A 52093-nucleotide genomic window follows, 5' to 3' on the forward strand; every position below is an offset into this window, starting at 1 on the left:
TACCCATCACCCACCACCACCAAAAAAAGCCCACAAATGACCAACAAAACCAAGCAAAATCAGACCCATCCCAATCTAACAATATCACTGAAATCGAAACCAAACAAAACCCACAAATGAACAACAAAACCCAGTAAAATCGGACCCACATCAATCCAACAATATCACTGAAATCGACACCAAACAAAACCAAGCAAAATTGTACATACACCAATCCAACAACATCACCAAAATCGGAACCAAATCAAAACCACCCAAATCGGACCAAAATCAAACCCACGCCACTGCGCCTCCATCACAAGACCCACCAAATTGCCCCCCTAAAGAAATGCAACAACCTTGCCACGCCACGCCAATCAAGAAACCCAAAAACCTCCCTTTCAACTGCCACGCCGTTTGCCAATCTAGAAACCAAAAACCTCCATGCCATTGCCAGACCTATGCTGCCACTAGGCCCATGCAGGACCCATGACCCATGCCAAATAAACACTACCACCATGAGAGAAATGCTTGGAATGTCTAGAGAGAGAAAGAGGAGATGAGAGACTGATGAAGAGAGAGAAAGAGGCAGTATTTAAAGGCGGGGAATAAAAAATAAAAAATTAATTTAGAACGTTATTATAGTACCATCATAAATTTAAGATGATATTATAGCACAATTAAAAATTTAGAAATTTTTTTACGATTAAAAGATCGAGTAGTAGACTTTTTGGTGCTTTAATGCTAAATAATACCTATATATACCACTTGCATCACTGGATGGTCGGAACTAATTGTGTAATTTGAAAGCTGAAGAGACCTCGCAGATATTAAAAAAAAAAAAGGAAGAAAATCTATCCCAAGATCAGCTCAGCTCTTTGATAAGGTTCATTTAATACTCTCTGTCTCTGTATCTGTGTGCATGTTTGAGTGTGTCAAATCGTACAGTATAAATTTCATTTTGAAGTTCCTCAAACAGTATAAATGTTTGAGTGTGTCAATTTAAAAATCACTGGTTTAATTTCTAATTGATTTGTAGGATAAAATTTCTTTTTGTTAATTTATTTTTATTATTATTTATAAATTTTATTATATTTTTGATATTATTTATAAATTTTATTGTACTATTTTAATAAATATTTATTTTTATTTATAATATTTTTAATAAAAAAATTTTGATTCTAACAAAATATACTAATCTCAAATGGACCCTACCGACGGATCTGTTTGACTTCCTTAGTCAAAGTCTTTGATTGGGGTGTTTTTACTTTTTATCACTGAGAAGTAAATGCCAAAGCTAGGCTAGCTAGCCCACTGGCCAAGCGGTCAATCTAGCTGTTCACGGAGACAAAAGATTGCTGCCATACCATTCAATTAAATTAAATTCTACGCGTTTTTGTCGTTGGCAGTACTTTGGGAGCAACTTGAGTACTGCACACCGAAATGATAAGAGTCTAGCTTATTTATGCACCGCATGGGTCAATGAAAGTGGCAGGTCTTCCTATGAATTCAGTATTGTCCTTTATTGCCTTTTTTGGCATTTGCTTTAGACTAAGTATGAGTGATGTGATGGTGTAGGACTATCTACTGCTACTGCCCTTTAATTAAAGTTATCAACAACGGCCCTCAAGGTCACAAAAGGCCCATAAAAGTATAGGAAGAAATGTAATGCTTGACAGCATGCTCTTCACCAAGGGCCCGTTGAAAAGATAGAAGGAAGAAGAAGGAAAGTACCTCTTGTGGAAATCATGAATATTTAGATAGTTGATTATCTTTGTTTTCACCATCTAAATTAAGTGAGCAAACTTTATTAAATGGCAATCCACTTGCAAAAAAATTACCTTATCTTGGACACTCTGTTTATGGGGTTGTCTCTACTTTTGTTGTATGACACTCATGATCTTGGATGTAATCGACTATGTAATGGCAGTCTAAGTTTCCTTATCAATATATCCCTATTACCTCCCATAATATATATATATATATATCCCTATTACAAAAAAAAAAAAAAAAAACTTTATTAGGGATGGGGTATGATATATTTTGTTCACCATAGAGGTAACAATCATCTACCTAGCCCCGTGGGATAAGTATGAATCGGTTTTCTTCTATATTAAAAAAAGTATGAATCAATCTTTTTACCATTTAAAAATAAAAATTAAAAACATTAAAATTCAAAATTAAGTTAACATATAAAATTCAAACTTACATCTATGCAATGGTGTTTTTTTTTTATTTTATTTTATTTTTTTTATTTTATTTTTTTTTATTTTAAGGCGGCATATCTAATCAAAATTAGCATAATAATAATAAAAAAAATACAAAATAATTGTTTTTTTATTACATTCAACTCAATCATCTATTTAAATAGAATTTTATGTTCTTTTAAATTCGGAAAAAAATATAATACTGATTACTGTGTTTGTTAAAATTTATAGTAACTCCCTTTCAATATACCAAATAAAAGAATTCGTTAAAAAATTTATTTTTGATTTTATCTTTCTCTCTTGAACTCCATCTCGCCATTTTTGCAACCAGAGAGAGGGTTTGCTCTCTCGTTCTCTCTATAAAATATGTCCATTATTCCTTTTAGCACGTTGCCATGTTAAAAAAAAAAAAAAAAAAAAAAAAAAAACCAAATGAAATATTTGGTAGGAGTGTAGATAACATCACGCAAAACCCAAGTCATAAAATTTCAAAATTTTAACTTTGATTACCAAATGACAAACAGGGGAGAGTGCCAAACACACAATCATTTGATATAATAATAATAATAATAATAAAATCCTACATGTTAGGTTTTAACACTTTAGAAACTAATGTATTAGAACTTCAATTTGTATTATGTCTGCAAACCATGATCAAAACATAAAGTTTAGGTTTAGGCTTGCTCAAAGTATGTTTATGTGTAAAATTAGAATCGAGTGATTGTAGAATTTATTGGACAAAATCTGCAAGGCTCGATCTATTGAAAATTAGGCTCAATCGATCGAACTACCTGTAGATTTATTTTGCTGCAAAAATTCCAATTCAGCCCAAGCCCTTTTGACGTGTAGGGTTTTGTGTTTTACTCCAAGTATAAAAGGAAAAATCCTAGCTACGTTTTAGAAGTCTTATGAGTATTGTGTGTTGAATCTTTTATGAGATCTAGAGGTGTTTACCTTCATACACACACATAGAGTTGTTAAGATCAAGATTCGGTTCAAGAACTTGATGATCTCTTCAGTTGTGGCATAAAAAACTTTAAAGAAGATTTGAAACCTTTGAGTGGAGTCTCAAAGTCACAAGTCGGAGAACTTGTGGTTGTAGTGGATTAAAGAAAAAAGTAGTCCGTAGACTCAGAACTGTCACATGGTCGTGGTAGTAGGTTTTCTACTTGAAGTAGCAATAGGATGTTAATGATCTAAGTCCTATTATAAAAACTTCAATTCTTTTATAGTGGATTTGTTTTACCTTGAGGATAGGTAGGTTAAATCCTCTTCAGGTTTTTTACTGGTTAGGTTTTCTTGGGTTATTATATTTTTGTGTTTTTTATATTTCCGCATTATTTACATGATATGATTTTATTGTGTTAACCTAGAACTGAATAATTTATTTAAGTAATCACTTAGCTAAATAACTAGGTTAAACAACTTGTGTTAAGGGGTCTAAAAACATACACAACACATAGTAATTTGACTACTTTTAAAAAAATTTCAAACAATTTAATACCAATAATGCTTAGTGATTTGTTACATAAAAGGGGTTTTTTGTTTTAGAAGGGGCCACTAGCTAAAGGAATTGGCCAGCTAGATGATCATTTTATTTTATGAGTTTTTTGATATCAACTCTCAATTATTGGTCAATTAGTTGGCACCTTCTAATGTTTTTGATAAAAACATTTAGGGTTCAAATTCTCTCTTCTTAAACTATCAAAAATAAAAATTCTCAATATATATATATGAAAATTCCATTCAAGTTGGTTTTATATAATTCAAGATAAATATTTTATCTCATTAAGTAATTATCCTTTAAATTAATTCAATCACAATTAATATTTTAAAAAAATTAAAATCAATTTTTGTTGGTAAATAAATTGAAGATTACATATTAGAGTATAAAAATAGTGTTAAAAACACACACGCACGCGTACACACACAAATTTATTAATTTCAAATAAATTAAATAATGAACGTTATATCTTTTTATATACCTTTACATATATAATAGAAACAGAAATATAATAATGAAAAAAAATTAATTGAAAATTTTTCTTGGGTTTATGGATGAAAAAGTATACCATATATTAAAATTTCTGAGTGCAAACTTTCTTTTAAAAAGAGTTTAATTTTTTAAACAGAATAAGAGATTTTACTTATATGTGTGTGTGTATATATATATATATATTTGATAACATTTGCTTTAAATTGTAATAAAGTTGGTGAGTTCTTTACGTCAAAAAAATGAATGTAAAAAGAAAAGAAATAAGAAATAGGGACATCAATACTTTAAATGAATGTTTGTACATTCAATTAAAACATGGTAGGGGCTATTAGGTAAAATTTACACATAAATATAAAGTTGTAACAAATTAACAATAGAAGGAGATTTTTTGTGTTTAATAAAATATATATTATTTGGAGTGTAATTTATTTGAGCATTTCGAAAGAATAAAGGTGAATTTTGCTATTATAGACTTATTTTGATTATAGGGAACTTAATGAGAGGGTTTGCATTTTTTAAAATTTTAAAATAGAAAGGTCCGGACAAGTACCTATAAATGGTGTTATTTGTACCATTTAAATAAATATCACCCCTGTAGTCACTTTTTTCTTGGCTGAAAAGCTAGCTAGTATCCCTCTCAAAAAAGAAAAAGAAAAAAAAGCTAGCTAGTACTCAAAATGATGTTTGAAATTAAGTATTTGACAAACTACTCATTATGCATGAATTCGGAGTTTTATTTGTTTATCACTTGTTCGTAGATTCTCTTCTATCTTTCTTTTTATCTCTGTTCATCGATCTCTCTCTCTCACCACTCATTTGTCTTTTATATATATATATATATATATCTAGTTATATTGTAATTTACAATAAGTTTTGGAATCTTTCAATATCACGTGAAGTATACAATAATGAAAAGAAGGCACACACTGACTGAATTATGAAGATGACATACATGGCAAAAAAAAAACAAAGACAAAGAAGATGCAAGCTGGCATGCTAGCTAGCAAGCACGTTTTTAAGATATAAATATATTTTTATTTTTATTTTGTAATTAATAAATTACATATTATCCTGAAAGATTAATAAATTACATACTCATTAGTCATTATACTGATTGTGCTATTGCGTTTGTTTACTGAGGTTTTCATTGGTCGCAGTGAAATCGATGGTGTTGGTTATGGCTCAGGAAGATATCAACACTGAGTTGTTTACCGTCTATTTCCTTTCACTACTAACATTAGTGTTTTTGTGTGTGTGTATATATATAAAATTGTAAAAGGACTATATTTCAACTAACAAAGATTAAAATTTCATATTAACTTAATTATGTAAAAAAACATTTTGTACTTCGTTTTTTATTTATTTATTGTTCTTTACATATTTTGAGAATGAAGAAAAAAAAGTTGATGATAATTATTATATGTAAAGAAAGAGAAACAATTAAAAGTATGTGAAAAATTGATATTTAATAAAATGTAGTGTAAAATAGATAATTTGATATGAAATATTTGAATACGTGAGTATGAAAAAAAAAAAAAAAAAAAGCTCTAATGCTAAAAAAGATATAAATTTTTGGATGAGCTGATGCGAATAGTGGTGACGATATTGAGTTTTTGATAATTTATGATTTTTTTCCCTTAATTTGTTACTAGGAGTATTCTTTTTATTTTTCGTTAGTTTGTTACTCTAAATATTGTGCCTTTGTAAATTTCACACAAAGTCACTGTTGGATTATTATTGTGATTATTTGGTGAGTAATTCATGGCAGAGGTTGAGATTAATAGGGATAAAAGTTTCGGGTTAATGGGCTTGATTATTAGGATTTAGAGGAAAACTAAGAAGAATTTTTAATGTTGGGCGATAGATGCACTTGGAACTTGCATGTGTTGAATTTTTTTTTTTTTTTTCTATTGCTATTAAGAAAGATTTTTTTGGTTATTTATTATATATATATATATATTTATGATAATTGTAGTTTTTTTTTTTTTGGGTGTGAAATATGGTAAATGTATTTAAATATAAATGATAATTAATTATGTATTAGACATGTGTTTAGAACAATACTATATTTTAATTTTATTTTGTATTAGGGCTATTATTTAACAAAAATATTAATTACATAATATTTTAATAATAAATTATCATTTAATGAAAAAATGCCATATGTAAGAGCATAACCAGAAACATTTTTTTTTTTTTATTCAGAATAGTTCCTAATAAAAGTAAAAGTTTTAAGCAAACGCCGACATACAGAGCCATAAACTTAAAAAAAAAAAAAAAAAAAAAAGAAGAAGAAGAAGAAGAAAAAGAAAAAAGAAAAAAGAAGAAGTAAAAAGGCAAGAATGTAGGGCTACGTGTTAGAGGCGGCGGTCGGCAGGTGGGGTAATAAGAAACTTTAAGAAAACTCGCATATGCAAAGGTACTCAACAAATGATTTGTGTGTCTTTCTTTCTTTTCTTTCGTTTTTTGGTTAAAGGTACATTGAACATAGATTAGATTATGAGTAATAATCTTTACCATCAAAAATAGAAGATATTATAACGAAATAACTATTATTATCTATAAATTTTGTTGTTACATATGAAAAACTTGTAAAATATTATATATAAAGAAACTTTATATTTTTGGAAATATATTAATTTTTAAAACTTATTATATGTACTAAGGAATAGTTATTACATTCATTTTAAAGAAGAATAGTTATTCTTCAATTTAAAGAATAGTTATTTCAATATAATGACTGATCCATATAATAAAGGTGCAACCAAATGACTGAATTGCTATTACACATAAATTATTATTCCATTATAGGAGCTATTACAGCATATCAAACGTACCCTTACATCCAGAACTGTCTATTGATTGCATCAAAGTTAGAGCTAAGCTCATGAATAGGATATATTTTTTACCAATATGTGCATTTCTTTGATACCACTTTTCCAGGGAGATAAACACAGGGGGAAAGTTAGTTAAATAATTATATAACATATATAACCACTCTTTTAGCTCAAAAGTTTTAAAGTTCAATGAATATATAGTCAAATTATATTGTATAAATCACTCATTCTTCTTATCACTATTTAACGTGAATTTTATTCATACATGTACATTCATCGTGTCAAACGTTCGGTTTTGCTAGAGCGAGAGGATGAAATTATTTACTAGCTAGCTAGCTGTCTATTCCTTTCTTCCCATTTCTTTCTTGGTTCCCTTCTTCTGTCACTGTCAAATTCAAATTAATTTTGCAAGTTGACTTGACTTGTAGAAGACTAGAAATATCTCAATCCAATGGTTCTATGATCAACACTATTTAGCAAAAAAAAAAAAAAAGAAAAAAAAAAACTATTACACTTACATATTTTGGATTTGAGCATGAAGTAATAATTTGTTTGGTAGGAGGATTTAAACATAATTCTTTTTTTTTGGAAACTAAAAAACGTTCTATTTTTTAGTTGATGTTCTCTAAATATTGAGAAAATTTTTTTTTTTTTGGTTGAAACATAATTTTGAAAACAGAAATACTATTTTCAAGGTGAAACTACAATGTTGGTCCTTTAAGTTTACCCTGTGTGTGCAATTGGTCTCTTAAGTTTGAAGCGAGCGTAATTAGTTCATCAAGTTGTAAAACTGAGTTGTATTAGTCTTTTTACTAACTGTCGTTAGTGGTGTTATTTACATGGCTAATGGAACAATGACTTGGTATTTTTTATTAAAAAATTAAAAAATAAATTTATATGTAAGAAATTCACAAATCGGTACCAAATTAAAACCAATATTTGCAATTGATTCACAAACCCATCACTTCTTAAAAAAAAAAAAAAAAAATTCACAAACCCACCCATGAGAGAGTGAAGGGGAGAGAGTGAAGAAACCCAAGCACAAACCCGCTGCTGGTGGAGATCCAAGCCCTAGCCACCTAAGGCAACAACCCAAACCCTAACTGCCACCGGCAACATCCCAAACCCTAGCCTTCGCTGGCTCCTTATTTCTTCAAGTTTGATAGGCTTGGTGTTCATGTGCCAACAATTATGGTCTCTCCTTGGATTAAGAAAGGGATTGGTAAGCTCAAATTTTCATGCTTTAACGTTTGTTTAGTTTGTCAATACAGTATATTATAGAATGCTAGTTCTTATGGATGGTAAGGTTTGAATTCTATTTTGTTATTGCTGAGATTAAGTTGGATTAGGTGGTGCTTAATTTTCCAAATGCTTGTCTTTTGTACACATTTGAGTATTTGGGTTGAAGTCATATTTATTTAACAAGTTGGAAATTGATTCTTTATTACCCATTGATTCTTTATAAAGAATCAGTTTCTAACTTGTAAAATAAATTTGACTTCAACCCAAATACTCAAATGTGTACAGAAGACAAGCATTTGGAAAATTAAGCACCATCTAATCCAACTTAATCTCAGTAATAGCAAAATAGAATCCTAACTTTACCAACCATAAAAACTAGCATTCTATAATATAATATATTTCAAAAGCAATTCAATACCAAACACAATTCTATGTATCTCAAAGCATTTCTAACATCAACAGTTCAACACAAAAAGTCTTTAATTGAACTGACAAACTAAACAAAGGTTAAAGCATGAAAATTTAAGCTTACTAGTCCCTTTCTTGATCCAAGGAGAGACCATAACTGTTGGCACACCAACACCAAGCATATCAAACGTGAAGAAATAGGGAGCCAACAGCAGTTAGGGCTTGGGCTGTCATTGGCGGCAGCTAGGGCTTGGTCTTCATTGCTGGCGGCGGCTAGCGCTTTGTACAATCAGTAGAAAATATTTTTTTAATTTGTATTGGGTTGTAAATATTGTTTGTGTAAATTTATTTTGTAATTTTTTAATAAAAAAATGTCATATCATTAAAAAATGGCAAGTCATTGTTTCGTTAGCTATGTAAATAATACCATTAACGGCAATTAGTAAAAAGACTAATACAACTTAGTTTTAAAACTTAAGGGACCAACTGTGCTTGCTTCAAACTTAAGGGACCAATATATTTTTTTAATTTGTATTGGGTTGTAAATATTGTTTGTGTAAATTTATTTTGTAATTTTTTGATAAAAAAATGCCATATCATTAAAAAAATGGCAAGTCATTGTTCCGTTAGCTATGTAAATAATACCATTAACGGCAATTAGTAAAAAGACTAATACAACACAGTTTTAAAACTTAAGGGACCAATTGTGCTCGCTTCAAACTTAAGGGACCAATTACGCACACAGGGTAAACTTGAGGGACCAATGTTGCAGTTTCGCCTATTTTCAAGATACAGAAAATGTTTTTAATGGTATTATTGTAAATAAATTGAAAATAGTGGATCCCATAAATTTTCCTAAACTTTTTTATATCTTAAATTAAGGAGCTTATCTTTATCACAAAAAATTTTCACGCTTCAAATTTGAAGCTTGTTATTATCCAAGGAAAAAAGAAAGTACAAGAACTATATTCCTACACTTCAGTTTTGATTCTCATCATTATCCACCAAAAAAAAAAAAAAAAACTTTCAAAAGTAAAAATGGTCTCTCAAACATCATTTTTTTCTCCCATATTTTGAAAAGTGTTAATAAAAGTGGGAATCATACACATATAATGTAAACGTTATTATCTGAAAACCAGCTTCAAATTCAATTTTTTGAAAATTGTCTACGTAATATTTTGAAAATAAAACAAAAATCCTCCTACCAAACACATTGGGCCCGTTTGGTACATGTGTTTAAATACTGAAAATTATTTTGAAAAACATTTGTGAAAATACGTGTGGGTGAAAAAGTGCATAGAAATGTGTGAAATGTTATTTAAAAACTAAAAATGATTGTTGAAAAATACAAACCAAACACCCCCTAACGTTTTTGCTACTTTTTTTTTTTTTTAATTTTTTTAAAATTTTTAAATACTATAAAAAACGTTTTCTGATGACTTTTGTTGTTTGTGGTACCAATTCAAGTTGATGCAAAATTTTTTATCAAAAAACATTTTGATCTGAAACAAACAAAATACAATTAAATGAGCTTAATTCTATTATTTATCATAATAGGTAATAATAATTTTATATTTTCGCTTCTCAAGTCACATTTGATAGATTATTTTATTGACAAAAGTTGAACTAGGATTACATTGCAAGAAAAATTTATTCGTAAAGATATAACGAATTATAACAACATACCAACATTTACGTGATAAGTAAGATTTTTCATACGGAAGAAATTAAGTTATTTACTTATGAGTTGTGCGTATAAAAGTTGATTCCATGTATCAGGAACTCCAGCAAGACACCAATGGCTGCAGTCCATTCCATAGTGGTCTCCCAAGCCGTAGATGGATGGATGTGCATCTTTTTTTGTTGTGAAAGTCTTGTTACATTTAGTAAGTGCACCGGCTTCAACATGGTTCGCAACACTTTTTCCACCACCAGTTCTGCCGGATGGTGTCTTGGATATGCTGGTGCAAATATGGGTTTTGTTTCTCCTTTGCATTCAATTCCATTATGGTTCCCCCAATTACTTGCACTGATTAAACATGAATGTGTCCATAAAATAATGGTAATAACAACAAGAAGAAATAATATATAACAACAACAACAACAACAATCAAAATAATAAAGTATGAGCAGTGTTACATTCATAGCATTTTTACAATAAATCTTAAGTGGTATATTGTTATGGGTTTTTAATCTGAATCCACCACTTAAATGGCTTTTTTGCTCACTAGTAATAACAGGTAACAACTTACCACTTGGGATTTATTGTGAAAGTGTTGTGAAAATGTTGTGGACATAACATTTCTCTATTAAAATATAGAAATTAAATTGAACATACATAAATAACAATACTATTCTATCTAAGAAGCCTTATTTTATCACTAAACTAACTTCAAATAATTTATAGTCATAACACATTGCTTGTTACAATTGTAGGTGCATAATTGCATATGGTTCTATATCTAATCTCTTTAACAATTTGTATTTACTATCAAATCTTTAGCACTAAGAGTGAGATTCACACACAATACACTTAAATTAGATTTGAGTAGAATTTCTATTTTATATTAAAAAAAAAAATTTGTATATATTAATTTATTGTAATTAAAATCTTTAACAACTTTCTTACTTTTTTGGTAAAAACTTGAACTTCTTTGATGACTTACTTGGAATGATCCGGTGAGATTCCTTGGAAGAAGACCTTGGCTTTTTCCGGATCAACATTTGTGTCCACCCATCGAGCCCATGTTTTTAGCGCTTCCTCATAGGCAGCCTAGCGATCCATGTCTCTTTGTAGACGCTTCCCTTGAATGAAATCCCATCTATCATGAAAATAAAAATAAAAAATAAAAAAGCATTTATATATATATATCAAATCTTTTAGTGAGTTGCACCCTCAAAAAAAAAAAAAAAAAAAAAAAACTAACTCATGTAGAATATGTGAATCATTTAACAAGCTAATTAAACAAGAAAATCTACCTACCTAGTAATTAAGACTATTTGAATAATTTAATCATTTGGAAGATTTAAGGGTTTAAATAAAGCATATTCTAATTCTACTTTGACATCATGATAAATCATTCATACTATAAAAGATTATGTTGTTTAGGGGTGTCTACGGGTCGGGTTTGTGCCCAACCTGAGACCGAACCGATTGAATCGGGTGGAGGAAGTACCGACCCATTGCTGACCGGTGGGGAGTTGGATCGGAGTAGTTGGTTTTGCGCCGGAAACATGGTCGTGGTTCGGTTGAAACTGTCCACGGTGAAAAATCCGGCCAAAATAGTTGATATCAGGTGAAAATTCCCCAGATCTGGCAAAGTTCTCACCAGATTTGGCGAGATCTTGCTAGATCCGGTGACATTTCCACCAGATCTGGCTGAGATCTCACTAGATTTGGTGATATCTCCCCAAATCCCACACAAATCTCATAAAAATCTAAAGTATTTTGACCAAAAACTCGCCGAAAAATTCTTGTTTCGTTGAATTTTGGTAAGGATTTGGTCGGGTTAGTTGAGGCAGGTTTCAGAGGAGAGAACTCGCCGACCGACCTGCTGGAGTCAGTTTTTGGGTTTTGTAACTCGTCGTCGACCCACTGGAGCACTCAGGTTGGTCAAGGGTGGGTTGGTTTCGGTTGGGTCTAGTCGGTCGGGTCGGGTCCGGGTCTAGGTGGACACCCCTAATGTTGTTAGAGAATTTTGGATTTTATTTATATATTCAACTTTTTTTTAATAATTTTTATTATAAAAAGAAAAGAAAAGAAAAAAAAGATAAAGTTCATTAAATATGTTGAGATTATAGTTAAATAATTAAATTCATTATTATTATTTTTAATAAGAAAATTCATTATTTCTTAATAGTTTAAGATTTAAAAATAATTAATTTATCATAGTCAAGGTAGAATATCCTGAGTTTGATAATATTAAAAATTTTATGTGTTGAATCTTACTTAAAATCATCACAATTTTCCAAAAATAATTTACTAACTTATCAAAAGAAAATGGATAAATACTAGTGCACAACAGCTGTTGCATTGTGCGCGTATAGTGGAAAACAAACATTAAGCAAAGAAAATTCCCTATATATTAAATTTTAACTGCCCATTAGATCAGAACATACAGTAAAAAATGTTACCTTGGCAAGTTGCATGCAGAGGGTTGCCACCTATATTTGAGATAAAGCTTGTCTGGGCGACCGTTCCTTTGGCAAGCAAATGAGACCTCTATGAAGCTGCACTGACTTGAGTCGTAAAGAGGGTATGATTTATCATAAACCCAACTTCCATGGTACAGATCACAACTCTCCTTATTCTCAAATCTCTTTGTATATATCTTGAATGTTAGGCTCCCCAGCAGTTATCACCACCTGCAACAATGGTAGAACCAGGAGTGCAAGAGCAATATAATTAGCCATTGCACCAAAAATGTGTGTATGTTTGTTTGTGAGATATATATATATATATATATATATAAAGGGAGATGAGGTTTTGAACTCAAAAGTGAATTTAAAAAGAGAAAATGGGTATGAAAAAGAAAAGGGTGGAATTTAAAAACTTCCTTTTCAATGTCAATCGAGTTTTTTTTTTTTTTTTTTCATGTTTCGTTATTTCATTTATGAATGACAAAGGAGTTGAGTTTGACAAAACAAATATACGTGCAAAATGTGTGTGTGTGTGTGTGTGTGTGAGNCTTTTAGTGCGTTTGAATTAGCTTTTTATTTTTTTTAAAGGTACCGTTCAATAAAAAAAAAAAAAATCTCATTTGTTTAGGTATAAAATTAAATAATTGTAATTTTTTTCAATTTTCAGCAAAATAAACAAATAAGTTTTCAGTATAAAGATAATCCAAATACAAAACAATCACAAGGAATATTTGCATTTAGAGGTCTAAACTTAAAGGGTTAAACTTGTTAAAGACAAATTGTTTATCATAGTTTTACACACCCTCAAAAGAAACTAAAATTGTATAATAAAGGGTCAATTAATGGAAATCTCACGGTTGTTCCCTTCCGGTGTGACGCCACCAATGCAATTATGTTAGTATTTTAAAGGTAGGAATAGAATAGGCAATGCGATCAAATTGAAGGTAAAAGGTAATCTCACCGTGTGTAAATGTGGAGAGGCCTCCTATCCGTTGTAACTTGTACTCAGAGTGTGGCGTAGCGTGTGAAGCATGCATTCAATGACTGCCATTGATTCAAACTTAATGAATCTCCAATAAACACGATCTTCTTATTTCTAAATCTCTTTAAGAAATCTATACCGTCAAACCTGTAAAAAAATTAAATCAAATTAAGTTAATACTTAGTAGGTTGTTATTGTTAATGACCTTGCCTCATTCAAATCATACGATTTAAACAGTGGTTAGGATCTAACTCATGTAGAATATGTGAATCATTTAACAAGCTAATTAAACAAGAAAATCTACCTACCTAGTAATTAAGACTATTTGAATAATTTAATCATTTGGAAGATTTAAGGGTTTAAATAAAGCATATTCTAATTCTACTTTGACATCATGATAAATCATTCATACTATAAAAGATTATGTTGTTTAGGGGTGTCTACGGGTCGGGTTTGTGCCCAACCTGAGACCGAACCGATTGAATCGGGTGGAGGAAGTACCGACCCATTGCTGACCGGTGGGGAGTTGGATCGGAGTAGTTGGTTTTGTGTGTGTGTGTGTGTGTGTGTGTGAGAGAGAGAGAGAGAGAGAGAGAGAGAGATTCTGAACAGTGAAGAGAAAACGAAATCTCACATTGACAAGGGAGTTGAATTTGACAAAACAAATTTAAGTGCAAAATGTGTGTGTGAGAGAGAGAGAGAGATTCTGAACAGTGAAGAGAAAACGAAATCTTACATTTTACCGGCGGAGATATCTTGTTAGATAATATTGAACGGCCAAAATTTAACCGTCAATCTCTCAAAGGGTTTTAGAAGCTTTGGGCTGGTCAAATTTTTAAGAAATGGGCTTGACTCAAATTAAGTGATCAAATCTCTCATGGGTTGCGTAGTAGGACTAACTCGTAAAAATTATCTATCACACAACTTTTATCCAAAACTGATTTAGAGTTAGAGGCCCTGAATGTTTACTTTAAATTAAAATGAATTTTTGTACAAAATTCTCTTGTTGTTTGAGAAATGGATAAAAGCAGGAAGGTGATCTTTTTCAAAAGTAAGTCAGGAACAATTTTGAGCACCTTTTGAGTTTGTGTTCACTTTTGGATGATAGTTGGTACCAAATGGGCCGATTTTCTTAACATGGCTGAAATTCTCATGCAATAACAATATGATTATGAATCAATGTAAAATGTTGTAAAAAAAAAAAAAAAAAAAATTTTTCGTGGAAACAAGCAGAGGAGTGTGCAATAACAATGAATCAATGTAAAATGTAAAATGTTATCTAAAAAAGTTTTTATTTATTTATTTATTTATTTTGTGTGTGTGTGTGTGTGTGTGTGTGGAAACAAACAGAATACAAATGATCTTTTTTTTTGAGAAAGGAATACAAATGATCTTAATTCGATTATTTATCATAATATGAAATAAAATTTATTTTCCATAGTCTTGTATTGGGTCACACTAGATAAATTATTTTACAAACAAAAGTTAAATGCAGCATTATGACCAACGTTGTTTACAAGAAAAAATTATTCGTAAAGAAATTAATAGTGAATTATAACAACATACAAACATTTATTCAAGTACTCATACGGTACAAATTAAGTTATTTGCTTATGAGTTCTGCATATAAAAGTTGATTCCATGTATCAGGGAGTCCAGCGAGACACCAATGAGAGCAGTCCATTCCTCTGTGCCCTCCCAAGCCATAGACGGATGGATGTGCATCTTTTCTTTGTTGTGACAATCTTGTTACATTCAGTAAGTGCAGTGGCTTTGTCATTGTATGCAGCACTTTCTTCAACACCAATTCTCCTGGATGTTGGCGATTTGGATATCCTGGTGCAAGCATGGGTTTTGTTTCTCCTTTGCAGTCCTTTCCATTATTGTTTCCCGGCCAATAACTTCCACTGGTTCAACATGAACATGTCCAAGTGATAATGGAAACAACAAAAAATAAAGTATAGCAACAGTAATATCAATTAATCAAAATAATTGAGTATAAGAATGGATCTTAATGCATTTTATACTTAGAAGGACAACATCAGGTGGAGTCTTCTTTATTATATTTTAAAACTATTAAATATGAATCTTATAACTTTATGTATTATTATTTTTGTTTAAAAATCAGTATTTTTATTTTTTGAGATGCAATGTCACTAATTAAGTTTTTGTATTTATATTATACTAACCATCTCTTTTATTAATAATAGCTAATCTACTTAAAATTATATATTATAATATAAATTTTAAAGTGTGGAACAGTATAATCTAATTTATTAAAGACGTTATTGCAGTTCACTTAATGTTATAATCTATTAAGTTGTTAGGAAAATTGATTATTAATAATTATTAGACACACTCATAAATTTTTTTAAGGAAATACTAAAATTGTTGTACACACTCAAGAATTTTTCAGTAATGTTCATGATGAAAAGGACTATCGATGTTATTCTTGTAAGGAAATGCTAAACAACTGCCAATTTTATTATAAAAAGTCTTCAAATTGATGTGACAAAAAATTTGTTTAGTGTCACATTGATAATATAACAAATAAAATTCTTAAAAAAATTTTATTATAAAAAGTCTTCATAGATGATCAACTTAGATATTATTTTATCTAACATCTGTAAATTTGGTCATGATTTTACACTGACAATTCGGTCATGAAGGTCTTCGAATGATTTCATTTTAATTTATGCGTACACATTCACGAAGAACCGCAATATATATCAATTCTCCAACTAGTGTATGCATATGGTTTCAATTCCATCTTAATTCTTTAACAATTTCTATATATTTACCTTTTTGTGATTAATATCTTTAACAACTGTTCTATATTTTGGCAATTAGCTTCTGTAATGACTTACTTGGAATGGTCCGGAGAGACTCCTTGGAAGAAAACCTTAGTTTTTTCAGGATCAACATTTGTGTCCACCCATCGAGCCCATGTCATTAGCCCCTTCTCATAGGCAACCAAGCGATCCATGTCTTTCTGCATATGCTTTCCTTCTTGAATGAAATCCCACCTATCATTAAAACCAAAACTTATCATAGATTATTTGTTTTAAGTATAATTTTTTAAAACCTCAATTTCAATTATTTAGTACATTGTATTTTGGTTTTTGCCAAGAACTTGTAGTTTAACTGATTGGCAATGACATCTTTTGGTATTTCTAACAAAAAAATATATTTATATTTTTGTCAATGTACAACAAGTAAGCAAATAACTTTTTTAAATAGACAAGTAAGCAAATAAATTTTAAACAAAAAAGTTCCATATACACTTAAAAAGCACTTATAGTTTTTTTTTTTGGATAGATATGATAGAATTCCAATCTCTACACCCATTCCGTGATGACATTTTTGATATAGGTAGGATTCGAATCCTAAATTTCTTATTTGATGACGATATATTTTACTAGTTGAACTAATTAGAATCCAGAGTTTTTTTCTTTTTGGCCACAAGACATATTTGCATTTTAAAGGTTTAATAAAAAAAAATTAGGGTAAATTATATTTTAAACTTAGTTTTAGGTATATTTTATTTAAACTGTAATATTTCAAAACAATTTCATTTAAACTTCAAAGTTTTTAGAAATTTTGCAGTTAAACATTCAAACCTTTTCATATAAACTTATATAATTTAAATGAAACACACACAAAACTTTCAGATTAAAGTGTAATTTACCTAAATATTTAAATTAGCAAAAATAATGAAAGAGTCAATGAGAAATCTCACGGTTGTTTCCTTCCGGTGTGTTGCCACCAATGCCATGTGTTGAAAATTAATACATCAATTCCGTCCCATTCTTTCTCGGCATCAACCTTGTCGAGTGTCAAAACCCTACCATATCTCTTGTGTACAATGTCTACCAAAAATGCATTCCACATAAACTTCACTGAAACATTGTACTCCTACAAAATAATGACATACAATTGTTCAAGAGAAAGTTAAACTCTGTCACTATAACGACTCCACCCTGAGGTGGGTTTTGGTTCGCCGTGACATTACATTATGCCTTAATATTATGTTATTGTAATATTACATTCATGTAATCTCAATACAAGAATACAATATTACATTGTTTAAGAATGTGATGAGATTAAGATGATATGATATATTTTGTAATTTTAAATTATGATAAAGTTAGAAAAAATAAAATAAACCAAAAACTTTAATATCACATCATCGTAATGTGCATCACATCAATAGCACATTACAGCGAACTAAACACCCCCTAACTGTGTAAATATTGTCTGCTTTGGAGCTCATATCCCTTACAGTTTTGTTTTCCCCCAAAACACAAAATAATGGGGGGAAATGCCTTTTCATATTAAAGGGAGATCACTCCTTATAAGCATATCCCACGTGTTTCTCTAAGTGATGTGGGAGTTCATGGATTGCAAAACTTCCTTTTAAGTCTCTATAGTAACATAAGTAACTAATTTGTAATAATGCACGATTCATCCGGATTAACTTGTCATATATCATTTCATTTGAAAGAAGACATCTAATAATTGGATTCAAGCTGATTATTAGAGCATTCATATTAGTTTATGCAATTTTTTCAATATTTTTTTATACAACTACTTTTACAAAAAACTCAAGATAATTTATTCTATTTTCAATTTTATTTAAATACTCACACTCATTCTATCTCAATTAATAGGTAATCTCACCGTGGTTGTAAATGTGGAGAGGCCTCCTATCCGTTGTAACTTGTACTCAGAGTGTGGCGTAGCTGTGTGAAGCATGCATGTCAATGATTGCCATTGGTTCAAGCTTAATGAATCTCCAACAAACATGATTTGTTTATTTCTAAATCTCTTTAAGAAATCTAGACCGTCAAACCTGTATAAATGAATAAGAAAAACTAAATCAAATTACGTTAATGTTAATAATACTTAGTAGGTTGTTAATAATGACATTTAGGTTAAATGTTTCATATAATTTTTTTTAAGGAATTAAAATCTATGGCATCCATTACACACACACACACACATATATATATATATATATATCTGGCTTATAATACACCAATGAGTTTCTTTTTTGGAGTATGAGAGATTTGAACCTAAATCCCTTATTTGACAACTAAAAGCTTTATTTATTGAGCTAATTGGAAACCGCTCAAATCATATGATTGAGATGGTGGATAATTTAAACCTGGAAAACGGATTGGGTTAATTGGGTTACAGATCAATTTAGGTTCAAGTAAAAAATGGGTTATCCTAAATGAGTTGCAAGTGGGTCGAGTCAATCAAGTTATGAATTAATCGGGTAATGGATTGACCCAAAAATTGTCACATTTAGGATAAAAAAAGGAAAATACATAACAATATACTCAAAAATAAAATTTAAATAATACATAAATTCTTAAATTTTAAAAAAAAATTTATCTAAACAAACACACAAAAAACAAAAAAAAAGAAGCTAAATTTCATGGACCATAATTGTTTTTAAGTACATTATATCATCACCATAAATACTAATTCTTGTGGACCAATGCTACAAGTTGATTTAGAAACTGTAGCTATAGGAATACTTAAGAGATAGCATGTCATTAAAGAGAGTTCAAAAAAGGAATAGTAATTTTCTTTCCACCAACAAAGAACATTCAATCTTCCACATATTACCTTCAACTAAAAAAATAAGTAAAATATTATTATTCTTATTCTTATTATTTTTTAAATCACTTCTTTAAAAAATGGGTTGGGTATTGGTTGACTTGGCCTAACCCGACATTTCAAACAGGTTGGATATAGGTTAACCTGTTTTCTTACTGGTCAGTTTTTCATCGAGTTAAGTTAATAGGTTTGGGTCCAATTTTGCTAGGTCTGGTAGTTTTATGGATTAACACCTATTGGATAACCTTAATAGGTTATTAGGTTGGTTTAGTGTTTTTAACTTTTAAAGCTTCACAAGATCCATGAGGTTTTGGGATCAAAACTCCTAATCAAGGTTTTGAAACCCGGACCGAACCGTACGATCCGACCAGGAAAACCTCGAACCGGTCATCTTTACGGTTTGTTAAACATGAAGAACCATGCCTTGCAAAAAAAGTAGTGAACTATACGGACCGCGGTCGAACCGCCCAGTTCTATGAATTCAAGTGGTTCACACGGGTCCTTTGTTTCAAGCCTTAAACAGCACCGTTTTGGACTTTCTTCCTTGTTTTTTTTTTTTTTTCCTATACGGCGTCGTTTGGACTTTGGAATTAGATCATTCTCTCAAACAAGAAACCCTCGGTAAATATCGGTCGAAATTCAAGATTCAATTGGCATGGAGTTTGGATTGTAAAACTAAAATCTCAACCAAAAAAAAAAAAAAAACATAGAAGAAGAAAGAAATGAAATAAGCAAACGTACCTTACAAAAAAAATAAAGCAAAACAAAAAAGCCACGGTGAGAAACTTGAGTGAGAAGTGGAGAAAAGTCAGATGAGATGAAGCACTGGTAAGTTGAAATGTTGAAGAAGACACACACAAATGAAAAAAGTAGAAGAAAGAGGAAGACAACATAAAATGACAAAGATGAGAGGAAATTTAAAATTGAGTCTGAGAAGAGTGGAAATCGAGGAGTGTGACTAGACGTGTGTGGATGAGAAAATAGAAGAGAAAAAAAAGAAAAAAGAAAAGTTGAAGTTCAATGAAGAAAATTTCCAATTATAAATCTTATACTGCCCATTAATTTAGAATATGGAGTTTAAACTTATAACTTTTAACACTTGGTACCTTGGCAAGTTACATGCAGAGGGTTGCCACCTATATTTGAGATAGAGCCTGTCTGGCCGACCATTCCTTTGACAAGCAAATTCCTTCCCTATGAAGTTGCACTGACTTGAGCCGTAAAGCGGGTATGAATTATCATAAACCCACTTTCCATGGTACATATCGCATTCCTTCTTCTCAAAACTCCTTGTATAGTCTTGAATGTTGTGCTCCCCAATGGCCACCTGCAACAATGGTAGGACAAGGAGTGCAACAGCAATATTGGCCATTGCACCAAATGTGTGTTTGTGAGAGAGAGAGAGAGAGAGAGATAAAGGGGAGATGGGTTTTTAAAACTCAGAAGTGAATTTAAAAATAAGAAAATGGGTATGAAAATTAAAGAAGGGGTGGAATTGAAAAACTTCCTTCTCTATCTATTTATAGTTTTTTCATGTTTCGTTAACGTCACTTCATTTATGAACAAAAATGTAGTTGAGTTTGACATAACACCCAAACGTGCAAAATGAGGGGGAGAGACAGAGATTTTATTTTATTTTTTTTAAAGAGAGAAAGAGATAGATATTCTGAAGAGTCATATTGAAAAGAAAAAACAGTTCTCACATTTTACAGGAGGAGCCAAAATTAAACCATCAAGTCCATTTAATTCATACTTATTGGTGCAAACAATGCTACAGCAATACTTACCAGTAACTACTTACTACTACCAGAGTCATATTCAAGCTAACCCACAAACCAATTTTAAAAACCAGAAATATAACAACTAACCATTGAATTTTTTTAGGTTCCTAGTCCATGCTTAATTTTTGGAGTAGCTTAAAAAAAAAAAAGGAGGCCAAAAATTCAAATTAGTTTATTGACGTTTAGGGTTTTACCTCAATTTTCAAATTAGTCCTTAAAACTTTAATTTTGTTATACTTTGTAAGAAAAAGAGATAATCTAATAATTTTGTCCAAGTCTATTAGTAAACGGAGCTGTTTACATATTTTTTTAATTAAAAACATTCATGAGTTATGCCATATATATGGTATATCTTGTTGTTTGATGAGTATTAATTTTTTACAAGAAAAAAAAATGAATGGCTTCGTTTGCTAAAAAATTTGGTTGGAGGGACTAGATTAACTCATTTGATAAGATGAGGGATAAAATTGTCGATGATTAAATCTTAAGGACGAATTTGACAATTAAAATAAAAGTGGATCTAGTAAAATTGAACTTGGAAACTTGCCCAAATCCAAATAAAAAATTAATGTATCAGTGATAAGAGCAATCCATTTTAGTCCAATAGGTTTATAAGTATTATAACCCGTAGCCAAAATATTAAACCTTTCGACTTAGTCTGACCCACTCATCAAGCTTTTATTGTAAATTTTTTTACTTAATTTTTTGCTGACTCATTTTCAATATATGTTATAATATATTGAGGATTTTTAGGTATAAGCTTCTTTTAATTCTTAACATTAAAGACCTAATAAGACAATTAGTTGATAATTTCATGCTTTTAGTATTTCTTTGATGCAAGTATAAGGAGGTGTTTGATTATGTAGCATGTTCACATGGCTATGCTGAGGTGGTCAAACATGGCCATGATGAGGTGGCCGACCATGATGAATAATGATGTATCATTTTATAGACTAGACATCTTGTTTCATTCTTCAATTATGATGCATACCATTTTCATGCATGCATCTTGTTGATGGTAAACAAATTAAATTACGTGCATAAATTGTCTAATCTCTCTCTCAATTGTTGTGTTAATTTTGATTTTAACTTTACTTTAATTTATGGTTTCAAAATTTTAATTTAAATACATTTGAACTTGTAATTTTAATTTATGAATTTTTTAAATTATTTTTCAACTTTATTTTATCAAAACTATTAATTTTAAAAAAATGGAAAATGTTAACTATAAGAACTGGAAATGGAACTTCAGCACATTAAGTATAGTGAATGAGAGCCCAATGAGCCCAAAACAATATATTTGTTAGAGAATGGGCTTAACAAGAAAACATCTCAGCAAACTAAGTATGGGTTAGGACTGATAGAATAGACATTAATAAGGATGAAAACACAAAATGGTGGAAATAATGCTCCTCGGTCAAATCCGAGGATGAGATGTTCTTATATTTAACTCAAGCTTCTCTAAATACACTTTGCTCCTTTTGTTTTTCCTTCCTAGATTACATGACATATTTTTCATGGTGGCCCTTTCTTTATATAGTACTTCACCCTTTCATCCCAGCCTTCCACTTGTTGATTTGGTAGAAAATTCCTTGGATGCTTGTCTCATCAGGACCTCTTGGAAGTTTTGTGGGTAGCTGTGAGCTAAGATGACACTGTTCAGGTGTCATTTCTCTATAAATGCGGCTAGTTCATTCGGTGTAGTGCATTTAATGTAGTGATGATAGCCTTCTTCCCAGATATTTATTCTTTTATTGTTGACTGAGCTTTGCTACTTTTCCTAAAGCTTATATCCTTCCATAGTGGTTACCTCCTTAAAGCCCTCCCAAGGTGGCTTGGCTCCTTGGGAAACACGGTTGACCCGTTATTCTTTGCCCTTGTCCTCGGCCCATTCACCCAGGCTAAACAATCCCTTTAACCACGGACTTCCTATCCCCATATTGACAGATGCCTTAAAGGCATTAGTTTATGCTATATTTTTAAAACCTTTTATGTGTAAAGAAATTTTTTTTTTGACTACTTTTTATATTTTCCATGAAAGATATGTTAAAACTTTTTTTAAATGATTTATTAATAATTGTCTTAAGAGCACCTATTAACATGACCCTTAAAAAATAACCAAAAGTTATTAATTTATGGGTTGTGTTAACGGACATGATAAGGTGCCCGTTAACACCTAGTTTTATGTCAATATTTTTGCTAGCCTTATAGGGCTGTGGGTCAACTTTATACTATGTCTTTCTTTTTCTCTTAGTTATCCAATTTTTTATTGAGACTCGCATTGTTTTAACCTTAACAAGCGATGCTTGTTAACATTTGCCTTAATTTATTTATCATCCAAGCCTCTTATTTTAATTTAACTAGGTTGTAATTGTTGTCTCCGCATAGAAACATTCAATAGTGGAGTAGTAATGATGAGATCATCTCATATTTTAGCACCGATTTGGATTTTGATTATGCTCCCTCTTTTTAAACCAATGTCTTTTTATTCTAAATTGAATCTCAATTCTCAAATCCAGTTTTTACTAACTTCAACTATGTCCAACTCGGTAAGGTTTTTCCTCCACGTACAAAGAAAAAAAAAAAAAAAAATAGGACCATAAACTTATCATGTGGCTAATTATAAATGGTGAATAAAAAGTGATGGATACATATGAGTCCACATCTCTAGCAAAAAGTTCAAAATTTATATTTTCTAACAAACTTTCTCAGGGATGTCATGTGGCGATATCCACAATATACGCAGTGGTATAACCATGTTAATGTGGTTTGACATGATTTGACCATGATGATATGGCATATGAGGTGGCCAAAGCTATGATCCCACATGGCCAACTAATGTGGCGAGTTCTTCAAACAAGGCGTCTTTAACATGTAAATAAATATTTTAAATACATGCTTAATTAATTGTTGTAGAAAGTTTGTGAGGAATTTGTTTAAATGAATTTAGACATTTGATATATATGCTGTAAATTTTAAATGACAGTTATAGTTTATTTTGTGAGTCTGTGACCTTCCATTGTCATTGGAGCACAAAAACTCTGTAATTTTGTTACCTTTTAAATAATAGCACAACTTGATGTCATGAATCCATGGTTGGACGTCCTGGCCATCTCACCTCAGTTGTGTGAGGTTTTGCATGATCGTGGTTCTGGTTACCAGCAATTTGATCAAGGTAGGAAAGTACCGCAGTGAGCATTTGTTGCATCTCCCTTTGTTGCTGTTTTGAAGTTAAGGAAACTAGGTTATTTACATCAGCTTCCAATCTCTTTGTGCAATGTACCTTCATAACCGGCTCTAATAACAATTGTTATGTACCCCTTTTTTTTTTTTTTTTTTTTTGAGGGCACCAAGACCTCCTAATTTGATAAATGAACTTATTTAGAGTGAGTCCAGACCTTGTAGTTATATTAACTAACAATTTGCAACTCATAAATTTATGATTGTTCTTTATTCATTATCAACATCTGAGTTTATACAAGTAGCTTTTCAAATACATAAAGATAAATACTAATTTCCTATAATCTATCAATAAAATTAATCATAATCCAAACTAATCTAACGAATCCTAATTCAAACTAATTATTTATATGAATAAATAAAACATATATCTGCCATTATTTATCCAATACTTATTAGAATAATTTAGGTACATAAAATAGTTCCACATAGAAAAAAGTGAAGGGAGTTGAAGAATTAATATAACATAATACTAACTGGGTCTAAACCCCCTAAAGTCCAAATTTTGAGGTAAGTGGTGTCCTTATTTGTTATATTAATGCCAAGATTACGAAGGTCCCTTTTGCAAATAAAGAGGGACAGGTTGTGTGTGTATTTGGAGTCCACATAATTGTGCATCCCAAAAGGAAAGCCTATAAATTATAAAGCCTACTGAGATTATTTTGAAAAAAAATTATTCCTACAAAATAGTACATATTTCCAATGGAGAAAAAGTAAAATATGTGAGAAACTAATATAACATAATTGGGTTCTAGCTTATAGGTTTAAAATTTTGCGTTCAGTGGTATCTTATAAGATATTTTTACCCCTCAACTTCACATATGGTTACAACTAACTTACTATGAAAACCATGAGATAGTGCCATAATGGACCATGCACTTAATGAGATTTGTGTGGAGTTGCGGATACTTGCAATACTTACAGGCTTTAAAGGAGCCGTTTCTTTCTTTTATTTATGAATACGGATGTATACTTCTATGATATGATATATCATGATGTTTCATTGTCATATTTTATATACAGTTTAATCGTGATGCAGAATTAATTTGAATTCAAGGGGCAGCTAGCTTGGTATCTTAATTACAAGTCAGTATCAAGTGAAAGCAACTATAATAGGTGAATGCTCAAATAGTGTATAAACCATTATGAACGTTTAGACCCTCAAATTACAAATTACCAATTCAAGTTTTATATCAAACAATGTATGTACAGAAAATGATTTTAAGCTTATACCAGAATTGATAAACAATCTAAACCAAATAAAATCACATCCACAGCAGAAATTAAATGGCAAAGATTAAGGGAAGAGAGATGCAAATACAAGGACAACACAACAATGTGTTATCGAATAGGAAACCGAAACCCTCGGCGTAAAACTTCTCTGCCGCCCTCCAAGTTGTTAATAATCCACTAAAGAATGAAGTTGGGATACATGAACAGCAGAAGACACTGCAAACCTAATCTACCCAGTGTATCTAAGCCCTCAAAGCTTCTTGCTCTAACGAGGTTGAGCCGAACCTTTGTTTACTTTAGCTTACCGGATTCTGCTATAGCTCATAGCATCAACTAATAACCATTGATCCCTTTCTAACTGCTTCCCAAAGCACCAAACAGCATTCTCACAAATGTGGGTATGGTGAGAAAAGAATTTGGGTAAGAACCTCTCAAGAATGTAACAATAAAGAGGATGAGAGTAGAGGAATTTGAAGAGTCTCTATGTAAAGATTGTGGATGAATCAATCTTGTTTTTCTCTAGGGTTTCTCTCTCAAAATTCTCTCTGGAAGCTCTCTATATTTTGTGGGTATAAGGGGTATTTATACTAGAGTGAGAGTGAAATGCAAAGAGTCAGGTTTTTCAAAATAGGGTTGGCTGGCAGCTTGGCCTCGTGACTTGACTGAGTCGCGAGTTCAAGTCGCGAGATAACAGAACGTCCAGGCTGGACTTTTTGTCCTGTAGTGCTTCAGCTGGTGTGACTGGTCATCTTCTCGCACGCTTCACTCGTGTGTTGCAGTTGGCAGCTTGCTAGTTGTGAGTCACCCGCGAGTTCCAACCGCGAGTTTCTGCATCCTTGTACAATCTTGAGCATTTCTTCAAACTCTCTCACTCATTACCCTTACATGATTCCCACCTAAATACAAGGTTACTAATTACTAAATTACAAGTAAATTTGACATGGAATAAAGCCAACACAATGGTTAATTAAATTCAACCTTACAGTAGGCAATAATGCGGATACAAATTTTGATGAATGAGCAATTTGAAGGAAAAGTAGAGAAATTCACTCATGTCCTTCTCAAGCTTAAGAGCAGAAAACCAAAAAAGCCATTGGATGGTCTAAGAGTTAATTAGGCCCATATTATTGATAATGATTGATGATCTCTAGTAAGTATGTAAGACAACTTGAGAGTTAATTAAAGTGTACCCTTTAAGATGACCTTTGGCTTGTCCTTATGAGTACCTTATCTTCCACTTCTCATATTCTCTTATTTACTTAACAATTAGCAGAAAGAGAGATTTGCAAGGGTGTATCGATAATGTTGAATTTCGCTTTCATGGGTGTGTATACAAGTTTAGTTGAAAGAGATTTAAGCCAATTGAATCCAAAACCATATCTCCAAGTTGAGGTCTATTGAAGAACATGAATGTAATAGCTCACAAAGAAGAAACGTGCAAATATGTAATTTTGTGATATAGACAGATAAGAAAAGAAGTCCATATATATCTCCAATAGTCCAATGTACTCTAGGAGCTCTCCAAACTACCAAATTGTCTCTTCTTAAAAAAAAAAAAAACAAAACTACCAAATCGTTCGAATTCTATGGCCCTTCTTCATCATCTTCTCGCACATTTTGAATAAATATCTTGTTGTAATGAATATAAATTACAAAATAGTTTTGAGTTTGATCCATTGTAAAATTATTTGGCCACAAGTTCAATGGTCTAAAGTCTAAACAATTTTAGGTTGATAAAAAACAAATGTATAAGACAAGTTGTGAAGTTGCACGTTTTGTGTATCAAATTCATGGAATGGAGAGTGATAGCGATATAGCGTGGTTAGACAACTCTATTGCCACATAAATTTGTTGTATATATCCTAAACATATTTTTATATATAAGTTCTAATTACAACAAGTTTACGAATATATATCAATATCCTTATTATCTCAAATATGAGGTCTTTGATGAAGAAAACAAACTCATACAAATATCTGTGTGTGAATATGAATGAAAGGGACGAGAGACAAAACATACACGTTTGGAATGTGTCAGTGTGTGTTTAGAAAAGACCTCATATGTGGTTTAGAAAAAAATTCATATGTTCAGCTAGAAGTTCTCCCGGACCCATATAAAATTGTGTTTGGTTATGTAGAGCCTCGTTTTGTTATCGATCCGATTTGTGACTTGACCCAACTGGAGCTTGGGCCATTTTTCACCTGTTTTTGGTATATATATATATATTTGTCAATTCAGAATTAGGGTTTGATTTTTTTTTTTTTTGATATAGTGAAAATTGTTGCAACTTTGTTGGCATAAGCATATTATTAAACCATGTAAATTTTTGTGTTGTGTGATTCTTTTTAGTTATGCATATTTTTTTTTCCTTCCCTATTTTTGTTTCTTACAGATTTAGGAATTAGGTTAAATTTGTAACAAATCGTTCACTAGGAAATGGACTATCTCATTTTTAATTAACTAGCTAGCATGTGAATTATATAAATTGCAATCGTAGTCATTGATAGAGAAGCCATTCATGCTGTCATGCAGTACTCTCTAGTTGCAACCCTATTCCTATCAATAAATAAATCAAATAATCAACACTCCATCCACATATATAATTATTTTTATTTATTTGAGATCATAACACATTAACACATTAAAATTTAAATTTCTTTTACCTTTCCTTTTTAGCAACTTAAAAAATTTCCTTTCATTGCTAAGGTGCCAAGGTTAAATCAGCTTGCAGCAACCACAAGAAACTATAAAAAAAAATAAACAATTTTCCCTATTACGTAATTAATTGCAATATTTTCTCTTTTGAGCATATAAACTTTATTGATAAGAAATTGACTTAACCACAATGTGAGTTTGGTATAGATGAATGGGGGCCTTGATTCGAGCCTCAGGAGAGGGGTGAGGTATTTATTTCTAATCAGTTTACACACACAAAAAAGAAGAAGAAGAAGGAATCGACTTAATTAGTTCTAACTAAGAGCTGCATATAAGAGTTCATTCCAAGTATCAGGAATTCCAGGAAGACACCAATGGGTGCAATCCATGCCACGGCGGCCTGCGTAGCCATAGTCTGCCGGGTGCCCGTCTTTTCTTAGCTGTGAAAGATTTGTTATCTTGAGCAAATGAACTGGCTTTGACATTTTACGTAAAACCCTTTCTAGTACAACTTCTGCTGGGTGTGGACCTCCTGGATAGTTTTCCCTAAGCACTGGTAGGGTTTGTCCCCTGCAGGTCTTTGCATTTCGATCCCCCCATTCACTTGGACTAATATGAGAACAAAAACAATGTTATTGTAAGTGAGCTCGGTGGAAAGACATTGATTTCTGCCTAAATTTTTGTATATATGTAGCTAATTATGTGAAACTATGCAATTAAAATAAAATATGAAGCTTTTTGGTCAGTTAGGAAAAAAGAAAGAAAAATTTAGCATTTTGGTCTTGTTTAACAATCTAGTTCATCCACTATTATACTTTTCCAATGTACTAAGTTAGTTCATGCATAGGACTAGCTAACTACTCAAAAGTTATAATGTTGATTAGAATAGAAAGACAAAACGTTAAGAAAAAAAGTACCATAAAATTTATAGGTAGAGGAGGTTATGTTGTAAAACCAACTTACCTCATATGATCTGGGGAAACACCCTGAAAGAATACCGTGGTTTTTCTTGGATCGATGTTAGCTTCTACCCATCTGGACCATGTAATAAGTGCTTTCTCATAGGCGACCATGCGATTTATGTCTTTGAATGTTTTTCCTCCATATCGAACAAAATCCCATCTGCAATGCAAACGAATTTAAAAACACACTCATAGTTTGCTTGTTTTTAGTTAGTAATTTAAGCTGAAGGTTTAAGCAAGATGAAGTATATGCTGGTAGAAATATTACGGTTGTTTTCTCCCAGTGTGAAGCCACCAATGCCATGTATCGAAGATCAATACGTCAAATCCCTTCCATGTATTTCCACTTGATATTGAGTTAGGATATAGAACTCGCCCCAGTTTATTCTTTACAATGTCAACTAGAAAGGCATTGCGGGAGTACATCAACGAAAGATCATATGCCTACAATTTGTGGGATGCAAATAAACACTTCAATGTATATTAAATTATTAATGTTGTGGATATTGAGGACCAAAGTAATTGAGAAACAATTTAAATATCTATTGATCCTCCTTCGAATCTTATTAAGCAAACACTTCAAAATCGAGGAACATGATTATTGTTAATGGCAAAATAAATTAAGCTTTTGGGGTTTAAAAGGTTTAAATTACAGGTGTGAAAAATATTTGGACATTCAAGATCCAGATTCCAATTTGTAAAATTTTTCTACTAACGAATCGTGATTCTAATATTTAGATTCTACTTTTTTTTTTTCTTTTTTTCTTTTTTCAAAAGCGAATTTGGATGTTGGACATCTGAATTCCATTTTTTTCCCTTTCCTCTCTCATATAATCTCTCTCTCTCTCTCCCTCTCCAACCAGTCTATCTCTCTTTCATTCTCTAGTTTGGTTTCTCTCTCTCTCTCTCTCTCTTCAAGTATTGGCGTTGAAAGTATTTTAATTGTAATATTGAAGATTGGAGAGAGATAGAATGACCAAATTAGAAAGAGAGAGAGAAAAAAATGAATAGAGATAAAGCCGGTTGGAGAGAGAGAGGGTGTGTGTGAGGAATTCTGTTGTTCAAGGACTGAATTTACCTCTGAAAAAAAAATTTAAAAAAAATTGGAATTCTGATTTCTGATCCAGATTCCCCTCATCCATAATTTGTTCCATCCAAAACTCAAAAGATTATTTTATTTTGTCTTGTGCAATAATTTGTCAATTGCCTCCCCTCACATGTTTGCAATCATTTCAGAAAGTGCAATTAATTTTATGCAATTAATTTTAAAGAATTGAATTCGTGGCTAAGAAAGTTTTGTTCAATATGTGGCCTAGATATGATTTGTACACCTGTCACACAGTTCATGAAATCAAGTTGACCTTTGTCACATGGAAGAAGAAAAATATTCTTCTTGTGCACCTATTAAGATACAGTGCAAACATATATATAATATGTTAAGAGTAGTGTACAAGAGTAGTGTAATTTTCACACACACATTAATCCATACAGTTTTGCACACATGCCTATATAAAACAATTTTCAAATTTGAAATCATGACTTCAAATCATGAGTTTTGTTGTATTATGTTGTGTGCGTAAAACTATGTGGATTAGCTTTTTTTCTCATATGATAATAGCTTTAGTGCATGTTTCATTTTTTATTATCTCATTCTTTTCATAGGATAATGGATATAATTTTTTTTTTTCAGGCCAAAGAAAATAGTTCTTTTTTATCACCTCCACTGTAATTTTTTCTTTCATGGTTTTTAATATTTCTTTTATTACTAAGATCACTCGTTCATGATTACAAAGTGATAAGGAAAACAGTCATACCGGAAATCTAAAGGTGGAGACCCCTCCTGTCCTCGCTAAGGTGTAATTAGCCCCAGGTACAGCCTTATGAAGCATGCATGTGAGTGACTGCCATTGGTTCAAGCTCAGTGAGTCTCCCACAAACATAATGCGCTTACGTCTATACCTTCTTAGAAAACTTGCTCCATTGAAACTGCATTATTAATGGGGTTAAATCATAGAGTTGGTGAAAAATTAAATCTCACAATCTTGGGTAACATATAGCAACACGTAATATTGTTTACTAGTTGGAACAAGTCATCATTTAGAATTTTTTAGTGTGCTTTAAATGATAAAACATGAATATAAAATTGTATGAAAAAGTACAAATAATAAATAAAAAGTGGATAATGTTATTGAAATGGTACTTTGCGACTAAGACCTGTTTCTGGTGCACATTTTCTATAATGCATTAGCCGATTATGGGCGAGGGTAAAACTTATCTCATGATAAATCATTATGTGTCACAAAAATTAAATTAATCAAATAATAGTAAATTTTATCATTTTTCATAATATTTTAACATCTCTAAGCATCCTCTGATGATATAATTTTACTAGTATTTCCTAAGAAAAATCAACATACCAATTAAGCAGACTTTTTTAAAACACAAAATGAGCCTAGCTAGCTAAATGGTATGAGAGTTCCATGCTTTCCCCTAGATCCCTTAATTAGAACACGCAAAAAGAAACTATATTTGGCTCATTAATCATTTGGGTTTTTCCCCTTCTTCTTGGCAATGGTATTGGACCTCATCTTAATTTTGTTTTCTTTCATAGGCGTTGACCACAATTTTGTAATAGGTATAAGACTTTATTGCATGAAACGGGATTTTTCAACGGTAAATTTTCACATAATCTTTGTATTAGGTATAACTGGCTACGGATTTTTCACAAGGCAAATAAATAGTGATTTTTCATGAGCTTCTGACATGTTTAACATGTTACACGTACTGTTTATATATATATATATATATATATTAATTAGATGTATTTATCATACACAACTTGTTTTATATAATTTTACACATATTTCTTAGAAACGTTGAAATCGTGACTTGAAATTATAATATTGATTACTTTTTGAATAAAACTATATAAAATAATTAATGTGCAACAAGTTTAACGTTATAGTTAAAAAAAAAAAAATCATCTCAAATTCTGAAATAGTAACTTTTTTTTTTCCTTGCATGTTTAACGTGTGTAGTCCAGCCTAATAAAGAAAAAACAGGTAGGTTAACCATAACGAAGAGCATGCTGAGAAAACTACCCACTCTCAGACGACGGACCACCGTGATTCAAAGCAACCTAGCTAGTTGGCTAATATGTTATACACACAAACACGCACTTGGTGTTGTGTTTAGGTGTTGGGTTTTAAACACAACACCTCATCTTTCAATCCAATAGAAAAGTTTGAGATTAGAGAAGCAAAACAATTTTATTAAGGTAGAGATATATATAGAGAGAGTACAGATCGAAGAGAGTGAGAAATTAGTAGGTACCTTGGTAAGTCACATGCGAAAGGCTTCCATCTGTATTTGAGATATTGGTTGTCTGGTCTTCCATTCTTTTGGCAATCGAATTCCTTCCCTATAAATGGACAGTCCCCTGATTTGTAGTGAGGGTAAGAGTGGTCATAGACCCATTTCCCTCGGAACAAATCACAGCCTTTCTTTCCATGTTTGCTTAAACTATATATATTCTTTGCATGAACTTGGTGTAGAAGTAAGAGTACAAGACTTGCAACAGTAATAGAGAAAACACCCATATTGTGAGTGTGTAGTTTCTAGAGAGAGAGAGAGAGAGAGAGAGAGAGAGAGAGTTACTATGATTTCAAAGTTGGAACATGTATATATATACCTTAAATTTGTTGACTTCTTCTATTTGTCAAGTTCTCTTTAAAGCTTGTTTATAACTACTAAAAAAGTTCTTTAAGTGGTTTTATGAAGGGGGTTAGATATTTCCAGTACTTATTTTTATTTATATTTCTAACACTAATTATTAAATTTAAGAAATGCAGTTCATGAAAACCATTAAGATTATCAATTGAAACACCTTTAGTATTTGTTTCTAAATTTCAGCGAAATGGCTCTCTTACTTCTATTAATCTTTATTGATTTCTGCCTCGCATGGACTTATAACAAAATGTTTACGTTAAGAGTTTACTGCCTCTAACTATAGGCTTTAGATTCTCATGAAAATGACACTACTACTTGATTTTGAGATACAAAAATTAATTGAAAAAAATAAAACTCTCTTTTTGTCTTTTTTATGGCTTCAGCTGAAGTTACGTGGAGTATTAAACTAATCTAATTATGTTGTGGTTTTTTCTTTCAGAAGTTATAAACCATTAAATTATATAACTTTATTAGCCGCCCAAATTCCGTAGGTTGAAGTAGCGATCTATCATTCTAATCTAATTATGTTGTGGTTTTTTCTTTCAGAAGTCGTTACAAACCATTAAATTAACTTTATTAGCTGCCCAATTTCCATAGGTTGAAGTAGTGGTCTATCATTAGGGTTTGTTTAGAAACAGCTTATTTAGTTGAATGTTGTACATATATTATAGCATAATTACTATAAAATTTTGTTAGTAATGAGTTGATCGTAAGATGCAAAAAAAAAAAAAAAAAAAAAAAAAAAAAAAAAAAAACATAAGGGTTTTGGTGACTTGATGGTGGTGGGAGACTAGCATGACAATGGTGGCGGCCTCTCAGATTCCTCTCTTTCTCTCTCTTGCAAATGCTTTGTGAATCTCAAGTATTTTATTTTGGTAATAATGAAATAGTAAATTTCAATTAATAATCCACAACATTTTCATGTCTCGTATCTCTCCTCAAGGCCTTATCTGGTCAGTTATATTAGTCCTTAATTATTTTTATTTTTGCTTTTGTTTTTAATACTAAAATGATGGGTATGCTAAAAGACATGAAGATGAAAGAGAGGAAGGTAGAGTGTAAGTTCAGGAAATTAATGACAGAATAATAAGATTACAATAAAAATAAGTTAATGTGATTTTTAGGATAACAATTAAAAAAACTTAATAAAAAAAGATAAAAAAAAATGCTAAATGCAAAATTAGAGTGCCACATAACAGAAACTTTACACATTCATGCATGAAATCTTTGCTTTTATATATATAAAACATTAATTAACATATTCGGCTGCATTTTTACATAAACAAGGGTATAATTATTTTATGAAATTAAAAAGGTAACATTTACACTTATCAGGGGTTTTAGGCTGAAAGGGCAGTCTATGTACGAGGGGGGCATTTAGAAGAAACAATCTGAGTTGTTTCTTAAAAACGAAGAAGCTCATACGGTCATACCCTCCTCAATTGTGTTCCTTTTGCCCAAACAATTGCGTCAAAGACACCAGGTCAGTGTACCGTGTGAGAGGGCTAAAACGGGTCTCCTAGGCTAGGACTTGAAGCCATCATTAATTTGGACCACTCAAGTCTTCCTCTCGCACAAAGGTGAGGAAGTCAGCAAGGCCGTGTGAGAGGGGCACAATTGGGTCTCCTTCATTCATGCATATATGCAGTTTCGTGTGAGAGGGGCTCGACGTGTCCCCCTGGACCATGAAATGACTATGCTAGGTAGAGAAAAGCATATATGTTATTTTCTTCAGTTTGGCATCTTCCACTGTCAACAAATATTTTTAAAAACTTTTTAATTTTTAAGGATAACAAATTATCTTTCACAAATTTTAGAAAACAAATTATAAATTATACCGTATTATAAAATAATATAAAAATGGAAGTGTAGTAATTAATTTGGTTTTACTTTGCTTCCTTTAATTTCATGTGACTAATTATAACTCAATGACTAAATGTCTCAGTATAGGTGGTGTGGAGAGGTTTTCCCACCCAATTCTTGGGTTTTCCTTTTTCGATAATAAATCCGGTACGTGTTATCTTATGGTTTGCTTCCTTGTGCTACTTTATTTTATATGCTTGATATACTTTTGCCTATATCAATTTTCTTTAATGAAAAATTGCTTAGAATGCTCTATTTACAAAAGATGCTCTAAATAGGAGATGGCCTCGAAGTGAGCTAAGTTGTATTCATTGTGTTTCTTGTCGACTAAAAAAAAGTGTTTACTGTCCACTAAAAAATAAATATTGAACCCTTATAAATACCAAATAGATAATACGAGAAGAGTGTGGTGACTTTGATTCTTGGACTCTCACATGAAAAGTGAGGCACCTAACCTAAATATATTATTATACATATAGAACTTAAACATATGAACCTCATGTATTGAATATTATAATCAAAGTATTTTTGAAATAGACAAAAGACAAAAGGAATTTCTTTGATTTCAAAAACAGGCTTAACATGGTTTAGGCTCTATTAGTTATTCTAACAATAGGTTTTTACAACAAGCTTCTATGTATTAATTAATCTAATAATAGGTTTTACAACAAGTTTCTGCAATTAATTAATCCTACAAGAGGTTTTGAACAAGATTAAATAAATAATCTAATTACAGGTTTACAACAAGCTTCCATGTATTAATTAATCTAGCAATAGGTTTACAACAAGTTTCTGCAAATAATTAATCCTACAATCGGTCTTGGAACAAGATTAAATAAATAATCTAATTATAGGTTTTACAACAAGCTTCTATATATAATAATAATAAATTTTTTTATAAAACATTTCAGGTTCTCGCCTTAGTGCCTTTCTCATGGCTTAAGGCAGTAGCCTTGCTCGCCTAGGCTCTAAAGGCAAGCACCCTCGCCTTTGAGCCTTAGAGACAACTTAGTTTAGAGCCTTTTTGCAGGTATGGAACTGTCCGGGGAGCAGGGCCAGCTTGTATTCTTTGGTGCATTTGGAGAGAAAGAAATCAACGGATATTTGAGGGGAAGGACATGTCTATACCGAATCTCAAGTTTCGTTTCTTGAAAACTCTCTTTGAATGGGCGACACACTCTTCAACCATCTCAATCTTTTCTCTGATGAAGTTTTAGACTCTTTGCACTTGTATTGCTAGTGGTTTGGATCAGCTTTCGATGTCTAGGATAGATAGGGCTTTGGTTTCTCATGATTGGGAGGATCACTATCCGGATGTGATCTAGCGGGTTTTACCTCGTCCTATTTGAGACCACTTCTCCATATTAGTAGAGGCAGGAAGGATATTGAGGGGGAAAAGTCCTTTTAGGTTTGAGAACATGTGGTTAAAGACGGGTGGATTCACAGATAGGGTTCATTCTTGGTGGAATCGATATTCCTTCTCAGGTACCCCTAGTTTTATGCTTGCCAAGAAGCTAAAGGCTTTGAAAGAAGATATTATTCAGTGGAACCGTAGTGAGTTTGGAAATGTAGGTCGTCAAAAGAAAGAATTGTTGGAGGCCTTGAAATTATTGGATGTTAAGGAAGGGGAGTATGGCCTTTCTGAAGTGCAGATGGGTGAGAGGGTTGTGGTGAGATCTCATATACAAAACCTTCTCTCTTTGGAAGAAATCTCGTGGAGACAGAAATCGAGGATGCTATACATTAAGGAAAGAGACAACAATACCAAATTCTTCCACAAGGTGGCTAATTCTCGGAGAAAGTATAATTATATTAGTATGCTGGAGGTGGATGGGGTTATGTATGAGGAGGAATCAGAGATGGCTAACCAAGTTGTACAGTTTTATAAAAACTTGTACAATGAGACAGAGGAGTGGAGGCCTTTTGTGGAAGGTTTGAAGTTTGATCAGATAGAGGGTATAAAGAGGGATTGGCTTGAATGGAGGTTTGAAAAGGAGGAGATTCTTCGAGTTGTCAAAAAGTTGGAAGGGGATGAAGCTCCAGGTCCAGAGGGTTTCACAATGGCATTCTATCACCATTGTNTTTGGACATCATTATAGAATTTAGAAGTTTTCTTACAGGTATTAATTTTGTGAAGAGGTTAGATTAAGTTCACAGCTATCTTCAAATTTAAATGTTGCACATTTGTAAATGGAATAATATATTGAAATCAGCCTTTTCAATCTAACATTTTCTTTTATTTATTTAGGCCCCGGGGGGGGGGGGGGAGGAGGCTTGTTAAGCAAAGCAAACCATCTAGTTTCATGATTTATGAATAAACCCTTGGGTATATTTTTAAACTATAATTACAAAAATAAAAAAAGAAAAGCCCGTGTGCTTTCTCAAGAGACTCTACCAGTTAATATGAAAAAAAAAAAAAAAAAAAAATCTCATTTATCCCTTCTTTACAATAAATAAGAGAACGTTCAATTTAATAAACATTATTTAAATTTACAGCAAATTAACTTCATTCAAACTCATATATATAAATATTATAAATCTAAGATCAATTAACTTGTGCAAGTCGTAATTAACTAGTCATGGCATATGCCTCAATAAAAGAACGCAGTGAATCTAAGAATAATTCGAGGAACTCATATTAATCTTACCAGGAATGTGAATGTGGAGATGGACTGATCAGTCTTGGTCACGGTGTAATTAGCTGTTGGTACAGCTGAATGAAGCATGCAAGTGAGTGATTGCCATTGGTTTTCACTCAACGAGTCCCCCACAAACATTATGCGTTTCCCTCTAAGTCTTGACAAAAAATCTCCACCATTGAATCTACATGAACAAATTAAGCGGGCTGCAATTAAGATGTTGGGATTATATATACATATATATTTGTGGACAAAAGAAGGTCGACAGACACTTAACAACAAAATTGTCTCCATATGAAGAAATTTATTGATACTTGTGAGAATCCAACTTTTTTTTTTTTTTTGAGAAAGTTGTGAGAATCCAACTTTATTGTACTCCAGAAGAAATTTATTATATAGACACACACTTACCCATATATTTAGACATAACTTACATATTTTGTCAATATGTGATTGCATTACATTACTTACCCATAGGTCAGCTACTAGAACTCACAAAAAATATTAATCCAATCATCACTTATTGCATATCTAAGTTGTGTCAAAATATGCATGCAAGTGTGTGGTCTTAAACTTTTTGAAATTCACACTTCTTGTTATGTTGCTTCTCTATCTTAATATTAACTAACACAGTTTTAGAAGAAGAAGAAAAAGAAGAAAGGAAAAGGAAGGAAAAAGACTAGATCAATAATCCCTATAGAACGTGAGACATATTATGGCCCAAGTGGCATTAAGTAATTGAAGGTTCATATATTGTAGAACAAACAAATTAACTTTGGGTTACTCAATTGTTAGCTGGACTTAGGTTATAATATGTCTAACAAAATGGAAAGGAAATGACAAGAATTGTCCTTTATCTATTTGGATGTTCATTACCACTAATTTAGTTGAAAGGAAGTAATGCAATTGGAGTAACTATACAATAATAAAAAAAATCATTATGTTATTATTCTAGCTATTTTACTAAAAATTTAAATTTTAAGTGTATATCCATGAATGAGAAAATTTCATTAATCATTTTTTTCTTCTTCCACAATAGTCCATATTTTAAAGAAAGTATATTTATTTAAGAGATCCTCTACAATTTTTTTTTTTTAAGGCAGGGATTGAGATCTACAAGAATTCTTAGGTTGACTCTATCATAGAATTCTTAAAATTTTAAACATTTATTAATAAATAAGTAGTTTAAATTTACAACATTATTAACATTTGAAAAAAAATATTTACTAGAAAAATACTTCATTATATTATGTTCCATTCTATTCCTTTACATTTTCTAATGCAAAAAGATTAAATTACTTTGTTATACTCCCTTTTTTTACACTATCAAATATATAGTTTAGACTTTAGACCAATTTGTCTCAAAAATATATATAAAACACCAATAAACCAAAAGCAAATTCTTATTTTATCTAATTGCAAGGAGTTAAAAATATATTGTTTTTGATGTAATTGTTAATACATATGCATGGTATACTAGAAGAAAAAATGTTTGATGCAATGAAAAAATCCTGACAATAACATTGTAATTAATTGCTGTAATAACATGCTATACAAATAATCCATACCTAAGAGGAATATATAAATTAATATTCCATTAAAATAAAGTTGTTGAAGCTAATTTTCCATTAATATAATTTTTAGCTCCATTTGAAGCTAATTTATCATTTTTAGAAAATATTAATTTTATGATCTATTTGCATTGCCGAAAATTTATATTAATTGTTATGTTTTTATTACAAGGAATAGTCATTTCTTATAAATAATTTTTTTTTTTTTTGGGATTTAGACCCTCTAGATTTTCTAGGGTACTCTATAAATAGATTTCCTTAAATCCTAATCATACTTTAAGGATTTAATGGTTTAGATTTTTCTATGTCAGTATTTCACTAACAATATTCTTAAAATAATAAAATAATGTTGCAAACAAAACAATTAAAATTATTGTTAGTGGAATGTTGACATGAAAAAATTTAGATCTTTAAATCATTTAAGAATGGTTAAGATTTAAGAAAATCTATTTGGTAGAGTACCTTAAGAAATCTAGAAGATCTGAATCCATTTTTTTAATAGGTGTAATAATTTCTATAGTTAATATATTTCCACAAAAAAAAAATTATAATAAATTCAAAAAATAAATTATAAAAACAAACATATTTTTAAGGATATTTCCATATACACATAATAAAATAATTAAATATAATTCATCCCTCTCTCAAATTCAAAAAAATATTATTTTTAAGGATTAAATATAATTCATCCCTCTCTCAAATTCAAAAAAATATTATTTTTAAGGAAATATAATTATATATGTAAGATATTTTCTAAAATAAACAATAAGACAAAAACCAAAAGACTCTCTCTCTCTCTCTCTCTCTCATAGAGTGGGTACACTACACACACGGAGTGGGTTTGTTACAACAGAAAGGGGTTGGGGGGAGGGAGGACAATTCATTGGTTAGACTTTGTTTTCATCACGAATCAATCAACAAATCTTAAATTCTACGTCAAGATATATAATCAATGTGCAATCCATAGCCAGAGCCGCCAATGCATGCACTTACTAAAATGGTAGCACTGCTCAAACTTTTAGTATTAAATCTTTAAGGTTGAAGCCAATAAGTTATAACTTATAACTCAAATCACATTGTTTTTCTAATAAGCGTAAAGTGCAAAATAAGATTATGAGTTCCAACTCGTTGTATATATTTAGGTCTTAAGTTCAAGCAACACCAAAGTGTGTATATAAGTTATTAATAGTTAAAAAAAGAAAAAGAAAATAAAGGCTAAACAATCCGTTTAAGACTAAAATATTAAAGGGCTCTCTCCCTCTCTCTCTAGTAATTTAATGATGGAATTTGGAAATCACTCTTGTAAGAGTAAATTGGGTTTGGTATAAAGCATGCAAAATTTTAAAAAAGCCAAAATAAAAAGATACCTGGAAAAGGCTATGAATGTACCTTGGTAAGTTGCAGCCAGTGGGTTGCCATCTATATTTGAGATAATCTGTGTCTGGACGACCATTCTTTTGGCAATTGAATTCGTTCTTAATGAATGGACAACTTGAATTATCGTAAAGAGGGTATGATTTATCGAAAACCCAATTCCCTTGGGAAAGGTCACAACCACTCTCTACAACTTGTTCCACCTTGTAAGAAAGCTTACTGTGTACTCGGTAAAAAAGAGAAAGCAGTAGCAATGCAACAGATATAGAAAAAGCTCCCATGGCCATGTGAGAGAGAGAGAGAACTTTTTGCTTTTTTGTTGTTGAGAGTTTGTCAGTGAAACTCACAATTTATGTGATTTTGAATAAAAACAATGTGTGTGGATTGTAGAATATATTAGGTGGCCATGCGTGCTTGGTTGTAATAATTATTCAGATGATTACAAATTCTATTTTATATTTAAACTCTTAATTAGAATCTTGCCACATCATATTTATTTTAAATAAAGAAGAGGTATTTCCATAAACAAAAACAATTGAAATAAATACCCATTGATAATTATCTTAATTATGTATTTAATAGTTTCATATAAAAACAAAGTCATAATAAATACTAATTAATAACTATCATAATTATCAAATTTCACATTAATATCCTATAGGTGCATATGTGTGTGTGTATGTATATTTATAAAAGAGTTACATATTGTACGTGTAACTTTAAGAAATCTCACTGGATTTGGTAGATCTCTGTTGGATTGTTGCTAGATTTTGCTTGGACATCGTCGGACTTGGTGGTTTTCATGGTCAGGTCCAGCTTGGGTTTTGGAGGAAAAAACCTGCCAACCAACTTGTCGGTCACTACAACAAAGAAGATCTGTAGTGATGATCATGAACGCTCCTTATTTTGCATAAGACATATGATGATGAAACATCATTTGTTGTGTAATCTTGGTCACCGAATGTATGAAAAAACTTTTCATAGCTAAATTGTTTAATTTTTTTAATTAAAAAAAAATACGTGACAAAATTTTTCTTCACCTAATATTTTCTTCGCTAAAGATTATATTCAATGACTAAATAAATTTGTCAGCAATGTCTTTTATTTTGTAATTTTTTTTATTTGACCATATTAGGCAACAAAATATTTCACCACTAATTGTATCTTTGTTTTTTCAATTTTCCAATTTTAATAGATTAGGTGATGAATTATTTCATCACCAATTTTCGATTATTTTTAGAATTCAACCTATTGGCAACAAAAAATTTCGTCACCAACTATTTTTTATTTTAACATTTTGGCAACAAAAATGCCAGTCTCCAATTTTTTCAGTCTCCAATTTGTTTGTTCCACCTATTGGTGACAAAAAATTTTGTTAGCAAATTTTTTTTTTTTTTTTTTATAGTTTTAATTATTATTTTAATTTATTAGTATTCTTTACATTAACTTACTATTACATTACATTAACCTGTTCATTTTCAACCACATCCAAAAACAAATCACCCATACAATCTAAAAGTAGATAAATAAATAAAAACCATTATACTATTAAAATCATTGAAGTAAGTTGTTCACAAAATAATTACAATAATATAGATAAAAAATGTCTTCCATACATTACAAAAATAAAAATGAGTTCAAGTAGCACCACAAAATGTCTTTTTTCCACCAAGCTCATATCTACACAAATATAATAAATAAATAAATAACAAAACATCAATACTGTTGTGAGAGACCGCATTTCTTGGAGGGGTGCACTCAAAAAGAGATTTGGGTGCTTAGGGCACCTCCCTTTTTGGTAATTGTGTGGAGTTACCACTTATTTTTTATACAAAAATTAAGAAAAAATAAAATACAATTACATGTCCAAAAATACCTCAAATTCATTAATTAATTATACAATTACATCTTGGTAGAATAACTTTACAAGGCTTTGGTCCTAGTACAATCTACCAAAACAAAAGATAAAACACTAGTCTACTATCCAAAAAAAAAAAAAAACCTAACTTTGGGGGCTAAGTTACGGAATGGGAAGGTGTTAGGCACCCATTCTGCCCAGACGGAATTTGGTCTTCAAGACTCTAATGACCATGATATAACCTTCTGTATGATATTGAATGTTATGTTGTAATACATGTAACAAACACTTACTTGACATCATTAATTTAAACGAATTCGTCTTACGCCCTCTTCTCAAAGAAAAATCAAATCTGTTTTTTTTTTTTTTTTTAAAGATGAGAAAAATGAAATTTGATTAACAAAAATCAGATTTGTTTTGTAAGGGATAAAAAAAAAGGGGATTTGGTTAATAAAAATCAAATTTGTTTTGTAAGGGATGAAAAAAATGGGACTTTTAAAAGAGGATTCATATTCATAATTCAAATATATTATGCATGCATCACATATTCATGGAATGACATAAAAAAATAAAAAATAAAAAAACCTTAACCTAACTATTAATTCATTCTTTGAAAATTCAAAATCTGTAGTTTTTTTATTTAAGAAGAAAACTATTTTAGAAAAATTTTCAGATTTGTATTTAATGAAAATACAGATCTTTTTTGTATCCTTGAAAAAATCAGATCTATATTTAGTGAAAATACAGATCTGCTTTTGTTTTAGAAAAATTTTCAGATCTATATTTAATGAAAATACAAATCTATTTTTGTTTTTTAAAAAAAAGTTTTGGTGATTAATTGCAGCTTTTGAAATTAAAGAAGAATTAAAACATGTTTATCAACTAAAGAACATTCTAACTAAGCATACGAACATGACATATATTAATTGTGAACAAGATCATAATGAAATCAAGCACATATTAATAAAAAACATGCAATGAACTACGCGAACATATCAAATAATAGAAAAGAAAAAATAAATACAAGAAAAAATTAAATACCTACTTGCATGAGTGTACCCTTCAATGGAAGAATAATTTAGAAATCAAAGAAATTTTCACTTCTTTGAGGTCTAAAATATTTCACTTACAAAAATGAAGTTCTTAAATCCAAGACTTCCAGAATGTCTTTAACGTAAGCGAACGTAAGTGGAGCAAAGAAGTCAGAAAAAGAAGGGCCCTCAATTCTCTCTTCTTCTTCTTCTTCTTCTTCTTCTTCATTTTTTTTTTTAATTCTTGAAAAATAAGCTAAATAAGATCAGATATGAATTGGAACATGTCCTTATCTCTAAAATTTCGAAAAGATAGGTTTTATCTTAATTAGGAGATTCCTGGGCCGGGCCACACATTTGGGCCAATCGGCACTTGCCTTGTGCCAATCGGCCCACCAAGAGTGCCGACTGGCCCTCTTGGGTGCCAAGCTCCCTTTTCAATTTTGTTTGATTTGGACTCCTTTTTTGAGGATTTTTTTGCTAGGAATTGTACCTAGACGCGCTTTTAATTTATATTCTAAAAATTAATTCATTTTTCTTGACAATTAGGTCTTTAAAGTAATAATTATCTGATAGATAAATATTCTTAAAAAAAAAAAAAACTTAATTATCCACAACTTCTTTATTATCTGATTATCCACTTTATTCCGATGCAAGTAGGCTTATTTTTTACAATAACTAACAACCAATCACAGAATTATTAAATTAATTTTAATTATTGAACCAATCATAATTAATTTAAATTAATCACGCATGATCGGTTCCACCCAAACAAAATGCATGTAGACCATGAAAACTTGATCATGTGATATCTTTCAATTTGAAGGTCCGATTTGGGAATCAAACATTTTGTTGCGATCGTTAGAATCTCAAGATCATTTTTATGATATGCAATGAATGAATTAATGCATGTAATGCAACTCTAAATTTTGGTATGAGAATGATCATTCTAGCCATTTTCAAGATTAAATTATAGGTGCAAAATCGAGTGTCCATAGAATGCCCCTTAGTGACAAAGCTTGCGAAGCGAATGTCAATATAAAATAAAGACACTGATTTTGGTAGCCTTGATTTAATTGAGTTTGACTTTTTAAAGATTACCTATCCCTAGAACCTAAAACCTAAAACCTTGGTACATAGAACTAGTCAAGGGCAGAGCTAGGGAGGGTCGAGGGGGGGCAGTTGCCCCCCTTGGCCTGCTTAATAAATACCTGTATTTATTATAGCTAATACTTATGAAATATCCCTGCCTACTTTTGTTTTTGGGTTTATTAAATGCCACTCTATTTATTTGGTCTTGAAACAGAGCACAACTTCTAAACGAACCATTGAGGAATATTAAGTCCTCCATTAGTATGCCTTACATTGAATTTTTTAGTCTATCCTTACCATATTATAATTTGAACCTTTTATGGATCCACATTAACCAAAATAATAGAAATTTACATATATTACACTCAGTATTTATCTAACTACTAATAGTTTCATTCATAACTTGAGTTTTGGCTCTAAAAAAAATTAAAAAATAGATCACTCATGTGAGAAATATCTCTATAGATAAATACAATATTATGAATAAGCTTATGTTTTGTTTTGTTTTTGTTTTTGTTTTTGTTTTTTGTTTTTTTGTTTTTTTGTTTTTTGTTTTTTTGTTTTTGTTTTTTTTTTTTTTTTGTTTTTTTTGTTTTTTTTGTTTTTTTTGTTTTGGTAGAGTTTTTTCTTTGTATAATTACATTAAATATCACTTAGTATCATATATTATATATATATTCACATAATGTGTATAAGTGCGTGCATCATATATAAATTTTGCCCCCCCTAACTCAAATCCTGGCTCCGCTACTGGAACTAGGGTTTTGTTATTTTGAAAAATGAGAACTGTGAATACTTGATCTACTTGATAATTGATAAACCTGACTTAAATCTTGAAATCTGAGGTGACTGGGAGGCTTTTCTATCTTAGTCTGAATTTGGGGCGACCAAGACGCTTCTCTATCTTGGTTTGATTTGAATTTGGGGCGGTCAAGAGGCTTCTCTATCTTGATCTGAATCTGAGGTGGCCGAGAGGCATCTCTATCTCAGTTTGAGTCTGAGGCAACCAAGAGGCTTCTCTATCTTGATCTGAATCTAGGGTGACCGAGAGGCTTCTCTATCTCGATTTGAATCTAGGGAAACCAAGAGGCTTTTCTATCTTGATTTGAACTTGAGGTGACTGAGAGACTTCTCTATATCAGATTTGAATCTAGGGCGACCAAGAGGCTTCTCTATCTCGGTTTGAATCTGGGGCGACCAAGAGGCTTCTCTATCTTGATCTAAATCTGAGGTGACCGAAAGACTTCTTTATCTCAGTTTGAATCTAGGGCGACAAAGATTCTTCTCTATCTTGATCTGAATTTGAGTTGACTGAAAGGCTTCTCTATCTTGGTTTGAATTTAGGGCGACCAAGAGGCTTCTCTATCTTGATTTGAATCTAGGTGACCGAGAGACTTCTTTATCTTGGTTCGAATCTGGGGTGACCAAGAGGCTTTTCTAACTTGATATGAATCTGGGGTGACTGAGAGGCTTCTCTATCTCAATTTGAATCTAGGACGACCAAGAGGCTTCTCTATCTTGATCTGAATCTAGGGTGACAAAGAGGCTTTCCTATCTCGGTTTAAATTTGGGGTGACCAAGAGACTTCTCTATCTTGATATGAATCTGAGGTGATCGAGAGGCTTCTCTATCTCGATTTGAATCTAGGGCAACCAAGAGGCTTCTCTATCTTGATTTGAATCTGAGGTGACCGAAAGGCTTCTCTATCTCGGTTTGAATTTGGGGTGACCAAGAGGCTTCTCTATCTTGATCTGAATCTGGGGTGATCGAGAGACTTATCTATCTCGGTCTGAATCTGGGGCAACCAAGAGGCTTCTCTATCTTGATCTGAAGTTGAGGTGACCAAAAGGCTTCTTTATCTCGATTTGATTTGAATTTGGGGCAACCAAGAGGCTTTTCTATCTTGATCTAAATTTAAGGTGATCGAGAGGCTTCTCTATCTCGGTTTGAATCTGGGGCAACCAAGAGACTTCTCTATCTTAATCTAAATCTGAGGTGACTGAAAGGCTTCTCTATCTCAGTTTAAGTTTGGGGCAACCAAGAGGCTTCTCTATCTTGATTTGAATCTAGGGTGACCAAGAGGCTTCTCTAGCTTGGTTTGAATCTGGGGCGACTGAGAGGCTTCTCTATCTTAATCTGAATTTGAGGTGACCGAAAGGCTTTTCTATCTCGGTTTGAGTCTGGGGCAACCAAGAGGCTTCTTTATCTTGATCTGAATCTAGGGTGACCCAGAGGTTTTTCTATCCCGGTTTGAATCTAGGGCGACCAAAAGGCTTCTCTATCTTGATCTGAATCTGAGGTAACTGAGTGACTTCTCTATCTCGATTTGAATCTGGAGCGATTGAGAGGCTTCCCTATCTGAATCTGAATCTAAATCTGAGGTGAGCGAGAGGCTTCTCTATCTTGTGTCTGGGGCAACCAAGAGGCTTCTCTATCTTTATTTGAATTTGGGGTGACCGAAAGGCTTCTCTATCTCAATTTTAATCTGAGCTTTGCTTGCAAAAAACCAAAATGTTGTTTTCTTTGTTTTGGGGCATTTTTGAATTGTTGAGTTGTTTGGTATTATGAAATTTGGACAATGTTGATGATTCATGAAGCCTTGCATTGTAGGTATCTTGTGGTATTGTTGGATGAATCTTGACTTTATTTTTGTGGATATTGAAATCATGAGAATTTGATGTGTAGGCATGGTTGAGTAAACTTCTTTTTTGATGAGTGTGGAAATTTTGTTGGGGTGTGTAGGCCTTATTTCATTAGCATGGAAATTTTTATGGGTATTACTTTCATGGTTATAGAAATTTTTTTGCGAGTAAAAATTGTTTGGTGTTGGTATGAATATTTTTCTTTTGGGCATGAATTTTTTTTGTTGGGCATGGAAATTGTTTTTGTGTTGGTATGGAAATTTTTTTTTGTGTTGTGCATGGAATTTTTTTGCTGGACATGGAATCTTTTTTTGTGTNTTTTTTTTTTTTTTTTTTTTTTTTTTTTTGTGTTGGGCTTGGAATTTTTTTTTTTTTTTTTGGGCATTTGCTTGAGTCATTGTTGGATGAACTTATGGAGATGAAGGATTTTTGGGGTTGATGGGGCTATTATTAGGATGTCATTGAATTTAAATTTATGGAATGACCTTTGGGGTTCGGCTATTTTTTTTAGGGGCATTATTTTATTTGTTGGGATTTTGGGATGAGTATTTTGGGGCATGGCGTTTTGTGAACATCTCAATTATTGGCTAAACTTTGTTTTGTAGAACCTCAAGAGTCGAGGTAGTCTCCAGATGTTGAAGGGCAGGTGGGAGGTATTGTCCCCAGACATTAAAAATGTCATTAATGAAGCTAGTTTTTGAACCTTTTTCCGAGCTCTATTGGACCATGATACCAATGAGTATAAGGATCTCAAATTGCGTCTTTTCTTGACAGAGTGATTCTGGGATACTACTTGCACTTTCCGTTTTTCGGGTATTGGTGAGGTGATGCTAACACCCTATGACTTCTTAGCCATTACTAGCTTAAAATTGGGTGGTGAAAGAATTAAAGTTAATGATTCCATCACCTCAGTGGAAATTAGAGGTCTTCTGGGTGCGTTGCCTCCAAAAATCAAGAGTAAGAATGTACCTTTGATGTGGTTGTACTCCAATATTGATAGTTGTCAGACTGTAGCAACCGACACTCGCATGTTTATGCTTCTTTTCATTGGAACTCTCATATGTCCAGACTTGGGGAGCACTGTGAGTTTGTGCTATTTGTGGAGTTTGAGGGATATTGGTCAGATCAAAAATTATGATTGGAGTGACATGGCTTATACAACCTATTTGCACTTCATAACTCAGCTTTCTCGGCATAGACTTTCAAGCTTAGGAGGTGCCCCATTTGTTTGGCAGGTGAGGTTTTGAATTCTTGGTCGGACGTATTTTGAAAAAGGTTATTTGCGTTGTTGTGCTACTGATGATGTGTGTTGATTTTTCTTAGGTTATGATGTATGAATATTTTGGGGTTGGTCCACAATTTCAGAAGATGTTGGTGATATGTATACAAGGTTTCTTTGCTAGCTACCTAAGTATCGTCTTTTAACACCTCCTAAGTGTTCTCTATAGGCTTAGCGTATGGTGATTAATAACTTGACTACCGATGATGTGATTTTTTTTTTTTTTTTGGTGTGCTGTTTGGTTTGGCTTCTTTTCATTCTGGGTTCTTTGTGATTTTCAGATGTCTTTGAATCCTTGGCTTGGATGTGAGGAGCATGCCGAGTGTGCATGGGCTCAAGAGCTGAATGACCATCAAGTGCTGTTTGAGTGTGGCCATCGGAGATATTGGTATCTTGGCGATTGGGTACTGGCTCAAGTTCAACATGTGTACCCTTCTAAGACAATTCTTGTTCGTCCTTGTCCCTCCATTCGATTGGCAAACCTTTTGGCTAATGAGGAAATTGCTTGTGCTCGAGTCAACCATGTTGTTTCAGGGACATCAGAAGACTATCTTGAATTCATCCAAACTTAATTGTAGGGTTGTTTAGCTGGCATTCCTATAGCCTCAATAGCTTTCTTTCTTTCCAAAGTCAATTTGCACCACGTCTTGCATCTTCATCTTTTATCTCCTTTATTTTAACATCTATGAAAATATTTGCATGTTGCACTTTTAGGCTTCATCCTCTGAAGAGAAGGAGAGTCCTCCTAGTCGTGCTGACTTCTCTTCTTGTTCTTTTATGGAGACATCCTCATTTTCTTGCATGGCAATATGAAGTAATGAACCCTGATGGGTCATACAGCTTCATAAATCTAGACTGCCTAGAATACACCCTAAATGTCCCATAGAATGACTCAGTATGTCCTGAATCCTTTAGTCTTCTGTCCTTATTTTTGCTTATTGAGTTATATCTAAACTTGTGTATTTGTGCTTCAAGTCGGTGTTGATCTTATGGAAAAAAGCATGCGGATGATTGGAGGTTTGCAGCTTGTGGCATGCACTAAATCTTCTCAATATGTGCTCAATGAAATGAATTGGGTAAAAGATAATGCTTCCTTAATGCTTTTTTTTTTTTTGAACTTTATGGTAATCGATTTAACATTTGTCTCTGTTGATTTTCTAGAACAGCCGAATGGCAATGGCTGATGCCAACACGAGATCCTTTGAGGAGAGAATCAGAAATCTTGAACTTCATAACCGGTAACAAGAATCTCAATTTTAGGCAAGTCAGGAAGGAGACACTGAGGGTGGCTCCTCTAGGGGTGGGTCTAGGAGATCTTCTTGTAGGCGGACCCAAAATCCAAATAATGCTTGACTTGTATTTTAATTTTCCTACAAAGACAACAAAAAGTATTCCTTAGACAATTTGTATTAATTTTCGCTCTTAGCTTTTTATCTTTGGATTGCTTTAAGCCTAACTAAAACTTAGATGAGACAAGTTTAGAATTTACTTGATGAAGTTTTGAATAGACAATTAGAACTTATCTGACCACTTCTGATGTGATTTTTACTTACCTAAATGAGGCACAACCGAATGCCTTTAGTCTAAAAACTTGTGCATGATGACCTTTTATTTTTGAAAAGGTTTTTTTTTTTTTTTTTGAAAAGAGATGAGTGACTTTTACTTGTTCTAGAGAGAGGGGATAAGGCATAGCCGAATGCCCCTAGTTTAGAAAATAGATGCTTGTCTTTGGGAAATCTTGATTTAGGTAATTTTCTTTACTCTTTTTTTTTTTTCTTTTTTCTTTTTGAAACAAGTGATGCAGGTGATGTTTTTTGAAAACAAATGGAAAAGGCATGTCTAAATGCCATAGTTTGACAAATCATGCAAATTTTTGAGAAACTTTATTGCACAATCATTTTTTGGAGTGAAAATAAAGCCAAAACAGACCCACGAAGTGCCTGAAAACACAAAACAGAGTAATTAGGCCATGGTTGGGTTGGGTGCCAATCGGCACTTGGGGAGTGCTGATCAGCACTCTTAGAGTGACGATTGGCACTTTAGGGTGCCGACAGGCACACCCAGTTTTTCCCTGATTCCTCGCATTTTTCTAATGCGTTTTTTGTGTTTTTGAGTTTTTTGACAAATATTTTCTCAGTTTAGGACTATGAAACGCTTTCCCAGTCAGCTACAAACTCCTGAAACTAATTAAACTTGGTTAAGGACTAAGGTAGCTTATTTTAGTGTTAAACCTGCAAACAAATCTCTTTATCAAAGTTATCAAGAAATAGCAATCACATGCAAGAGTTATCCATGGCTAACAATCAAAATTTTTCTCACTCAATCACACATGATATCAATAGATGTGTTCGTAGCTTTGATTTTGGCACCAAGACCATATTCACAACCTACAAGCTAGAGGGAATCAAAACTTTGAGGAATGTCAAGATCAATTGGGATTTTCTCTGTGCTATCGCGAAGTTTTGGGATACTGAAGACCATGTATTCCGATTTAAAACTGCTAAACTTTGTCCCACAATTGAAGAATTTTAAGCTATTTTGGGTTATAATCCAGGCAAAAAATCTGTAGCAGTTTCTTGCAAACATAGGGAGATATTTTATGTTACTCTAGGGCTTCCTACTTCAATTACAAGTAGCATGGTTGAAGGCCACAAGGTGAATCCTCATGCAATTGTTTTAAGACTTATTGACAAGCGTACTCATGGAGTGTCTAACAACATGCAGAAGAATTTTGGCTTAGCTTTTTACTTCATGGGAGAATTTTTGCTTTGCTCCGGAAGGCCTGGCTTTGTGGATGCTCGAGTCATAGGTATTGTGAATCAAGTTAAGGATGGTGATAATCCTACTTCTCTGATCTTGGCAAAAACTTTTTTAGGACTAGATTCTGTATTTATTGGGGGAGAGTCGCAACACTTTCTTGGGAGTTCCTTGACTTTGCAAATATAGTTGATGGAAAGACTGGACATGATTGCTACACCTACTATTGCTAATTATGGTCCTAGCAATTTTCTCAGTAGGGCTATCCTCAAAACCGAGTGTCAAACTGAAAGCAATTGGGTGAAATTTCTAAACAAGAAGTCTAGTGTCTCCATTCGATGGAATTGTTATTGATGGAAGTGCCCACCTCCTTTGTTATGATCCTCGAGATCAGATCATATCTTCATAGTTGGATTAAGGAAGGGAACTTTTTATAAGACTGATAGACTATTGAGACAATTGCAATATGAGCAGGGAATGTCTGGTAAAAGAGGAAGAAAACCTTTCACCGCTGTGGACACAAATCCTACTTTTATGAGGAACATGCTGTTGGGCTTGGACATGGTTGACCAAGTGGATCGATCTTTTGTTAAGGTTCACTTTCATAGGATGACCATGGAATATTCTAACTGGCTGGTAAACAAAATTACAGATAAAGAGGCTAACATGGCTTATATGAGAAAAAAATTTCTTAAAGATAACAAGGAGAAACATGACGCTAACAATTATGAGTTCAAAAGGAGGGACAAAGATGACAAAATACCTACCACAGATGGAACCAATGAACAACCAAAGGAGAAAAGACTGGAGAAAAAACGATTCACTTATTTTTAGGTTTAGGGCTCTGTTTAGGGTTTGGTTTTTTAGGGTTTGGCTTTTTAGGGTTTAGTTTAGGGTTTGGTTTTTAAATTTTGTGTAATGGCATGGTTTAATGGAACGGTTAGATTTTGGAAACTTTTTTATTTTT

General features: G+C 31.9%; 3 protein-coding genes and 1 pseudogene across 3 annotated transcripts; 1 reads left to right on the top strand and 3 right to left on the bottom strand.

The window, feature by feature from the left end:
- Nucleotides 1-10361: 10361 nt before the first annotated feature.
- Nucleotides 10362-13082, bottom strand: LOC112017897 (protein trichome birefringence-like 42; annotated as a pseudogene).
- A 2312-nt stretch (nt 13083-15394) lies between these two features.
- Nucleotides 15395-20791, bottom strand: LOC112017910 (protein trichome birefringence-like 43). The gene is made up of 5 exons (XM_024050364.2): nt 20526-20791; nt 18472-18643; nt 17531-17706; nt 16659-16817; nt 15395-15698 (listed from the first exon to the last, which is right to left on the bottom strand). Exons 1-5 carry the CDS (start codon nt 20789-20791, stop codon nt 15395-15397), a joined length of 1077 nt encoding a protein of 358 aa, XP_023906132.1.
- A 7656-nt stretch (nt 20792-28447) lies between these two features.
- LOC112017906 (protein trichome birefringence-like 43) lies at nt 28448-32932 on the bottom strand. Its single transcript, XM_024050359.2, has 5 exons — nt 32625-32932; nt 31106-31277; nt 29560-29735; nt 29293-29451; nt 28448-28938 (listed from the first exon to the last, which is right to left on the bottom strand). Exons 1-5 carry the CDS (start codon nt 32888-32890, stop codon nt 28644-28646), a joined length of 1068 nt encoding a protein of 355 aa, XP_023906127.1. The 5' UTR covers nt 32891-32932; the 3' UTR covers nt 28448-28643.
- A 3369-nt stretch (nt 32933-36301) lies between these two features.
- LOC136063565 (uncharacterized) lies at nt 36302-36982 on the top strand. Its single transcript, XM_065764163.1, has one exon. The coding sequence runs from the start codon at nt 36302-36304 to the stop codon at nt 36980-36982; it is 681 nt and encodes a 226-aa protein (XP_065620235.1).
- Nucleotides 36983-52093: the final 15111 nt, after the last annotated feature.

The sequence above is a fragment of the Quercus suber genome, unplaced genomic scaffold (assembly GCF_002906115.3).
Source record: "Quercus suber isolate HL8 unplaced genomic scaffold, Cork oak 2.0 scaffold_543, whole genome shotgun sequence".
Classification (NCBI taxonomy): domain Eukaryota; kingdom Viridiplantae; phylum Streptophyta; class Magnoliopsida; order Fagales; family Fagaceae; genus Quercus; species Quercus suber.

Bases quoted from the DNA above. Each gene is read 5' to 3' on its own strand.
- LOC112017910 (XM_024050364.2), bottom strand. From the start codon at position 20,791: ATGGCCAATATTGCTGTTGCACTCCTTGTCCTACCATTGTTGCAGGTG. The intron at 17,707-18,471 runs GTGAGATTACCT...ATTATTTTGTAG, and splicing joins TCTCCACATTTACAACCACG to GAGTACAATGTTTCAGTGAA. The intron at 15,699-16,658 runs GTAAGTCATTAC...ATGTTGAACCAG, and splicing joins GTCTCTCCGGACCATTCCAA to TGGAAGTTATTGGCCGGGAA.
- LOC112017906 (XM_024050359.2), bottom strand. From the start codon at position 32,890: ATGGGTGTTTTCTCTATTACTGTTGCAAGTCTTGTACTCTTACTTCTA. The intron at 29,736-31,105 runs GTATGACTGTTT...CACAAATTGTAG, and splicing joins TCTCCACCTTTAGATTTCCG to GCATATGATCTTTCGTTGAT. The intron at 28,939-29,292 runs GTAAGTTGGTTT...TTCTCATATTAG, and splicing joins GTTTCCCCAGATCATATGAG to TCCAAGTGAATGGGGGGATC.